Source organism: Pyrgilauda ruficollis, unplaced genomic scaffold (genome assembly GCF_017590135.1).
Source record: "Pyrgilauda ruficollis isolate IOZ18807 unplaced genomic scaffold, ASM1759013v1 scaffold55, whole genome shotgun sequence".
Classification (NCBI taxonomy): domain Eukaryota; kingdom Metazoa; phylum Chordata; class Aves; order Passeriformes; family Passeridae; genus Pyrgilauda; species Pyrgilauda ruficollis.
In genome coordinates, this window is record NW_024527155.1 from 9565726 (window position 1) to 9637814 (window position 72089).

At 39.2% G+C, this 72089-nt stretch overlaps 3 protein-coding genes across 7 annotated transcripts; 2 read left to right on the forward strand and 1 right to left on the reverse strand.

The window, feature by feature from the left end:
• The first annotated feature begins 4272 nt into the window (after window positions 1–4272).
• RAG1 (recombination activating 1) lies at window positions 4273–7377 on the forward strand. The gene has a single exon (XM_041481120.1). It carries the CDS (start codon window positions 4273–4275, stop codon window positions 7375–7377), a length of 3105 nt encoding a protein of 1034 aa, XP_041337054.1.
• An 8105-nt stretch (window positions 7378–15482) lies between these two features.
• RAG2 (recombination activating 2) lies at window positions 15483–17090 on the reverse strand. The gene has a single exon (XM_041481290.1). It carries the CDS (start codon window positions 17088–17090, stop codon window positions 15483–15485), a length of 1608 nt encoding a protein of 535 aa, XP_041337224.1.
• A 353-nt stretch (window positions 17091–17443) lies between these two features.
• Window positions 17444–56596, forward strand: LOC121360958 (intraflagellar transport associated protein). Of its 5 annotated transcripts, none has more exons than XM_041481184.1 (8): window positions 21629–21685; window positions 26106–26196; window positions 28511–28666; window positions 40337–40494; window positions 42018–42089; window positions 43024–43078; window positions 49334–49461; window positions 55963–56596. In XM_041481184.1, exons 3-8 carry the CDS (start codon window positions 28558–28560, stop codon window positions 56122–56124), a joined length of 684 nt encoding a protein of 227 aa, XP_041337118.1. In that variant the 5' UTR covers window positions 21629–21685; window positions 26106–26196; window positions 28511–28557; the 3' UTR covers window positions 56125–56596. The 5 variants fall into 5 exon arrangements, with proteins under 5 accessions (XP_041337114.1, XP_041337118.1, XP_041337117.1 ...); XM_041481181.1 differs by having other exon boundaries at window positions 21634–21685; window positions 49331–49461; XM_041481182.1 differs by having other exon boundaries at window positions 21648–21696; window positions 49331–49461.
• Window positions 56597–72089: the final 15493 nt, after the last annotated feature.

The following is a 72089-nucleotide window of genomic DNA, read 5'->3' on the forward strand; positions in this document are numbered from 1 at the left end:
CTGCACCAGGAGAGGTTTAGATTGGATATTAGGAAAAGTTCTTCACCAAAAGGGCTGAAGAGTATTGGAACAGTCTGGCAACAGAACCTGTTGAGTCACCATCCCAAGGGGATTTTTAAAACACATGCGGATGTGTTACTTAGGGAAAAGATTTAGTGGTGGACTCGGCTGTGTTAGGTTTGTGGTTAGACCTGATGATCTTAAGAGCCTTTTCCAACCTAGAGGCTTCTATGATTCTGAGAACTGAAAGCCTTGTAAGATCAGAGTAGATAAAAGAGTATGAGTCCTCTCACCTATTTTAGCTATAGCAAATGTCAAATATTTCAACTTTTGCTGATTTTTCTTCTGGCTGACATTAGATGCTGTCAGGTAAGAGACAGAGCATTAACTGGGAGATCCTGAGTTGCAATGTAAGCACTGTGGCCCCCCTCAGCCACTTTCTCAGGGAAAAGCTTGTAAGTCAGAACTGGATTTTGACCCCTGAAGGATCACAAAGTCTCTGGAAAAAGGGAGATGCCTGAGTGTTTATGCAGTTTTTCTGCTGTTGCAAATTCCTACACCTGGAGCATGAACTTACGTTTGTGTTTGAAAGGACCTGATGGATCACTAGAATTTTTGCACAATGTTGTGTGTGGAGACTGAAAACTTTCAGGGTGCTGTTATACGACAGCACCTTTCCACTTTGAGTCAGTTTTTGAGATAGTTGCTTTGTGGAAACTAAGCATAGGTTTTCTTCTTGGGCTTTCAGGAAAAGACTCTACTGGCTGCTGTTTGTGGTCACCTATGGCCCACACCTGGTGTAATACATACCAGTTACTCAATGAGTATGTAACTTTTATATTGATGATTTGTCCTGCCTGCTCAGGGCCTTCAAGACCCCAGATACACATTACTAAAGAGGTAATATCCATGAAAATTAAATACTGGTATCAGAAGCACGGACATTTTGTGATCCCTGTTGTCATTCACCCAAATGCAGAAGGTTGGCTGGGGAAGTGAGACATTGGTCTTCAATGAAATATCTTTGGTGTGGAACACCAAGGTGACCAAGACTACGTTCTCCTCTCAGAGAGTTAACAGTGAAGAAACCAGTTATGAAACTATAAAGAAGAAAGCTAAATGCTTTGTGTTAAAAAACAGTGCAGGTGCTCCTCAGAGAGTGTCTGCATACTTATCTCAGAGCCCAGGAGTCTCACACAAGACGACCTTGTTTATATGAATTTTGTGGTTAAGCCTCATAAATTGCCAGGTGCCACCTGGATTTGAGAGTTCTGTATTGTGTTCAGTTCAAATAAACTGTGGTTAGCACCAGTGTTGTATGGGGAACTCAGAGGGAGAAGGATAAGTGAGATAAACAGCACTGCAGTGTCTTTAAAAAGCAGAGGGAACACAGAAAGAGTGAGAGCACGCGTGAGAGACAGCAAACAAGCTTGACATTTGGAACAAACTGGGCAGGCACAGCAGCAGCTCTACAAACTGACAACGAGCTGAAGGTAGGCTAGAAGTATTAATGAGAGCATCCCAGATGCTTGTAGGACATCCCAGTGTTGGTTCCTTGTCCTGCTTTAATGGGCAGGTCAGTGATTTTATATGTGGTTCCTTACTTCAAAGATTGTTCTGTTCATTTTGGTGAGCCTTTTTATAAAGCAAAGTCTTACTTGATGTGAAGAAAAGTATTGCAATCTTGCTTGTCTTCAGAAATGTATGAAAGACTGTGATCTGGGGGAAAACAGGGATTTCTTTTCCCTTTACAAGAAAAAAGAGGTGATAGTAAACACAGCTGTTTGAGTTGATTAAATAACCATGGCTGGAGATTCATGCCTGAGGTTCTCTCTGTAAGAATCTGAGTGGGGTAGGCAAGGTGAAAAAAGATTGTTCAGCATGACCCCCAACTAGAATAACAGGACACAGGCACATTTTGCAAGAGTAGCAGGAAATATTCCTAGCACTGGGAAAATTTCTTGCTCTCCTAAGAGAGCTGCTGTAATCTCCACTGCCTGGGAGCTAGACAATTCAAAAGCATTTGATGAGTAGCCTGTTGGCAGCAATTAACCACAGCAGAAGGTGAAGGTCTCGTAACCTGAGAGGGCATCTTTGTCATTCATTTCTTCCAGGACATGTTCAATGAAAAAGGAAAAGAGAAAACTGCTTGAACTTTCCTTTAGCATGGGTAAAGCCTGTCGGATTCATTTGAGCTGGTGATTAGTAGCAAGAGTCAGGTCATGGCTTTGGAGATGAGCATGGCACTGCAGTGGCACTTACTCAAAGGGTCAGAAGAGCAGAGGAAGCATTAAATATTTTGCATAAAATGTACGCTGTGCTGGCTGTTTCTTGACAATGACTTTGATGTCATCCTGAAGAGGCATTACTCATGGTTTAAGAGATTCTGAAAGTGCTGCTGATGATGGTGAAATTACACAAAATTGCATAGGGTGTTATGTAGAAGAGAAGGATCTGTGGGCAGTATAGGGCAACTAGGTACTCAATTCTCTGCAGGTGGTAGGAACACAGAACTTTTCAGGGGAAATGGGTTACTGCTCAGAGCATAAATTTCACCAAGTCTGTCACAAGATGCAGACAAGAAAGTGAGACAGTAGCAATGCTCTGAATACATCTGTGCACAGCTGCACCTCACAGATCTGTGTACAGCAGAATACAAGCACGCTCGTTGCCAGGCTGGATCAGCAATGGGCAGCAGGGGACTGCAGTGCAGACAGAGATATTTAGGAGTGTAAGCAGCTGGACAGAGCAATGTGGGCAGATGGGGACAGTGGTGTGGGCAGCTTGTTCTCGGTGGGATGAAGCGAAGAGAAGCTGAGATGAAAACAAACCTAAATTTTAGTTGCCAAGCCTAATGAATGATTTTAAAGTAAAACTCAGCTCTTCAGGAAAGAACTAATCAGACTGGTATGTTATTCTGGATGTGGAACTTAATTAATGAACACAGTCCTTTCCCAACAGACTGTGAAGGGCTGTGCTGAAATGATACTTTATTGAAAGGTTATAGATGAAATAATCTCAGAAACACTGGGCATCATCACTTTGAACCATGACTCGGATTATTATCATTACCTAATGAAGGACACCTTCTGAAAAGACACCGAACTGAGATTTCTAGCAAGTTATGTGGATTACTAAGTGATAATAACATCAGTAAAAGAAATCACAGCTATGTAATTTCTAGTTCTAGTGCATTGTCTTAAGATACAGTCTTCCTCATTTTTATTACTCACACCAACCAGTAAAACCAAAATAAGTCAGAAAACATAACTGAATTTTCTCTATACTGTTTGTTTACCTTGTGCACTTCTCATAGCCAGGTAATGAAAAATAGGTTAGTCACTCTTATTGTTTCTATACCATTTTATTTTCTGGGTCTGATGCAGTAGCAAAAAGTTTATGTGTTTGAGGTGAAAGTCTTGTATTTATTTTTATACATACCATATTTCCATGGAAACCACATTGATATTACTTTTGGCTACACCTCTATGAAAGCTAAAATTAGGGTCAAATTTACACAGACATTTTCAGATTTCCAGTACCAGTAACCCTTACAGAGAGATATCAGCAAGGTACTTAAATTAATGACTAATATACAATGTATAAATATTCTCTCACTGTCAAATCTGAAGCCAGTATGCATTGCTGTATCCCCTTTGGAGTTCAGGGAAATGTAGTGCTTTGCATCAACAGAGGACGCAGTCCTCCTGCTTTAATGGAGGTATTGTACTCATTAAGCACATGCTAAAGTACCTTACAAAACTGGGGCCTGAATAAAGTCTATGCTGGGATTGAGTGGTATGTGCTGCTCTGCCCATGTGGAATGCCATGTATGAAACACTTCTGACCAGATTCTGAAATAAAAAGGAACATGAGAGCAATGGGTTTGCTGATTTAGATAATATAGCATGAACACACAAAATTTTGCCTTTCAGACACCAACTTAGTTCAGTTTTGCATTAAAAAATTCACCAACTTTCAGAATGTAATGCTGTTGTCTATAGTAGCTTTACTTATGGTAAGCTCCTTCAAGCAAAAGAAGGAAGGGGCAGATTTGGATGTTTACTACAGGATGAATAATGGCTTCATGTAAGGTGCATAAGTGAGCAAATAGACATGTGATGCCTCAGAATCAAAGTCAAAATAAATTTGGAAATTCATCTCATATATTTAGTGGACAGTCTTTTAATTTGGAAATTAAGCTAACTTACATCTTTCTATTTCTCAGGTGATCTGGTTTCTGTAAGACTGCAGATGTCAGTAGCATCACAAATGGATCTACCTGAAGAACTTCAGCATACATATACAAAATTTTCTGAATGGAAATTTAAGCTCTTTAAATTGCGATCATTTGAAAAAACACCCTCTGATGACAGCCAGCACATACAGAAAGATCAGGCAGAAGAGGCTGTTTCTTCAAACAAAGAAATCATCCTGCATGAAGATGAAGCAGTGCCAAGAGAGGAAGAGATGGAGTTAATGGACAATAGGCAGGGACTTGAGGAAGATGCCCATGCCACGAAAACACAAGAAAATAGAGCTCATCAGAACAATCTGAAGCAACTCTGCCGCATCTGTGGGGTTTCATTTAAAACAGATTGTTCCAAGAGAACCTACCCAGTGCATGGGCCAGTGGATGATGAAACTCTTTGGCTTCTGAGAAAGAAAGAAAAAACAGCAACCTCTTGGCCAGATCTTATTGCTAAGGTTTTCAAGATTGATGTGCGAGGGGATGTCGACACTATCCATCCCACTCGATTTTGTCACAACTGTTGGAGTATTATACATAGAAAATTCAGTAATACTCTATGTGAAGTGTATTTTCCTAGGAACAGCACAATGGAGTGGCAACCCCATTCCCCAAACTGTGATGTCTGCCATACTGCCAGACGAGGAGTCAAGAGAAAAAGCCAGCCCCCACATGTGCAACGTGGCAAACGTGTCAAAACCACTGGGAAACATGCTCAGCTAAACAGAGGTGTAAAGAACCAACAACTCAAACAAGCACAGATAAACAACAAAAATTTAATGAAAGAGATTGTCAATTGCAAGGATATACATCTCAGCACCAAGCTGCTTGCAGTTGATTACCCAGTAGACTTCATTAAATCCATTTCTTGCCAGATTTGTGATCATATTTTGGCAGATCCAGTGGAAACAACATGCAGACACTTGTTTTGCAGAACTTGCATTCTTAAATGTATCAGGGTTATGGGCAGCTATTGCCCCTCCTGTTGGTATCCTTGCTTTCCTACTGATCTGGTAACCCCAGTGAAATCCTTCCTGAACATCCTTGATAATCTGAGTATAAGATGCCCTGTAAAGGAATGTGATGAAGAAATCTCGCATGGAAAATATGGCCAACACCTCTCTGGCCACAAGGAGATGAAAGAAGGAGAGCTCTATAGCTACATCAATAAAGGTGGCCGACCGAGGCAGCACCTCCTGTCTTTGACAAGGAGAGCTCAGAAACATCGTCTGAGGGAACTGAAACGTCAAGTCAAGGCTTTTGCCGAGAAAGAAGAGGGTGGTGATATAAAGGCTGTATGTATGACTTTGTTCCTGCTAGCTTTGAGAGCAAAAAATGAACACAAACAAGCAGATGAACTGGAGGCTATAATGCAAGGGAGGGGATCTGGACTTCATCCTGCTGTCTGTCTGGCCATCCGAATCAACACATTTCTCAGCTGTAGTCAGTATCATAAAATGTACAGAACGGTAAAAGCCGTCACTGGAAGGCAGATCTTCCAGCCTTTGCATGCTCTTCGCACTGCTGAAAAAGCCCTCCTACCAGGTTATCACCCATTTGAGTGGAAACCTCCCCTAAAAAATGTATCCACTAACACAGAAGTGGGAATTATAGATGGACTATCAGGACTGCCACTCTCAATTGATGATTACCCCGTAGACACAATTGCAAAGAGATTCCGATACGATGCAGCCTTGGTCTGTGCCTTAAAGGACATGGAAGAGGAGATCTTGGAAGGCATGAAAGAAAAAAACCTGGACGACTATTTGAATGGCCCCTTCACTGTGGTAGTAAAAGAGTCCTGTGATGGAATGGGAGATGTCAGTGAGAAGCATGGAAGTGGGCCGGCTGTCCCAGAGAAGGCTGTTCGCTTTTCCTTCACAGTCATGAACATTTCTATAGCACATGGGAATGAAAGCAAGAGGATCTTTGAGGAAGTAAAGCCGAATTCAGAGTTGTGCTGTAAGCCCTTGTGCCTTATGCTGGCTGATGAATCAGATCATGAAACTCTGACAGCAATCCTGAGCCCCCTCATAGCAGAAAGAGAGGCTATGAAAAACAGTGAACTGCTGCTTGAAATGGGAGGCATCCTGAGAACATTTAGGTTTGTCTTTAGGGGTACAGGATATGATGAGAAACTCCTGCGGGAAGTGGAAGGGCTGGAGGCCTCAGGTTCCACTTATATTTGTACCCTGTGTGATGCAACTCGCTTGGAGGCATCCCAGAATCTGGTCTTCCACTCCATAACCAGGAGCCATGCTGAAAATCTGGAGCGATATGAAATATGGAGGTCCAACCCGTATCACGAGTCTGTTGATGAGCTCCGTGACAGAGTGAAGGGTGTTTCAGCCAAACCTTTTATTGAGACTGTTCCCTCCATAGATGCATTGCACTGTGACATTGGCAATGCAACAGAATTCTACAGGATTTTCCAGATGGAGATTGGTGAACTTTACAAGAATCCTGATGTGTCTAAAGAGGAGAGGAAGAGGTGGCAGTTGACTCTTGACAAACACCTCAGAAAAAAGATGAACTTGAAGCCTATGCTGAAGATGAGTGGAAATTTTGCTAGAAAGCTCATGTCCAAAGAGACTGTAGAGGCAGTATGTGAATTAATTAAGTGTGAGGAAAGGCATGAAGCTCTAAAAGAACTAATGGACCTTTATCTGAAGATGAAGCCAGTGTGGCGATCCTCATGCCCGGCCAAGGAGTGCCCAGAACTGCTGTGCCAGTATAGCTACAATTCACAGCGTTTTGCAGAGCTCTTATCTACAAAGTTCAAGTACAGATATGAGGGCAAGATTACAAATTATTTCCACAAAACACTTGCTCATGTTCCTGAAATCATTGAAAGAGATGGGTCCATTGGGGCCTGGGCAAGTGAAGGAAATGAGTCTGGAAACAAACTGTTTAGGAGGTTCCGAAAAATGAATGCCAGGCAGTCCAAGGTCTATGAGATGGAGGATGTCTTGAAGCACCACTGGCTATATACCTCCAAGTACCTCCAGAAGTTCATGAATGCTCATAAAACATTAAAAAGCCAGAACTTCACCATTGATTCAGGGGGTAGTTTAAGTGACTCCTTGACACAGGAGGTCTTGGAAAACAATGATTCAGCAGAACTCTAAGTACAGCACCTTTGGTGTTTGGTTTGTGATGGTGTCTCCCTTCAGGGAATCAGATTCTTCTTCAAACCTGTAGAGGTAGAAAGAAGTCTGAAATTTACAGTCCCTGTAAAGGTGCTGAGAGGAGTTCATTTAATAAACACGGTGTGTGTTGGGCATCTCCAAGAGGCAATGCACTGCTGCATTTCCCAGTTGTTATATGAAATGAAAGCAGAAAAATATCACAAAGAAGGGTCTTTGTTTTGTTCTGGTCATATTGTTTCTAAGGGATAAAATCGAAGTAAACAAGGTTTTATAGCAAGTTTCAGTTTGGAGGGAATATGATTGTGGAGAGTTGTGACAGTTGCTGCAAAGGAGCATTGCTGTTTGTTTTGTTTGCATTTTGTTGAATATTTTGCTATTTACATTTAAGAGGGCTTGATTATTTTCTTGATGGTTCTTTGGGTTTTATAAGTAAAGATTTGTCAGTGAGACAGTTGGATAATTGTTTTGGATAAAGTTCAGTTATTTTTGTAGAAAATACTTACTAAAGATGCAAACTTTGATGTCACATACTCTAGAAATATGATTATTTAACATATATATTGTAGTATTTCTTAGGAGTAGATGATGGTATCATCATGCTAATTTACTATATGAAGATATAGGAAAGGTAGCTGAAGTTTTTAGAAGATATTTTTATCATAGCCTGTTTACTCTGAAAGGCAAACTTGTTCTCCTAAATCAGGATTTACAGTACCTTGTGGTTATCTCATTATATAAAGTACATTCAAGCTCTGCTGTGTAGCTTGTTGCTTCATGAGCATTTTAGACTTCTATGGTAACTTCAGTATATAGTACAATTTGCATTTGTACAGCTTTATTGAATGAATTCCTGGCCTCACTGAAGTCCCCACTAAATCCTCATTAATACCACTAGGTGCAGAGTTTCACCAAGTTACTTCAGTCACAGCAGTCCCATTTCTCAGGAGATGGTTATTACCTTGATCAGATACATGCCAGCAGGGTATTTCCCTGACTGCTGCTGCCGTACTTCAGCTGTATCTGATACCAAACTTTTTCTCCCCTGGGATATACCACATGCACTGCCTCATTTTCCAAATCTGTAAAAGAGGGATAATATTTATTAACCTCAAAGATAGTCGCTTACATGACTAGTAAAAAAGCAATAAACTCTCTTGAAATTTCTGCATGCCATATTTTTCACAATTACAGCAGTGTTTAGTTGGTATTTGTCTTTCTGAAGTGATATTTAGTATATTCATAGTTCATAAAATTATGACTTTAATTCATGGACATATTCATGAAACATACTCAAGTACCTGAGATGCCTTCAAATCATCTAGATCTGTCAGATCTGCATCTGTGGCTAGGGTGTTACTGTGTTTGCAGTAATGTTTCTGAAACAAGATTAAATGCGGAAACAATCAAAGCACAGATCTAAAAGAATTCACTTTTTTTTTTTTTTCATTTTGATGTGGCAGAAGTTGGTTTCTGAGTGTAAGTGAACAATGAATTTAAAAAAATTAATGGCCTGAGGTTTGTTTTGTAGTATCTTGTTTATGTTTTTTACTATATCTTTAAGGGTCTGGCATTTACCATTCATGGACAATTAAAAAATAGAACTAAGAGCTAGTAATTAGTACCAATATTAACGTTATTCTAATTATGCCTTTCTTTTGATTTCAACTAATTAAATCACTATTTTAAAAATAGTCTAATTTAGGATTTTAGTTTGACATGATTTCTTTAAACATAGTTTAACACAATGTCAAAACCTGTAGTTGGAAATAATGTCTTTTTTCTAAGCAGTCCTGAGGGCTACAGAATTTTCTGTATGATGTATCATGTATATCTGCACATACTGAATGCTCATTTCTAGATTACTTTTTTTTAAAATGTCTTTGAAAACAAGTATTCCCTATATAGCATTAAAAATAGTTTTGCATAACTATCATTCTTTACCAATAAATGCAGACCACAAATAGACCTGTTTCCTAGGGAGTATAAATAGCAGGTATAAAGACCATTCTCTAGCAGTTATAGTTTTGCAGATATCGTTTTCATATTTGGTCAGCATATATTTCATTATACAGACAGTTGCACATTTTTCTTTTTCTCTGTATGTATATTTGGGACAGCTGTTTTACCTTGTGCTTTGTCCTAGAATTTGCTTGAATGAATTAGGGGTTTGTTTAACAATCTTGACTAATCTCATGGTGATTTTCACTCCATTTAAATGGTATATATAATCTTCATTGCCTTTTGCACAGGATTGGATTTCAAGTAATCCAAAGTCATCCATAGCAATGCATTGTTGTGGATATGCATTTCTGCCATGGAGTGAGGGACCAGACTTTGTTAATTTTGCACATGTAATTTCAGTGACTCTAACCAAAACATGGTCAAATTCCAAATTCAATTTAACAGACTGCTGACATAACAGCAAGTGATTGGTCTCATTGGCTATGAAAGGGCTGAGTAAGTTTGATCTTTGTACACATGGTTGCTTAAAACAAACCTTACATCCTGGGGCAACTCATCAAAATGAACAAAATGTGAGTAGGGACAGAGAAATGAAGTGCCATGTGGCAGTATTCTTTTGTGAGATATTTTAAGTTACAAAGTCACATTTCACACTCTACCAGCTCTAGGCAGGACAGCTGACACAGAGAGGTACTACTATTTTTCTCCACTTTTCTGTTTTTTCAGACTGGAATCTGGTTTAATCTTGTATTTCCCCATTGTTGACATCTTTCTGTACATCAGTTGAGCATTTTGAGCTCATTAGAACAAACACTGAAAGGGCAGGTACCTGCAAGTGCAGCTTTTGTAAATAGAGCTGAAATTACAATGCTGCATGCACACAGCCATGCACTGGAAGGCCAACAAATCCTGACTGCAGACAGGTGCAGCATTTGGTTATGCAGCCTGTTGTTAAGCTTTCTGACTTTGAAGAGGCTTTAGAAATATGGAGAGACTTCTATTCATGGTACTCTTTCAAACCTTCACATTCTCTTTTTTACTGGTATAAATCCTTCAGTAATTACAGTAAATAATTACCACTTTGTTCTGAAATTGTATTGACAGTAGTTTTCATACAATCACATCATGTATCTTGTTTTGTTTGGTTTTGTTTGGTTTTATTTTCTTCCAGTGTTTAGTATTGTGAATTACCATGTTATAAATGATGTGAACTATGTTAGAAGCCATGATTCTGTTATCACATGTTCTTCTTCCTCACAGGAATAATTACATTGTCTTTACACAAATTAGCTTTGATTTTTAATCTGGTGGCTCAGAAAGAAACTCTAGATATTTACAGGATCCTAATTTCTGACTACACTGAGTTATTTGCTTTGTTTCACTGCATGGCTTCATAATTTTACTTTTTCTTACTGTATTACAGTTTCTTATTTCATTAAACCAGTTTAAAATAAAAGTCATAAATATTTAAGTTTCTGACTTTTTATTTCTTACAGTTTTTCAATGATGCACATAATTTCCTAGTGGTAGTCTTAGTTTTCATTTAAATTGTGGATGCTTTTCACAGTTAGGCTGTTCTAACACCCAGAGGCAGCTGTAATTCCAGCCCTCTTCTGGAAGTCACTAATTTAACACAAATGAAGATTACTCTGTGAATCTCAGCAGTCTTTTCAGCACCCTTCCTCACAGGCAACTTTTTGACAGAACAGTAAACTGATATAAAACCAGTTTTATTTAGTCTGTAAATGTCTTTTGGTTCATTTACAGATACCATCCCAGACTTTTTTGTAAAATCAGCCTTGCACTGTTGTCACCATGCTAATACATTAAGTATCTTTTGCATCAAATTTTGGCTCCTCACTAGAGGTTAAGCTGTAAAGATTAGCTCCAATCTACCTTTCAGTCCATTATTTGTAGCTTAGCTTTATTCTGCTTCAGAAAAAAATCTTTCTTTTTTCCTTACAATGATATCTACAGGTTAAGAGATTTATGTGAACCAACTGGTTAGAATGGAAGCAATGATGAAAAAATTAAGCTACCTGATTTCCTGTGTAATCAGATAACCAGAGATCTAATATCTGCACTTTATATCACCAACTCAGCTTTTCCATCTGGCATCAAGTAAAAAAATTGTTGGATGGGAAAAACCAGAGCCCATATAAAGCAAAAGCCTAAGCCTCCAACAGTTTTCTGGTAAATTAGGATGATGTAACTCCTTAACTCCTAAATCTGTAATAACTGACTGAATTTTACTTTCCATGTACTCCTGTGGAGATAAGATGAAGAATAATGAGGCTTGTCAGAGCTCTTCAGAGTACTGCTTTAGGGGATTGATATGGTGTAATGGTCAAGCAGCTGACCAGCTGCAACTACTAAGTGTTTCCTTAAGTGTTTAAGGAGCTTTTGTACCTTTTTCATCAAGCTTAATATGGTCCATGATACAAAAAGACACATTAGAGACGATTTAATTAGCAGCTTTTCTAGCAGCATCAGGAGAGAGGTCGAGGTGCATTTTCAATACTGCTACTCTGGAGATGGGCATTCTGAGCAAGTGGACAAGTAACTACCACCTCTACAAAGGAGGTCCTGCACATCTGTGGAATGGCCAGAGCCCTGCTCTTCTCTACATGTTTATGTATTGAGAAACTGGAGAGTTTATAAGGTTATCCTCTTGCTTTTTCTCCAAAGTAAAAACGTGCTCCACAGTGCCAGAGTTTTCAAAGTAGAGACAACAAATTGGAGTTTGATTTTCAAAGGCTCAAGCCTTTCCCAGAAGCTAGTCATGTTTGAAATGGAATAGGGTAGGAAATCAAATATAGAGAGAGCTGAAGCCACCAATCATGAAAAAGAAGTAAGCCAATCCTTCTGTCTTTAATACATAGGGTCCAGCAGTAAATAACTTAAGAAATTTCTTTTCAATCTGAATTCAACATTTTCCTCTTGCTTTTGGCTCCCACTTGCATTATTTCCACTCCTTTCAAAGGTCCATTGGTGCAATGAGTCACTCTGAACTACAACACATGCTTTAGTGCTACCAGTAAAGTTTGTGCTGTGCTTTTCCTGTAAATTAATCAGGTACTTCAAGGTCCAAGCACCTTTCAATAGCAGTAAAATCCATATATTCTTCTCATAGCAGCTGATAATAGCAATGCAGTGTTACTAAAATGTGTCTGGGAACCATGATGCTGCTTACTGTGGTTACAAAACACACAGGTCAATTGGATGCAGATACAATAGAGATTTACTTCTGCACTTAAATCTACTTCATTTTATCTGTTAATTCTAACCTGCCTGAGCAAGAAACATCTTGTATTGATTAGCTGGTTTTGAAGACAATGAATGCTTTTGAAGTACCTGACTCAGGAAATTAGGTGCTTTCTGCAGTCTTGAATGCTATGTCAAGTGTCTTCTTTACAGGCTGAAGTTTGTATATCTCTTTATGTTCAGGTCCTTTCAAATATTTTCTGTTTTACTTACAACTTTTTCCTGCAGTAGCTACAGTCTCTGAGATGTGATTTAATGCTGCTTGTACAGCCTTTCACTGTGAAGCTGGGACATGCTTTAACCAAACAATTTCCCCCTCCTACTCAAATAAACCATACATTTAAAAAAACCATCTCAAATACACAGTACACTTATGTTATGGGCCCAGTGAGGTATAACATAATGTCTGACTGTGAATTGCTTTTTTCATAGCCACAGTGTTAAGTAAAGAACAACAGCTCAGGTAAGAACTGGAAGGGACCACAATGTGTGCCTGTGCTCCCAGGGATTCAGGGAGTCACTGCAGCTGCAGGAGTCAGTTCTGGAAATTCAGAATTGCTCCCGACATGCTGCAACCGCACCACCAGTGCCTGAACCACAAGGCTTTTTCTCAGGCTACATGTCACTTCTGCTGGGCCAGTGTCGAGCTTTCCCATAACAAAATATTTCCATTTTTTTATTTGTCTGCACTGGTAGACAAATTTGTCATACAGTGTGCTGTCCAAGGAACTTGAGCTAATGACAGTAACTGAGAGAGGTAACAGGCAAAAACTCAGTCTGGGTATTGCCAGGGAATTCAATAATTATGGGCAGCCCAGTAATTGTGGGGAGTCCTTTGTTCTTGTAAAATGGCAAAGTGGCAAGGGGGGAGTTTTCTTGTGTGAGTACATCATCCCTTTTTGTTGGTGTTGAGATGATGTGGCTTTAATGTAGGTGTGGATTTTTTCAGTTGATGTAAATAAGTGCATGATGAAGATATATTTTAATGACAATTCAGGTCTCTAAGACCTATGACTAACCTACAAAAGGGGACGTTGACTATTTAATTTCATCAGTTTGAAGGGACTTTACATGAACATGATATTAACTTACTCTTTGGAAAAACTTATAGCACTATATACTCTGAGCTTACATAAAGTAACATAACAAAGGAAATGCGTAGCTGGCATTGAAATCTGTGAATTTATACCCATATACAGGCAGTAGAGAGGGCAGTCAGGGTGATATACTTCCCCTTTAGAAGCCAAATTCAAACTTTAAGTTCCCTCAGCACATGAAAAGTTTGTAAATGGAAACTTTGTATGGTTGCCCTTTACTTTTCTTTGCTGTTCACTTGGGGTGGTAAGGTTTTAAGGGCAGTACTGTGCAGACAAGTCTGTGTTGACAGGAATACCGTGCTCCACACACTGCTTTGTAAAGGAGTGGCTGCTCAGGGTCTGCACATAGTGATCAAATAGATGACAGCTGCTCCTGTTTCTCTTTTTTATTCAGGGATCCAGCATGAGAGTTGGACTGTGAATACTGAGCTATTATTGTTGGCTCACAAATGTTGAGCTGCTAGTATTGATTTTCTGAAAAGCTGTTTAGAGCAGTAACAAAAATAAAAAATAACATCAAGAATGATGAGGCTTCACAAATAGCCAATAAAAGAATCCACAAAAATCTTAGTAAACTCTTGGGCTATTCAACCTTGACGTTGTCCTTTTCAATCTGAATCCAATCTTCTCCTCATGTTTTGAGAAGCCAACCGCATTTGTTTCTACCCTCACAATGCTCCACTGGCTCAATGAATCACTCTGAGCTACAGTTTGCACTTCTAAGCTTTTACACTCTATACAGTCACCCTGGGAAAGCAGAGGAAGAAATGGGTAGTGGAAGACCTGGAGTAAATTATAAAAGTCCTGTTCATCAGAAGAAATTTCTTCTGAAGTCAATGGGAGCTCACAGCATGGGGTGGCTGTCAAGCTAGACCCCTCATCAGGCCTCCTATGGACCTCCCAAGCATACATGCTGTCTTTTTGTAAAATTTAGAATTTACAGTATTTGATTTACTCATGAATACATGAAAAAAACCACAGATTTTCATTATAAACTTTATTATCTTACTAAATTTTAAAAAATAAAAACACAAAGAGCAGTTGACAATCACAGTAGTTTAAAAAAAGCTATTTAATTTTTACTGAGATGATATTCCTCAACTGTAGCCAAAACTGACATATAATCATTCCACAACTCTCAAAATAAAAAATTAATTATCCAGAATTAAATGTTCCATATGTAAGCTTTCCATAACGGAAGTCCCTGAAGAAAACTGACCCTCAGTATCTGAATATTTCATTATTTCTGACACAAGGGACTTAAAACCACTACTTTTGTTTAAAACCAGAATAATTAGTCTCATTTTATTTCATTACATCAACATAAAACTAGAGTAATGCAGCTATAAATTAGGTCAAATATTTCTAGAACTACTGACTAAGATAAAACAATTAAATGGGCAATATAATGTTCTTAATGGACAGATGGTAACAGCACTGACTACACAGGACAATGTCTTATCCTACCATCAGTTCCATTAAACACACTGGGGAGTAAGTTACAGCATACAATTCAGCACAGTTTACCAGTGTCTGGCTGTGTGTTTGCACAGTGCCCTCTAAGATGGGGTCCCTGTCTGGGTATTACAAAAATACATATAAGAAACAGAAAAAATTCATGTGCTTTGAAATTTAACAAAAACATTGAGATAACTGAAATAAGAATATATCTTCAAGCTTCAACACACTTTGCTTCAATCATTGTTGCCTTTGCCTGTGATTTCATTTCCTCCCAGGTGAATACAAATCAGCAGTGTAAATCTATTCAAAGAGTCTCCGAAGAAAGGACTTTTTCGCTGGTGTCGATAACTTCATGGTTTTCTTTTTGCGCAATGGTTTCATGGGTGGCTTTTTCAGGCACATCACCTTTTGAGGAGTTTGTAGCCCTTTATTGAGGTCAACATGCTCGTTGCAGAAATACTTGACATTTGCTTCTGAGAGATGTAGAAGCATGGTCTCTGAGAGATCCATACACTGTGCATGGACCCAGTGGCCAGCCCCACTGGAGCACAGGATCATTGCAGGCTTGTTGAGTTCTGTTGAATAGAAAGGGACCCAGGTGTTGATATCAATATTGCAACTGGCACAGCAGGTGATCCAATATCCTGTTTCTGATTCATCTTCTTCATCATCTTCATTGTAAGTATCAGCATCGCCAGCATCAAAGCTATTGGCTTCAGCACTAAAACAAAACTCCTCCGAATCTTCAAATGGAGTGGAGTCTCCAGGGTCTTCACTTGATGTCTGACTGCAAGTTTGTGTTATCAGTTCTTCTTCCTTGTCCTCTTCTGCTCCTTTGCATCTCAAAATGTAGAAGTAGTTTGCATCTGGGATTATTTGTTTGTTGGCCCCTGGAATGCCCAGCAAAACAGACCCTTTACCCATATCACAGCCAAACCACATTCTGCAGTGTTTAATGTCTGGTGTCCACTCTGGGCCCACACTTTCAACAATCTCTATCTTACTATCTTCCAGAACTATGGTGTTACACGCCAGCCGTTTCTGGCTGTCTGAGTGGTAGCCACCGACAAGGACAAATTCATTGTCCCTGATCTGGGTCACTATAGCACTTGACACTGATATCCCCCCTGGCAGGATGGTGCAGGTCACAGCCGGGCTGCCCAGGGGCAGATCAATTTTTAGCTTGTACAAGTTGGGGGACCTGGTGTTATTTTGAAGTGAGTGGCCTCCCAAGATGTAGATTGTATCATCTCTGGCAATTGAAACATGGAAAGAAAGTCCATCTTGAAGTTCTGGAAGCATGTATGATGTACAGCATCCAAACTCAAAATCAATCAGAAACACAGATGGCAAACAGTCGACTACACTGTTCCATGTTTCAGTGGTTCTCTGTGCAAGAGGAGTATACGACCTCCCTCCAAACAGAACACTCATGCTTTTCCCCCGACTATGAACCACATTAATTGTATGCCCATATCTAGCTTCAGGCACATCTCCACCCAGGTCTTTCTCAATGCACTGGAATGTCATTTTCTTGCTAGTTTTGCTTATCAAACTTAGAAAGTAAATCTTATCAGAAAGGTCATTGTTAGGTGTTTTACCACCATGGATGATATACTGGTACTCATCAGCCCTTGCATCGCTTCTGAGCGTGCAAAGAGCAGGGTAGCGGAGAGGGGGAAGGTAACACGAGTCTTTAGAGAAGAAGACAGGTTTCATTTTGAGCTCATTCTGCTTTATATCGAGAAGGAAAACACCAGTGGGGCAGGATCTCTTTGGCCATCCTTTTTGACCAAAAAAGAAAACATGCCCATCAAAATTCAGGAGAGAGAAGCCCGGCTGAAGCAAGGATGAGTTACTGATGGTGGTTATCATCTGCAGCGACATTCTGTCTGTTGACTGGGCCATACCGTGGCTGAGAAAATAAAAATAAAAAAAAACCAACAAAACAAACAGATCAATTAGATCCTATCACAATTATTGTGATTAGATCCTATCACAATTATTTAACAACACAACTTGAATAAATCCTATGGAAGTTGCGCTGCAGCTCACTCTCTGAAACTCACACAGACACGCTTTTCTGCGTCTCAAGACATGAATCAAGCACGAGCTGTGCACCATTTCGGCGGTACTTTGTGGATTTTGTGCACACCGCGGGCTGCTGGCACACGCAGCCCGCACACGGTGCGGCCGCGGGCTGCGCTGGGGCCGCTTCCCGGGGCGGGCGCGGCCGCTCCCATGGGAACGCGGGCCCGCGGGCTGCTGGGGCCGGTAGTCCTCGCTGTGTGCCCGGCCCGGCCCGGCCCGGCCTGGCCGCCGCTTCCTTGTCCCGGCCGTGGGGAATCGGGACCGGCGGGCTCAGAGAGCCGGGGCGGTGAGTGCGGCCGCGGGGCCGGGGCTGCTCTGCTGGCGGCGGGGCTCGGCCCCGGCGCGCCCGGGGCGGAGGCAGTGGCGCCGGAGATGCCGCAAGCCGGGGTTTCCTGCCCGTTTGTCGCCCCGAGGCGGCCGGGGATGCCGGGCTGGAGCCTCCCGGCTGCCGCAGGCCCGGGGCCCCGAGTGCGGGAGCCTCGCTCGGCGGGGCTCGGGCTCTCCCGGGGCGGCAGGAGACTCCCGGCCGGGAGCCTGCCCCAGGGCCCCGCAGCCAGCGGGCTGGAGGACCGGCGTGCACGGAGACTTGAGATTGCGCGTTTTGTTTACAAGGAAAACGTCAGGATTTGTTGATTGCATTTAGAAGGGGCAGGTGCCCGCTGTCTTTGCCGCCGTGCAGGGCTGGCTGGAGCGGCAGGGCCCGAGGTGAATCTCGGGTCGGGCAGAACAGCCCCGTCGGGGGCTCGGCCTTGCGAGTGCCGCTGCCGCGGGGCTTCGGCGGCGCGAATCCTCTTCTGCCGCCTGAGCGCTTCGCTCATGCTTCCATCAGTAGGTTTCAGGGGGTGTCTTTTACTCTCGTAAATCTGTTTGTTTGAAGACTGAAAGGAGTTTATGTAATCGGCCTGGATATTGACTGTGAAAGAGATTTGGAGAGCACAGACACCAGGGAGGGAAGTAACTGGCTGATTCATTGGCAGTGTCCTTTGGTGACAGCAGACTGATGCTCTTTAGTAAATGTCCAAGTTCTCTGTCCCAGCCTTTGCCAAATCCCCAGAATTTAAAGGTGTGAATGAAATATTAGGAAAAAACACTAAATCCTACATTTTAAAATGTAATTCCTCTCTTTTTTTTTTTTTTTTTGAAAGCTTTAGGATTTGTATTTTCCTCGCTGCTTTCATTTTGCTGCAACAACAAAAACAAGACACATAGGGTTTCTTTTTTAAGGAAGGATTGGTATCTTCTAGCTACGTGACATCAAAACCTGGGGGTATCTGAACAACGTTGTGTAGAGGAAGAGTTGCTGTAAAAACATGGGGGCTGATGGCACTGACTGCATCAGTTGCTGTGTTGTACCATATTGCTGCACTGCCTGCCTGCAAACTGGTATGGGAACTGCTGTGCTAAAATAGGGATCTGCCATGGAGTGCTTTTCAAAGGTGAGATGTTTTCAGGCCAGAGCACACAGACAGGGTGTGCCATTACTGAGTTTGTTTGAAAAACAATCCATGGAATGGCTGTCTTGTCTTGTGGAATCATCCAAAGATCATGGTTGAGTTCTGCTCACTATATAGCCTAATGCCTCTGCCCTGAAGGTGCTAGTTTTTTCTACATTTAGATTTCTTTTTAGAAGTACTGCACTGTGGGTGAAGTTCAGTTATAAGTTAATTAAATTAGTGAACCCTTTTCTGAGCATGTCGGTATACACAGCAGGTTGTGTCCTTATTATGCATGAAGAAAGACTTATGAATTTATTTACCTTCAGGTGATATGCTAAACAGGAATCTCCTGCTTGTTTCTTACAAGCATTCAAAAATGGCATCATCAGAGGAGCTTGCACTGAATTAGGTTTACTTGAATAGATGTCATTTGTCTCTTCTTTCATATTGTCTGGTTACTTAGCTTCTTTGGTTATACGGGATCTTTAGAAAAGTAAAATGTCTTCCATACTGAAGATGCCGTAAGAAAATTTCTGTTCTAAATGGGATTCTTTATCTTCTGCCTCTCCTGTTCTACATTTGGCTGCTGGTTTATATTTGAAGTCTAACGAGTGTATTAAAAGCAGCAAACAATTTAATTGACATTTTGGTACGCATCTTACATTTTTACGTATACTTAGAGAATCTCCAAATAGGGCAATTATTAGTGTCCACAATGTCACAAACTATTTCCCAGATATTGAGCAGTACTCACTTCTGAAGAGTTCACGGTCTGAAGAGTCTGCAGATACAGAGTGGAGAAAAGATCAGTGAAAATTATTTGATTGATAAACACACAGAACATACTGGTTAAGAACACTTAAACACACTTCCTTGTTGTCTCATAATATTTCTTGAACTTTACATAAGCAAACAGTTCAATATGTAATGAAGATAATGTTTATCTGAGATTTTTTGGAAACTTTTTAAGAAGTAGCTCCTTAGGCACTGACTGGAATTGCTTTGGCTTTCCATGTATTTTCCTGCTAATTACAGTGTGTCAATACAGCGTGGTTGCTCTTTGGCTATGCTGACCTCTAACTCTAACCTTCCAATACCACTGATTCCTTTGGGCCATGGCTCTTCTAACCCTGAACAGCTTCAGGGAACCCAAAAGATCTAACCTTATAAACAAAGAGTTTGAAGTGCTTTTTTGTGGCTTTATGCTCAAAACTGGAGTTGGATTAGCAGTACAGCTGCTGCAGAGGGAAACAGACAAATGCCTTTGTTGTGGTGCAACACAGGATACCAGGGAAGAGACACTACAAGGAGTAATGAAGAGAAGGGGGGAGTTACATAAACAATTGCCATCTATGATGACTTGAGTCATGCTTCATCATATTTGGTGTTTTTATAAAAGGTTAAGCTGTAAGAATTATACAAATAAATGAGAATCTCAGCATTACTTTTATAAGCCCCCTATTTGGGAAGCAGTAGAGACCTGAGCTAGAAACTAAGCTAACAGAAAGAAAAATACTAACATTCTCCCTGTTTATTTTAAAATCAAACAGTATTTTTAGCAGGTTTTTCAGGGTTGTTTATATGGCAAGAAGATATAAGGAATTCTGATTTTGATGACTGCATTGGGAGATACATTTATAGAAGGATCCAGTGAAGACAGAAGGTGTTTTTCAAAAACACTAGCTAATGTAATTTGAAATGTGCTTACTATGGAAATAGGTGGACATAGTTACAGTTTTGGGTGATGTACCATTTCAGAAACCCTGTTAGGTGCTCACAGAGAAGTACAGGATGAACATCTTTTAGAGGCAAGGGGTAGCACGAGTGACCTAAACAGCAACTGACATTTCATATACCTTTGGATAGTCTTCCTTGTTTTCTGACTTCTATGGAAGCAAGTCTGCCATTGTTCTGTGTCCTAGATCCTAGTAAATTTAGGGTTTATGAAATGTCACTAGATAACAGTGTGTAGGCACTGAGTCATTCACAGACTGTTTATTAGTTACTGTCCTCTTTGACCCTATGCAGAAATGGTGTGTTCACCTCTGTGCTTTGCCTGTTACCTGTTAGTTAGGCAACAAAAACATTCCAATCAGGAGAACAATGACTAATCAGTGCTGCTGTTTAGTGTGACATCTCATATTTTTCAGCATTGAAAGTATTATTTATAGTAATTTCACAGTAATTTGAATGCTGCAAAATAATGAATGATTAATGAGTTGTTCTTATGAACTGTAGCAAACACAAAGAACCTTTTTTCATTTATACAAAAATAAAATATTTGAGCTGTACTGATTGGACACTGAGAGAATGAAATGCAGGATATCATGGAGTCTTAGCTAGTAAACACCCATTGCTGACCATTAATTAGTTTGCAGTTATTTTGGTGAGAACACAGATACCTAGTATAGAATTAAATTGATTTTGCAGTATTATTTTTTTTATTTTTGACATGTAGGTTTTTTCATTTCCAAAATGGAAAAGCGTACCCCTGAGAAGCAAGTGCTGTTTCCAAATTGTCCACAATCAAAATCATATCCAGACACACAGAGAAGTTTGAAGTCCTCCATAAAGAAGCTTAAGGAAGGAAATTTTTTATATAGTATTTCTCAAAACATTTTCTAAGTGTATCAACCAAGTTTGCTTTGGGCAAAACAGTAATTTAGACGTACCTGGCTGATAGCAGTTTTTTGCGTCCTCCGTAATCTTTCTGTGTAATTGGAATTCAAATGTGAGCAATGTGAGGAATCTTCTGTGACAGCCCAGGGGGCTCGTGGCATCAAGAGACAGCCTGATGGAGGGGATTCTATCTGCTTAATTTGCAGATGTGCTCCTGAGAACTCGATCTGCTGTGGCTAACTGGCTGTGACTGGTTTGTTTCCTTTCCTCTCTTGTCTTCAGATGGCACAACAAGAAACCCACCAGCCCCCAGAAGCTTTAACTCTTTGCTGTGGAAGAAGCTCAGAGTGACAGCAGGTGCCTCTTAGGTTGTAAATATCTTCAGCCTACACTTTTTTATGGTTGATTTCTTACGCTTTTTACTTTTACACCTATCAACATTGTGATCATCTTCAGAATTTTTAAGTGCTTTTTTAAAATGTAATTTAAAATAAATTTTGAGTTAAAAAATAATTTCAGTAGGTAAAAGAAAACAACTCTTGCTGATTGGCATACTACTTTCCCCAGGAGTGCTCTGCTGCAAGCAGGCAATGTCATTGAAACAGAGCAAAGGAGATGACAAATGCATGCAGTTCACTGAGTGAGGGTTGACTAAAAAGTCCAACTCGAAGTCCACTGAAGTAATTAGAAATGTCTTTTTTTCTCCTTCGGTGGCCTTCTGATCAGACCTTGAAAGACTAATAAAACTTTGCACCCTTCTGTGGCATTTTTCATCAGTTTCACAGTGCTTTTCTCCAACAGCAAATAAATAATGAGACGCTGGGAAGTCCACTGGGAACATATCCTTTCAACAGCTAGCAGTGCTGGGGCACAGAGGATAAGCCACTTGCATAACACAGCACAACAAATAAACAGAAAAACCTGGAAAACAATTTACTCTTCATAGCTCCCTGCTTTTGTTTTCCTGGCCCTCCTTCACCCACTCCTGAGTTACAACATCTGCTGCACAGTATTTTAGAAATATCTCAACTCCCATTTGAAACCGCTGTGAGAATAGAAATAGAAGGAACTTGAAATGGAATTTGATTAGTACAGCAAAGCAAACACACCAAATGTTTGCGAAAATTGTCTTGAGACACTGAATAACTGTAATGCAGATAGGATGTGGTGATGTTTCTCATCTGAAATACAGCAGTGCTAAGGCACTGTGCCCTGTAGCATCCATATGGGCCTTTTCTTCTGAAACAAAGATAAAAGGAAACTGTAGTGCAGAGTTGAATGCTGAAGAACTTCCCCCAAAGTTAAGGGCTTTGAGATCACATTTATTTGTATTTTCAGTAGGGCCTAGATAATACTCAACAGCTTTTTATCTAAAGTGTTTGATGTATTCTGACCCTTGTTTGGGTCTGTGGTCAAAGATCTATCGGCCAAAAAAACCCCTAAATCCAACAAATATTTAAGTGAAAAATCTAGTTCCCAGCTGTGTAACTTTAATATTTTACATTCATTATAGACTTTTTCTACCAGTTGACATGCCTTATCATTAGAAATTCTTTTTCCAATTACTTTGGTTGAGAAGATGGAGAAATTAAATTTTTTTGGCAACAACAGCATGTCATTTTTGGATGAGGACATGGTCTGTCCAAGCTGGTCTCTGTCAATGACAAAGTGCTTTGGAGAAGCTGCAGCAAACAGCTTCAGATTAATGTATCTACATGGTAGGGAAATTATGTTCAAAACCGTCCTGGTCATAGCAAGAAGATTTCCATCCTGAATTTAACTGGCAGAGAACCCATGTGAAAAGGAATAAATAGACTTTTCCTTCACAGTGTCTATTTTAATAACATGAACAGAGCTAGTATGTTTTCAGCAGATTGCTCACTGTTATGGAAATGCTTTATTTCACTTGATTTTCTTCTTCTACAATTAATTTCTTAAAATAATGTGTTGTTTGCATCTTCTTCATCCCAAATCATTCCAAATTGCATTGAGATATTTCCAGGCTTTTCAGCATATTTTCTGCCAGTAAAACACAGTCATCTCAGAGCTGAAATGTAGCTGGCTTCCTGTGGGTTGCAGTAATGCACTCCAGCTCAGCAGGGAAAGGGAAGGCTGCCTTACTCATTTGTGTAGGGTTTGCCAGCCAGAATGCAAATATGCTGGATACTTAGCCAGGACCCACAGGCTGAAACCTGTAAAAAAGGGCACAGGGAGTCCAGCATCCTACAGTCTTCAATTTTCTGTTTCATCTAAAACTGACAGTAAACAGTATTTAACTTGTGAGGGAGAGGGCTTTATTTGGAGGGCTTATCAAAAATATCTGATTGAATCCAGCTGTGCTTTCACTGTCAGATCCTGGACAATCACATTCCAGGGGCCACTGGCTGCTGCAGTTTGGATGAAATGTTACCCTTGCCATGGGCCTCCAGGTTGTCTTTAAAGTGAGCAGTACTCTTGAAGCCATTGGAAATTCATAAAAAAAATTCTGCTCAGGTACGGGACTGGCATAATAGCACTGAAATCCTAAAGAATCAATATGCTTGCTTGCAATTAAAGCCCATGGATATATCCTTTAAAAGCTCATGTGAGCTGGGCATGAGAGGCACATGTTTTTGTCCATCTAGAGGTCAGCTCTCAGGCTCAGTAATGCACTCAGGCAAGCAGATGCAGTTCCCATCCCCACAAATTGCTGATGCATTAAGTGTGTGCCCTTAAGGCCTCCTGCTGAAGGCAATGGCAAACATCCAGTTGATTTTAACAGGATTAGCTGTCCTAGATCACATTGAATTGAGAGTTGTGGAAGGAGCCTCATCTCAAAGTTTTTGTCCTTTGTAACTTACAGTTTTTTCCTGCAGCTGGGTTGACCTGCACCTGCTTGTGGCCAGAACTTGGTGCCTCTGTGTTTGCTCTGGAGCTCTGCCTCCCCACAGGTGGTGGTAGCAGGGAGGAGGAGGGAGAAAAGTAGGGTAGGGCAGTAGAGCAGGGAGGGCTTTCTTCTGCAAGTGTGGATTTGCAGATGTCTAGACAAGAAGGAGGCAGTTTTCTGCCTGCAGGAAAATGGATAACTGCTTGACTCAAAATGTTCCGTTTCTTTCTTGAGCAGGAATTCCCAGAATCGCACCTTTCACCTGGCCTACTTTTAAAGCACCATCCTGGGATGTTTGTTAAGGCAGCAACCACGGTGCATAGCTAACAACCAGCATTTGTTAAGGACGGGCTTGAGTTCCAGCTTTGCCGGCCTCTGCACCGTGGGGGCTGATGATCGGCGCTGCAGGCTCCAGCTGGGCACCGTGGGTGTAGGGGTGCCCTGCTGACATCTGCTTTTGCAGCGTGCAGGAGGCACAGCTTTCTGGGCCATTTGTGAGGGTGTTTCTGATGAGGCTGTGCTTTCAGGGTTGCATAAGCAACTATGACAGGTTGCCAAAGGGGCAATCCTGCATCCTTGCCTTGCTCACACTGTCCCCTTGTATAGGCAATCGTGAAAGGCAGATTGGAAAATATATCTTTAAAACAGAATATTATATGCATTTGCTCTGTTAACTCTCAGGTTTTGTATTGGTGGTTTATTTTGTCTGCCCAAGAGATGGGCTGGAGTGGTAGACCAGGAGGTGAAGAGAAAGTGAAGGTGGTGGTGCCTTTTTTGGGAGCAGCCAGAACCTGGATAGACTTAAATTGATTCTGAGTGCACTTGTCTGCTAAAATCTCAATCTTTTTGCAATGCTGCTACCTCATTCTTCATTGCTGCAACAATTTTGTTAAAGGTGTAGTTACTGTGATAGCTCTGTAGGGAAAAAAGGCGTGGTGTTGTCCAGTGGTAACGCCGGAGTATAAGATTTAAAAATAGTGTATTTATGTTCAGTCTGATTTTTGCAGACATAATTATAAAATCTTGATAACATATGTACCTAGTGGATATTTTTCTTGCACCTATAGGTGAACTATTAAAAAAACCCCATTTATTAATCAGCTTTTTTTTTAAATTGAGAATGACTTCTAGGAGAGCAAATCCATGGTGTGAAAACCTGGCTTGAACCTATGCCAGAAGTGCTAGTGAAGTTGGTTTATTTTCCCTGAAAAATTAAATTACATAAGATTTTATTGAGGTTGTAGAGACAATTAGCTTTACTGCTCTTTCCTTAAAAAAAATCATAATCTTGATTTTTCTTTCATTGCCTCTGTTGTATTTTAAAGAAACATAAAGCACTTAAAAATGCAACATAAACTAGGAAGCTCATATTCCACCACACTTTGTGTTGTTTAATAGAATTAATCACTGTATAATTGAAATGATGCTAATACTCACTTGACCTGCCTATTTGATTCAATGTAGAGATTTCTGATTTGTTTTAAACTGCTCAGAAGAAGACTGTGTTTTGAGAAATAAAATTGATTTTGCACAATCTGCTGATGATCAGCAAGGCTTAATGAGTGATCACCTCAAGAAACCTCATTAAAGTCATTTGAATGGATGAGCAGGAATGAAATGCAAAAAGAAGAAAGCATAGTTGCTGCTTGAATGCATCACTTGCTGATATTTGACTCTAAAAGTATCCAAAGCCAGCATAAGGAAAGGATCAGATACCCTTGCTTTACTTTCCTTGACACTTCCAAGTTAGTTTGATTCCTTTGGGGAAAAAAGAAGATAAGTTTTTTATTTTAATAGTATTTATTCTTCACCAGAACAATGCAGTAATTTCATTCCTTGAAGTGTCATTGTATCAACTTTTTAAATTGTGGAGGATTCAATCCACTGCTGTGTGTTTTTTCATTTTTTCAGGATGGTTTAAAGAAGTCATTGCCTTGAGGCTGTGAATTGGATGTTTGTTGAAGCTTTTATGTAGAATGTACTGGTTAGCTCCTTAGCAAAGGTGAGAGAGTCTTCTGGTCAGCCTGGTTTCAGCTGTTCACCTCTCAAAACTTTTCTGTGGTTGACATGGTGTGGTGATCATTTAAAAGAGACTCTGGAATAAAGTAGGTGAGAAGCAGCAGAAAACCAAGTGGAATGAAAATGAAAAAAATATCAAAGCCTTGATGGGTTGAGATAAATTTTTGAACATCCTTCTTGTACCATGTGTCCTAAGCACATGTTCAGTTTCAGGGATAGTAGATATTCCCCACATACCATCATCTGCACTTGCTGTTATTTAGGGCCATACTGCAGCACTGGGCAGTTCTGGAAAATGCTTGCAAACAGGGAACAGGTACTTCTGGCTGCCAGTCTCTCCTCTGTTGTCTGAGAGAGTGGCTGTTTTTCTGACAGAACCTAGGCTTTCATTAGGACCTAGCTGGTTTTTCCTCTCCGTGAGGAGGTGGTTCTGTAAACCTCAATAACAGCTGTGCAAGGGAATATCTGAAGTGAATTTTCCCACATGCTGTAGCAAGTAGAAGCTGCACAGCAGAGTAAGAATTGAAATACATGATTTTGGAACCATGGGTCTGGTCTGGGTACTGAATCTCAGGCTGGTGATCTGATGGCTGTAGAGCATGGCTTTCACAGAGAAAGTTATCATGCAGGTGGTTAAGGATATTATTATGGCACCAAAATGCATATTAATTTTCTAGTTTTCTAGAGCATTTTAGAGTGAATTAATGTAAGATTGGCCGTCAGCCCTCCACTAACTTGTTTTTAAATAATTTCAATTCCTGGGGACTCATTTTTTTAATCTGTTATTAGGAATAGTATTTGTTTTCCTTATGGGAATGTTTTAAACTTTATTTTGTTAGTGTTTGTAAGGGAGCTGGAGATCCTAGACACCAGACTTCAGAGAAAAAGTTATTAAATTTTTCTTGATTAGACATATATATATTTTCTTTTACAATAGCCTTACAAACCACAGTGCTATTTCAAGTAATGATTTTAATAACCTTAATGAGGAATTAAGGTTAATTCCTCAAAGCCTCTCAAAACCCTGTAATAGACATAAACAACTCTGAGAGTCTGGCGACTTATATTCTGCTTTGTCAGTCCACAGAGAGATTAATAATGGCTGGATTTTTTGTAAAACATTAGAAAACTTAAACTTTAGGTCATATGGGTGTGCATGTATTTTGATATCTTCAGAACATTAGTCTTCCTTGGAACCAGGCAATGCAACAAAATTAGAGCTTTATGTTAGAAATCATGCTTTATTTTCTTTCTGGTCTCCAAACAATTCTTTTTCAATGTTATTTAATTTCAGTATCAGGTTGGCAGCCTTTCCTTAGTATCGTTGCAATTTTGGTGAAGAATTAAGCTTTCATACCCCAAATCCACTTCTTAGTGTCATGGTAAATCAGGAGAGGCGACAGAGGAACAAATGCAAATCAAGCACTTCATGTATAATGCATTCCTGCATCTTGATCAGCTTTATGTGTGCAAACTGATTCTATTAGTGTGGACCTATGTGTATGAAAAATAAGTAATATGGGTAATTGTTTAGCATCATGCAGATGTTAACATGCATTTATATAGATTGTATGAGTTAGGAGCAAGGGTAGCTTCAGCAGGCTTCACCGAGGGCTGTTCAGGACCGTAGAGTCTGGTTAAGTGATGAAGGTGGGCTGCAAAGCTGTTGCTGTGTGACTGGAGAGTGGAGCTCCCTTCCTTCAGCTGTCAGCATTTGTTCCCTTCTCAGGAGTGGTCCTCTCATTCCTGCACGGCTGTCCAGCTCCAGCATGCCCTCCCTGCCCCGTGTGCTGCCTCAGCACACACACACACACACGTCATTGTGATTTGACATGTGCTCCGAAATCTGAGTTTGTGGCTTTGATGGTACAGTGAGCAGTGCACCTGAAGATGATGGATTCAGTCCAAAATTCGAATGTACAGCTGTGTCCTGGTTGTTAAATACAACATGCTGATGAGGGGTGTCATGGTTTCTGCAAAGAAGGCAGGGTTTGAAAGACTGAGCAACTTAAGGGAGTGAACAATACCAAGAGAAGCTGGCTCTTCTGTGGCCCATATTACCCAAAGTCATACATTTCAAGCATAAATGATCACAATTTCTCTGTCTATACTTAAAATTTCTATGTCCATGTGAGTTTTGGGAGAAGTGTTGAGTAAAGTTCCACTGACGAGATCAGAACTTCACAAGGAGAGGAGAAAAATTATACTTTCTAGTGCCCATCTATGTGAATTAGAGACTTTTCTGTTGATTTGTTTTCTGCCTGCAGGTATTTATAGCTTTTTTCTTTCTATTGCAGAAGCAGCCTACAAAACCAGATATACCTCTTCGACTCTCAAGGTGTGGATGATCATGGGAGAACAACTGTTAAAGAACAGCATCCTTGATCAATTTATTAATAGCCATGAGCAGTCATATGAGGAATTTCTAAATACATTCACATATCTTTTGAAAGGTATGTAATTTCCCAAATATCCTGTTAGATACCACAGACAGAAGGAAAGATAAAAAGACAAGTGGTGGTATTTAATGTCGTCGTGCTACTCACCTGCTTTGTAACTTTAGGCAAATCCTTGTGATGCTTTTGTTTTTCCACTCAGCAGTGGGAACCCTAAGGACAACTTTCTACAGATTGTTTCCCAGGCTGCTGTGTCTCTACAGGTGGTTAGCCATTTATGCTTGCTTTAGGGAGGAGGGGGGAACATGCACTGTTTGGAAGGATTGATGTTTCCTAAGTACATCTTGCATTGTTTTGCTTGAGAAGTCTCCATAAAAGAAGAGCCTAAGGAAAGTACCTAATAGTGTGAGATGGCCTGAGATTAGGAGTGTGCAGTTTGGGTACTTTTACAGCTTTACTAACAGTAGCCCACTGTGCTGTGCCTGTGTGTGTGCCTTCTACAAAGTGATTGCATTCTATGATGAAACAGCTACCTAGAGGGATGTGGATATTGTCTAAATTGATTTCAGCGAGGCTTTCAACACTGTCCTTCACAAAATCCTTGTAGACAAACTCAGGAATTATGAGCTGGATTAATGGACAGTGAGGTGGGTTGAGAGCTGGCTGAGTGGCAGATCCCAGAGGGTCATGATCAGCAGCACAGGCTCTGCTTGGAGCCCTGTCACTGATGGTGTCCCCCAGGGTTCAATACTGGGCCCTGGTTTACTTGATTCATTGATGACTTGGAGGCAGAGGCCTCCTCAGCAGCTTCCCTGCAGACACAGAGCCAGGAGGAGTGGCCCATTCCCCAGGGAGCTGTGCAACCCTTCAGAAGGGCCTCGACAGGCTGCAGAGATGGGCAGAGAGGGACCTTCTGAAATTCAGCAAAGGCAGGTGCAGGTCCTGCTCCTGGGGAGGAACAACCCCCTGCACCAGCATGGGCTGGGCGCAGAGATCATAAAAAATAGCTCTGTGGAGAAGGACCTGAGGGTCCTGGTGGAAAACAAGCTGTCCATTGTCAGCACCACCAGCAGTGGCCAAGAAGGCCAATGGGATCCTGGGGTGCATCAGAGTATCATTGCCAGCAGGTCGAGGGAAAGGATCCTGCCCCCCTCCTCAGCCCTGGTGAGGCACATCTGGAATTCTGTGTCCAGTTCTGGGCTCCTCAGGGCAAGAGAGACTTGGAGCTCCTGGAGCAGGTCCGGCAGAGAGCTACAGGGATTATTAAGGAACCGGAGCACCTCACTTAGGAGGAAAGGCAGAGGCAGCCTGGCCTGTTCAGCCTCGAGAAGAGATGAATGAGAGGGGACCTTATCAATATCTGTAGGTTTGTGACAGGAGGGTGTCAGAGGATGGAGCCAGGCCTTTCTCAGTGGTGCCAAGCAATAGGACAAGAGGCAGTGGGCAGAAACCTATGCACAGAAGTTCCACTTGAACACGAGGAAGAATTTCTTTACTGCGTGGGTGACTGAGCACTGGAACAGGCTGCCCAGAGAGGGTGTGGAGTCTCCCTCACTGGAGATACTTAAGATCTCTCTGGATACAATCCTCTGCAAGGTGCTCTAGGATGACCCGGCTTAAGCAGGAAAGTTGGACCAGGTTACCCACTGTGGTCACTTCCAACCTGACCCATCCTGTGCCAAGCTAACAGGTAACTTGGATGAAGCTGCAGCAGGACATCAGATAGATTAGGCTGAAAATATCTCATGCTCTGCAGAGGAAATAAAAAGTGGAGCTTAACCTTGGATCTGAGCATTGCTGAATTACAGAATTCCAATTCTGTAGCTCAGGTTCACATTTTTTAACCATGTTCAGACAGGTACCATAAAAATAAGTGCAAGCTGCATATTACTCACAATTCTCTTTACCACTGCTTTGCACTAGAAGTGATGTCCTCGTACTATTGCAGAAGCACTGTATTTTTCAATTATAGTGTGTGGCATTCCCCATTGATTGGTACTCAGAAGTCTGTCCTGTCCTTATCCTTGAGGCAGAACTAAGTGTCAGTCACAAGCATTGAGCAGAAAACCAGTGGGGGAGCTGAAGCTGCCACAGGAATAATCTTGTGGCAACTTTCTATCTCTCCTGCCTATAAAATATAGAAGAGAAAGTAGACACTGGGTGATGAGATAAGAGGTTTGAAAATCCGGTTCTGGTCTTCTTATGTATGATTGATACACTGGGGATAGCTCCTATCATAGAAGCATGCTGCATATCATGATGCTACTTGCAAAAAGCCTCAGCGTGTATTTCAGTCACTTTCACTGTCACTGTAGGCATTTGCTGCTAAAATCATATAAAAGGTAGAGCTTTACCTGAATCAAATGCTTGGAAATGCAGGTTCTTATGATGGTATGAACTGAAGAGCTCAACTTGTTTTCCTCCCACTTTCATTTTCCTTTAAAAGTACCCAACGTGCTGGTTTGCATTATAAACTAGTGACTTGAAAAAATTCTATTTAAAGCATAAAGCATACATTGTCATCTGATAGATTTTGTCTGTCGTAACACTGGAAACAGAAAACACACAAAACTAATTGGATTCCATTGATTTCACAGAGTAACATATTTACAGAAGGTGATTTTCACTTGTGCATGAATTTATACTGGGTCTGCAGTTGGCATTGCAAGGATATTTTCAGCTGAATTTTCTATTTTATTCTTGAAAACATCTCATAAGAATCTGATACCCTAGTGATTTAAAAATTTTTATTCATATGTTAAATTTACACACAGTGAAGCTGTAAAGAATATACCTTGAGTAGAAGGACCCAAGCATCCTTGGCTGTTCTGGCCTAGCTAAAAAGGACTTTTTGAGGCTATAAATAGCCTGAAGTGATTCCCTGTGAATACATTAGGACCTTCTGCTGAGAGTAGAGTTTCGTTCCTAAAAATGTGGGAAGCAGGATTAATGAATTTTTACATTCCTGACTTCAGTTTGGCTTTTTAAGAATTGCTAATATCCCAATCAAGAAAATCACGTTTTTAGGATGTTATCTTTTTATTGTATCTGAATTTGTGATATTACCATTGACTACTTCTATTCTTCCTTGTGCTGTTTGGAAAGATACTCTCTTGGTTCACATAGAACAAGATGTGGAGTCAAAATAAGTCCTTCTAAATTCTGTGTAATTGGTTTCATGATGTGTGTTTGGTTCTACTAGCACAGAGATATGTTATAACTTAGCTGGACCGTAAAATTACATCTTTGATATGGAATTTTAATCTTCCAGATTTTAGTATTCCTAAAAATCCCAGTGGTTCTGTTTTTTAAAATGTGTTCGGTGCAGTGAGAAAATGAGAGTTCATAGACTAATTGACAAGTAAATCCTCCAGTAAGACTATTTCCTCACATTTACAAATCTGATGGAAAATAGATAATCATATGTAAATATATTTTTAAAACTCTGATCTCAGCATATAAAACATGCTGCTCCAACAGAACATGACCTGTATAGCTTAATGAAATAATATTTTAAAATTATAGGAGTACTTCCTCCATAAGTGGATTTTTTTTTAAAACCTTTTTTATTGATTCTGTAATGGATGTGCATTTGAGGGCTAGGTTAAGATTTTAGTTAAGTCTCTTTATTTTTTCTTATTTAGAGCATCCAAAGTGTGTTTTTTGTCATAGCGATAATATTAACAAGATGAATATATGGGCAAAAGGGCTGGTGAACCCATGGGAATGTAATTTAGTAAATTAGAGCATGAATCCAGGAAGATGAAATCTTTCATAGTCGCTGTAAAGCTTTACAGTTGAAGGAGCCTCAGAAAGCTGAATTTACAAAGGAGTGGATGATACAGATTTCTGCAGATGTGGTCAATGAGTGGTGTGTTCAAAACTACACACTTTCTAGAAAAACTTTGGACAAAATCTCATGGAAATCCATCCAGCCCCACTTTTGAAAAAGTTGCCACAGAGGACAAAAGCCTATTTCAAATCTTAGGGAGAGCGTTTGAAATTTGGTGCAAAGGTATGATGATCAAAATCAGAAGGCACCTGCTTATATTTTAAAACTCAGAGGAAGAATGGGAAATTCACTGGAGCATAAAATATCTAATTTGACCTTGTAGAAAAAATACAGGAAAAAAACCCCAAATGGTCCAAGCTTCAAAATTTTCATCTGGATTTTAAATTACTCCTTTCATACTTCTAAAAAATTGGATTAGGAATCATTCAGCTGGATAGGAAAATGCTGCCATGAACAAAATTCTTACCCAAATCCCAGTTAAGATTTGCATTTTTTCCATGGTTCTGGGCATTTTACTGCTAGGATTAAATGAATTCCATTTCTGCTGTTAATTATGCTGTATTTCATACACCTCCCACTGCCTGGCAGTGTGATGAAGTCCAGGGAGCTTGATTAGACCCATCTAAGCAAGCTACAGCTTGGATTGAAACTTAGCCTTGGTGCTGTTGTTTTGATGCTTCTGTGCTGAACGAACTGTCAAGTGGAGGAAGTTTGGAAGTGACTGATCACTTCTGTGCTTACAGGTGCCATGCCAGGGCCATATTCTGTGTTGTGCTCAGATTAACTTAATTCCCCAGTGAAAGCTGGGCAAGGTGTTCAGTTCACAGTCCATTTGGCTGTTGCGGTCTGCTTCCTTTTTACATTAACCACATTTAGGAAAAACAACAACTTTAAACTTCCCATATAAGTGTCAGTGGGGGCACTTTGCAAACGTCAGTCTTCACAGCAGAAAGCATAACAGAGAACTATACGAGAAGTGACAGTGAATGCACTTTTATTTTAAAATGGACCAGTAGGACAATGCTAACCCCAAGAGAAATTTCAACCTAAGAGTATATTTGCCAATAAAAGCAACTAGACAGTTCAGTAAAATGAATTAAATTAATCTGTCATCCCCAGGGAACTTAAACAGGGCATGAAACAGGGAAGCAACGTCAATTCAGAGCTTTTTATTGATGTGTTGTGCTGGATCATTTGATAGAATTGGTTGGGAGACAAAATTTGCAGTTTTCTATTGATTATAAATTCAGTAGCTATCTCTGTGTAGCCTTTATTCAATGTAGTATAAAATCAAATACCATACAGAGCCCCTAAATGTAGGAAAAAATCCCAGACATAGAAATGCAAACTTAATAGTTTATTTTTGAAATAATAATAACTGATCTGTTTTACGGATATTTGTTGTCCTGGTATTTGCTTTGCAAGATACGTCATGTCAATTCTATAGACAGAAAAAAATAGGATGAAAGAAGGGAAATGACTTGTGCATTTGCACAGTAGCTCAGTGGCAGCATCAGATAAGCACAGAGGCACTCAGACTCCTGGAAACTTGAACAGTAGTGCTTCCCTAATAGCAATTCTTTGTTTTCTGTGATGCCTTTGTTACTAAACAATTTCTGAAGAGCATTTCAGATTCAAAAAAAAAAAAAAAGTATTTTCATTCTCTTGCATAACTGAGTTTTTTTAGAACATAGGGAAATATTTAGTAATTTTGCTGTTGATACTTTGGCAGAGTTTCTATCCTATAGTGGCGTATTGGCAGTGATTGAATTCTGGTAACATGAAAAGCAGTAACACAGAGTGAATTCTGCTGTACCTCATCACCTTATCTAGAAAGGCGTCAAATTGCACTAAATGCGGCTGTTGGCTAGTTTCATGTGTTGCAGTGAGCTGAGGAAGCCCATGTGGAAACATGTGGAAATGACACAAAGCAAATAATGTCAGAGATCAGAGCTGTGTATGGGTGACTCAACAGGACAATCAGAAGTCGAGTGACCTCACTTCCAATTTAGTGCTGAACTCTTTGAAGAATTGGGTACTTTTCAGTATAAAATTAAATAGAAATGCCTAATTGCAAAAAAGTGGGCATTTGCCTTAAAAAATAAGTCAGGCCTTTTAGGGATGACTTAGTGTTGTGATTATAATGTTCAATTCCAGCATTTTCCAAACACTTGGGCCTTCTGATATTTTATTTTGTTCCCACCTGCTGTTTTTATATTACTTGTTAAGAAAGGAATACTTTGTATGAAAATGTCAGATGCTTTAATTATATACAATTTGCTTGTTTCTCACAGCACTTACCTGCTCACCTATTAGTGCTGAATTCTTCTAGGATGCAAGCACACAGAAAGTCCTCAAGATTGATCCTGCCCTCATTTATCACATGTTCTTTTAGTCTTCCCAACATATGTATTTAATGTAGTTTGCTTGTGCTGAGGAGAACTTTAGGCAAATTTGCGGTTTCTTTGACTGTAGGAAAAAAAAACAAACCCAAAAATCCCAAGTATTTAAGAAATAAAATCAAAAGGTTCAAAGTATGGCTTAGTATAGCCCAAACTCAGAAAGAAGTCTGGAGTTCTTGTGCATCTGTAGAAAGAAGCAGGATTTTGCTTGTTCAAGCTACTGAAATGATGAAGTGCACATTTGCCTTGCTGTTTAACTGACAGCATTAGTATTCAAATGGAGAAGGTATCCAGCAACACCACTGCTGAGCTGTGAAAGAATCATATGAATTTTTAAATGATCAGATGGGGTGAATGAGGAATAAACAGGAAATACTGCCCTTTCTCTAACACTGAGACTATCAAAAGCACAACAGAGACATAGATATTGATACAGACAGACACTACATAAAACCAGAACACATATGTTCCATTAAGTACAAAGGAAGAGATACTGACATGATAAAAAAAACAGCTAAATTTTTGAAAATTAGGAGCTCATTTGGTTTCAGAGAAGTATTACCGTACATTAAGCTAGAGTAGGTCTGTGAGAGTGGCTGAAAAATACTCGATAGTAGCAGTCATTCATCTTTCCCCTGAAGGAGCACATAAAAAAATCCTTTCCTGACTTACTTTTAAACATACTACAATAAGTATCCAAAAATGGCAGTCAAAAGTAACTATCAGGACTTTAGAGTTTACCTTGTTAGATTAGAGTTAGTCCCACTGAAATTACTTGTCCCAGTCCGCGGAATAGTTATTTATCCTGGCTGAGGAAATAATGCAATGGAATTTCCTTAAGAAATGGGTACATCTAAATTGAAAAATCAAGCCCATATTACTGATTATAGTAAAACTTGACCTTTTCTAAATGGGGGAAAAAAAAAGGCTAACAATACTTTGTGCCGATTGTTTGTCATTTAATCAGGATAAGATCAAAGACTTTAGGGGAAAAGGCTGCACCAGCTGAATTTTTGTGTTACAAATATTAATTTGCGCACTGAGGTAAGTGCTTTAGGCACTTTTAAAACATTTTTAAAGTATTTGCTGTAAAGGAATTCTGCTTGCTGAGTACTACTGTGAGATCACTGCCAATGAAATGAGTGCAGATTTTGATGGAGTGAGATTGGAATGTGCCTCACATGAATTCAGATAGTAATGGGATAGACAATGCAGATGCTGAGTGTGGGCAGATATGGTACAATATCTGTAAAACATCCACTGCCTTTTTGGATGGCATCAGGAGGCTAAGCCCTTAGACTCTTAAAGCAGGACTACATGATGAAGTTTAGGTGCCTGAATTACACCTGAATTGCTCTTAATTTTGGACAGGCTTTTAGGACTCAAATACTGAAATCCTCCAGGTACATACTAAATGGGATATTTCTTGTGTTGAAAAGTCAAACTGCATTGATATACAGCAATTTATATATAAAAATATATGGAAATAGAAAGGTATCTGGTTAATATAAATCAGAATGGCTTTTTTAGGCTAAGTAACTTTAAAACACTGTGTTCTATTCCCACCAGAACAATATACAAACATAGGGAGGCTGCAAATTTTGCTAGGGTTACAGTGTCATAGGGTTACTGCAGAAAATGTGGGAGCTGCTTTGAGTTAACAAAAATTAATAACAGGTTCTAAAAATTATCTTCTCAGCAAACTGGATTTTTAGCCTTGAAATTTCTTGTTTTCCTCTTACAGCTTGTAATTTAGGGTAAATGAATGCAGTGCTGTAGAATGGTTTACATAGTTACAAATAGTTAAATACAGGTAGTTCTAGAGTGTGTTGTCACCTTGTGAACATGTCAAAGTGATATGTTATGGAATCATTTCAGTGACTGCCTTTTTTCTTGTTTTAAAATGTTTGCTGATGGTGTGTTTGAAGAATGGAGAAAGTGAATGAACACGACATTTGTATTTGTTATCTCTGCTCAAGACACTTATTATAGTACTGTGAGTAAAATTGATTTTTGTTTTTTTGTTCAGGAGTCCTGCAGAAAGTCATTGTAATATCTGAATTCCAGGTTTTCCATCAAAGCATAACTTGGAAGAGATTTAAGGGATTCATAAGCCTTCTGCTGGTCCTCAGTCCAGGATTTGAGAACAAAAAAGTAAACTGGAACTAAAATAGTAGCTTTGCTGTATGGTTTTTTTTGTTGTTGTTTTATAACTAAAGGGGCCTGTTTCTAAATCTCAACAAGTTTTTGGTTTTGAAATGAATTAATCCAATTGATTCTCACTAACAGGTGGGAAGTACCTGTTAGTTTGAATTGTTTTGTCCAGTGTATTATCCCAAGCCCGGTATTCTATGGTATGTTATTGATTGCTGTGTCTGGTCTGGCTTTGAAATGCTTCAGAACATGAGAATTTTATCATTCTGCTGGGGTTACTATGTCATCTGAGAGATTTCACTGACAGTAAGTTTTTCCTGATAATACAGGTAGCTCTCTTCTCTGGTTTTTGGTAAGTGACTCCATTATTCTTTGAAATATGTGGGTAATCACTAGACATTCTCAAAAAATTCCCGTCCAAATTGGAAGACAAAGAGAATTTTAGGCAATATAGAGGATAGATAGCAAGAGAGAAAAGAATTTATCAAGCTGGATATCCTTTTTGATTGAAACATGTTTCTGAAGTCTGCACCATACTCGTAGTGACACACAATTATGATGGATACTGCTCTTGAGAGACTCAGATGTACTTTTCTAGAGATCTAAGTTGGCTTGTTATTTCATTTTTAAGACACTGACAGTGAAATGACTAAAAAGTGAGACAGAATCTATCTGCAGAATAAATGTGAGAATCTTTATATCATTTCAACTATCTTCCTCTGCTACATTTTGTTGTGTTTGTATCCCTTATTTTTGATTTTTGTCACATATTGTGAAGGTCTGTGTTCTACAACAGGATCTTGGCAGGTTGAGAGCTGTGACTGTGAATAATGAGTCAATTATCATTTAGTCAGGGGAAGGGCAGAGTGATCCTCTCGCTGGCTGGAATGCCATCCTTCCTTCTTCCCCTTCTCTTCAAAAAGTAAGGACAGAAATGGTTGAAATTCAGAACACTATCAAAGAAATGCACCTGTGATACTTGTCTTCAGACTGTAGTTTCTTTAACTTCAAAACAACTTTTGTGTGGTTTTTTAGATAATATTTTTAAAGTTCATTACAGGTACTGCTTCAAAGGGGCCAATTATGTGGTGCATACATGAGACTGTAGGTGTCAGGAGTTGCTTTGGGCAGCTGAAGTTTGCTCTTACTGGTCCCGAGGGACTGTGCTCAAGGCTGGCAACATAATGTTTGAATCACCTGCCCCCCTTTAATGTATATGGCATTGCCTCATTATGCACATGGTTGCACAGTTGATATTGTGTCCACAGAATTGCGTTTAACAAGTGCTTTGGATTGCTTTGACATTTTTCTTCTGAATTTTTCTTCACAAGCAGTCATGAATCTAGTATCACATTGCAGTGCTGAATGTTTCATCAAATGTATTGTTTAATATTCTCTAACCCAATAACTTTGCAATGGTCTTAACCAGAAAAAGGTTTCTGTCAAAAGTTTATGACTGATCTCTTAGGAAAAGGGATAGTGCTTCTAAGCTGTAGTTTGTCTGGGTTGGTAAATGGCACATAAATACTCTGAATGCACTTGATTTCTTACTAGCTCATTTAATCCATCTAGCTTTTTAGCTGTGACAATAGCTCAGGTGTCCAAAAAATATATAATCTAATAAAGCAAGTTTGTCAGCTCATATGTGTGCCTAATTATAACTGCCCAACTATGTGTCATAGGTCTTTTGGTGCTAAAAGTGGTATTATTTTCTCTGGAGAACTCAGAAGCTATATTTTTGAGAAGGATGATCTGATTTATAGCCCAGAAGAATGACCACAGTGGTATACAAGAAAAGCAGGGGCTACTGCAGGAACGTCATGTTTACTCAGAGTCTTTTGGCACTATGAGTTGTGCTTCTGATCATTCCAGTGATTTCTTTTGTGTCTCTGTTGGTCTGTTGAGAAAAGTGTATGGCTTCCAGAATCTTTTTATCACTTCTCATACAAAAATCTCCTGATGTGCCCAGGGAGGACCCTGGGTTGGTCCTCAGGCCCTGTTGGTACTCTGCTGGTCTGCAGATATTCGGCTGCGTTATTTGCTATTACACATTTGCCCCAAAATACATTAATATTCTTTTGTGGCTTGTCAGTCTAAGATAAAACTTGCAGGTTCTTAGGATAAAACAGGAAGTCTGTCCTGTTTTACTGCTAAAGTAAAAAAAGATTGAAGTTTTTTGAGCTAGCCGTCTTATTTCTTCCTCTAAAGTAGGGTGACAGTAAAATTATCTTCAAATAGTAGGTGACCATTTTACCAGTCAAGAATTTAAAAGAGAGTTTCATGTATAATACTGCTTCATTTCCATGGCTTAAAAAGAGAATGCTGGGAAAAAGTGATGGCTCATTTGTACTGCTGTATCAAAATACTGTTTTAGGAAAATACTTGCAAAAGAAGCAGGGAGAAGCAAGATGTTACAGAGACCTGGGATTTAGGAATTGTGCAGAGGATCCATCTGTTATCTGAGCATTGAAACCTGTTTGCTAGATTGCTCTGGTGTGGTGCAGTTTGCTTTTTATGAACCCTGACTCTTGCAAGTGTGGACTTCAGGTTATGCCCAGCCTGCCAGCCCTTTCTGCGTGTCACAGTAACTGCAGCACAGAGCTGTCCCAGGGGATTAATAATTCTTTGCTGTATGGCTCAATGTAGCAACCCCAAAGGCATCTTTAAAACTCTTCACAAGAGTTACTTCGATGCTTACAATACATAATTATGCTTTAGAAATGCAGTGCAGTGTTTCTTATTGTTGCAAAGTAAATTTTTCAAACTAAACCCAAAAAGCTTAATTAAATGAGCATTTATTTTTCATTAAGAACATGTGGTGTGAATTTCATTGTAATTGATTGACCTATAGCTGCTGCTTATTCAATAATGGGACTTCTGAAATAAAAAGTACTGTGTTTTTATTTTGGCTGTGATTACTTTATTTTTTTGCCAGGTTGAAGGAAAAAAAACCCCAACTATTCAGTGTGGGTTTGGAAATCCACACTTCCATGCACATGCTGTTAGCTTCTAGATGCAGCAAGGTGTAACCTTACTGTCTTGCTTTTTGGGGTATTTCAATTCTTGGTTGATTTTATGAAGTTTTCTGTATCTTGCATAAGCTTTTGTGATAATGAATTCTTCAGTATTGAGGAATAGGTGGGACTCAGTGCAATTGAAGTTCAAACTGCATATTCAGTTTTATGGTAAAGTCTGGTAAGGTTTTATGCTAAAGTTTTATTTTATACATAAAATACATGCATATGTTGTACATGGAAGCTTTCATGAGAGGAAAAGTGAATGCGTAAAAAAGTCAATAGTAAATGTAATTATAGACATGCTTTTCTTTTTCTTGGATAGTGCATTATGTTATCTGATCTGGTGTGATTCTGCTTGCAGAGAAAGAAGGAAAGACAATTCAGGGAAGTAAAGTGGACTCCTTAAGGAAAAAAAGTTTTGCTTCTGAATTACCAAACAGAAATAAACAGGATGCCTCACCTGAAAGAAGCAAAGAAATGTGGGTGTCATTTCCACCACGGATGCCAAATGAGAATGAGGTAATGAGTTAACATTTGTCCATGTGGACAAGCACCACATTTAAACAGATGAAAATATGGAGAGATACACTGTCCAAATGTTAGAGGCTAGTGGTATTTATCCTATGTGAGGCAAATATTTAAAATACTACCTAAGTGTTAAATGCTTAGAGAGGCACCTGCAGAGATCGTGTTTCGCAGTGGCATTTGCCCTGCTGAAGAGCTGCCATAATCTGACTAACAAATAAGGCACCTTGCAATGAGCTAAGTAATGCTTTCACTGGAGACTGCACTTTGTGGTAGAGGTTGGCAAAAAGGAAAAATAAATCCTGAGATTACGGATGCCAGCATGGACAGGTTTATTTGTTTCTTGTAGATTTTAGGAAATACAAGAGTTCTGTGTTCCTGAAGCTATGTTACTGCCTGAAGTAAACAGTAGGCAGGCCAGGGGCATTTTTGATCTTCTGGAACATAAGGGATTAGGGATTTAATGTGTAGGGACAGGAAAACAACAGACGTCATCTGGAAGGGAGATGGAAATCGGAGTCAACTTGTTAAGAACTTCTGCCTTCCTGCCTGAATAACAAATAATTAGGCTGTGATCTAGTCTGTACTCAAAATTGCTCTTCATTAAACTTTTATTAAAAAATAAGTAGCAGGTCCTTTTGTGTTTGTTGAGCAACACACTGAAGTGCTTTCAAATGATGGGCCTGCCAGGCCACAGGGCACAAGCTGCCACTTTCCTCCTTGCTCGGACATGTCTTTGAGGTAGAATCAAGCAAGGCTTTTACAACAATTATGTTCTGTCAGTTGACTGTGTAATAATAATGCCAATATTTTTGCCATTTTTTTCATAAGAAGTATTGTTTTCTCATTGCTATAATTTGACTTTGTGTCTCTTACTTTAGTCACGTTGAATTGTCTTTCTGCCAAGCAAAGCAATGTACAACTTCCATTATCCTTTATGTGATGGAACTTCCATAAACCTTTACGTAGAAGAAAAAGCTTCAGACATGCCTGCACATTTTTGTCACATTAGCAGTTTAAGAAACAAATACAATAATAGTAAAATGCAGCAGAAAATGTGCAGTGTAGTAGCAGCAGGAGGCTGTAATGCATTAAGTTGACCACTGTAACCTTTAAGCCTGCCCTAAGAAAGGAAAATGAGGAAAATACTGCTTTGAAAACAGTGCTACTGTTCTAAATGTTGCTTTTTAGGCATGCTATGATTACTTACACTGTTGTTCCAATTTATTCAGTCTGGTCCCGTGTAGGTTTTCATAGAATTACCTTCTATACTTGTTCTTTTTCAGGAGCATTCCATTAACTTCTTAAAAATTTTTATATACAGCATCTATAAAACTGAGTAATGTTTTCTAGGGGACCCTTCTTGAGCAGGGACAAGTGACCTGCAGTGGTGCCTTCCAACCTTACTCATTCTGTGATTCTGTGATTCTGTGAACTATGTATAAATTAGTAGGAGCTTTGGTTGTGATTTTGATTCTGTTTCATGCATGTAAGTATTTCTGCCCATCTATTTACAGGCAGTGATGAGTGAGAGCTCAACAGCTGGTGTCTCTGATGGAAATAATCTCAGTCTGTCTGAAAGAGTGAAGGTGAGGTTTTCTTCAAAGTGGGGATTATGAGCAGAACATGACTGATTTTGCCTGTATTAGTTTACAAGTTACTTGCAATTTGCTGATGTATTTCCCATCTGTGAGAAAGAAGAATGACAGCAGTCCAAAATTTTTTTCTGATGTTAGTGAATATGTACTTTTAAAGTGTAAAGGTTATGTAAGTCTTGAGACTGTTTTCAAACCACCTTGGAAAAAATTATCTGAAAACATCTTTAATTACTTCATGGAAACACAGAAGAAAATCCAGGGCATGTAGTCAATCCTCCATGGTAACACTATTTGCAGATAGGCTGGGAAAAACCTTTCATTCTCACCCTGTGCATCTATTCAGAGTGATACCTGAAATGAGAAATGTCTTGTCTTTGGGTATGTTTTAAATAGTTTAGATTGTTCAAGGGACATTAGCCTGAGAAAACAGTAGAGTAAAGCCCCAGGTGAAATACTAGAAATGTAATAATTCTTAGGGTTTTTTTTCCTAATCAATTCACCATTAGTGTCAAAACAGAAGGATCAAGCTCTAGTTTGCCTACAGCATGCATTCTCTTTGTGCCATGTGAAATGAGCTTGCAAAATTGCCTAGTAACTCATCATGCATCATTTTCCTATGAAAATATTTTACTTCTCCATCTTCCCACTAAGTTCCTGAGAAAGTTACTGTACAGCTTGAGCTTCCTTTCCATCACTTAAGTTGATACGTGGCAATTTTGGCAGTAAATCTTTGACTATACCTGAAAGTACTTCCTTTGGGTTACACATTTCAAAGAAAACTCATATGCTTTCTTGGAAAAATTCAGGGGAAAATGGAAAAGATGAAGTAGACAATTTAATGCATTTTTGCTTTGCTCTAGATTGTACTCTAAGGAATGGAATTGATATATTTTTCTCTGTTTTCCCATTTGGGTTTTCATGGCAGGTGGACAAGTACTTACACTTGGAAGATGTAGACACAGATGAAGAGACATGCAGTGGTAGGTTCCCCCCTTCGTATTCACCATCGTTTTCTGTCTCTGAATGCAAGTGTGTGAATATTGGTTAAAGAACTGCTTCTCCCCTAAAAGAGATGATCTTGCTCAGTTCTTCTATTGCTAGAAAATTCCCCACATTGCCCCAATTCCCCAAATTGAAGTACTAATTTCCCCACTCTAAGAGGTAATGAAATAATAAATTAAGGGGAATGTTTATTGTACTTTGTCCTGGTGAAGGTTTTTTTTTCCCCAAGCTTTTCTAGAAGTGCAGAGCTCTTCTTGTTAGCAACATCTCCCCATATTCATGCATTTTTATTTTGTATTGAAATTACTGTCATTCCAAAAGTTTTTTTTTGTGAAGTAATGTGGGTGCTAAGAGACAGTGCTGTAAAGTGGAAATATTTAATGAAAATGCTGTCCCTACCTATTAAAACAATTTCATCCTGGGCTTAAAATAGATTAGACTAATTCTGAATTCACAGTGAACTTCTTTAAAAATTCCAATTAGGAGCATTTTGAGTTGTGTTGAACTGTTCTGTACATCTATAATAATTTTAACTCTCCCACCTCCAAAAAGTAAATGGAATGCTAATGTCTATAGTTAGTTGTCTGTTATAGGTCCTTCTGTGGTCTTTATTACAACCAGAAGTGACAACCTCTTAGTGTTTAAATTCATTTTCGTCATGTATACCTGTGGCTGTACAAGGAAACCAGGCCACACAGATTAAGGGATTTGCCTGAGGTCACAGACAGAAACTGCAGGGCTTTGTTGCTTGCTTTCTTAGTTATTGCCACTTGATTGGTCTCTCCACTCTAACAGTGAAGTTTTGATTAGTCTTTCCTTTCTCTGTGTCCTGAATTCCTGTGAAGTCCGAGGGCTTAGAGATTTCCAGTATCTCACAAGAAAATAATAAACCAACATAAGTCAGGTTTATGGCAAGTATTCTTTCTCCAACCTTTCAGAAAGGAGGGAGTAAAACAGCAGTCCCAGATCAGGTACAGATGTCAAAGATTTTTTTTTTTGAGTGCAGTGTTCATATGTGCCCATTTTTCCCTTTGTAGGGCATTGTTCTATGTTTATGTCTTAAATTCTGGCATTATCTGTTAAAAAGCCCCTGGAGTTTACTGTTGGAAGCACAAACCCACACTTCACTTGTGTCATAATGCAAGGAGAAATGCCTATATCCAGTTCATTAAAGTATTGTTAGATATCCATAGTTCCAAACAGGCCACAAACTGGTTGATGAGAATTAAGCCCAATGCTAAAATATTAAGCAGAACAGTGAGAAAAAGAGCTCTGCTTAAGCTTGGGGATAACTCAGTGCATTCAGTACTGTGACAGACCTTGCCTCTCTCCAGCTTTTGGGTCATTTCTGTGTATTTGTGTGTATCCAAGAGTAAATGTTAATCACATACATATGGAAAACCCTGGTAAAACACACTTTATTTGAGGCAGACTGCCTCAGTGAAGACTGAGACTGTATCAACAATGCTCACTAACAACATTAGGCTTTTAGATTGTATTTTATAACATTGAAACACTGCCTAGCCAGAAATTAATTGTTCCTTCTAAATGCTGCAAGGAAAGTGAACAACATGCAAATTTATATCTGGGAAACCCTGGTCTTTGAAAATGGTTGTCAAGTCAGGCCAAAAAATTTCTCCTTGACTCCTAAGTGCAGAAAATAGCACTTATGGTTTGATAGTTGTCTTACACATCAAAATCCACTCAATAGAGCTTCACAGTAAGAGAGGTGAAATCTTAGTCCTGTAGAAATCATAGCAACAAAATGCAATTTAAAATATAAAATTATGTCACTTCTATTGCTTGTAATGTTAAAGTAATCTAGAATAATATCAGTAGTGAATACCTTAATGAAAGATTAATTCTGTAGAATTCCAGTTAGTTTATAAATGAGGTAAATTGTGACACAAATTATACATTCTGTTGTTGACCTTTTTAAATGCTGCCACCTTATGTCAGAAAAAATGATTGATTTAAGACTTCATATTGTCAAAACAAGCTTAAAAATATCATAGCTTATTTTACTCAGTAAAAAATATCATACCTTGCTAGTAATTGCAACAAACCTTCATCTCTTGTTGTTGGCAGCAGTTCAATACCTCTGTGCTTCGCTTAGCTTTAAAGGGCAGATCAGTTAGCTGAGTTAGCAACTGTACGTTAATACAATAAATATTCACACTTAAGGGCAACTGGCTCAAATCTGAAGGTATGAGAAGCATGGTAGAAAATAGGTGTAAAAAACATCCCATCTAACCAGTGCTTTTTGGCAGGTGTCCTGGAAGGGTCATTCTAGTGAAGTTTTCTTTTGGTTTTTTGGGGTTTTTTTTTGTTTTGGGTTTTTTTTTTCCAATTTATCTGGCAAAGTTCAGTGTCTTTTAAGGTGTGAATGAATATGACTGCTTCTTAGGAGTAGGAAGAGCAGCCCAGAGATTTGGCCAATATGCAAATTTGTTGTAGCTGGTTTTGTTTGACAGCACTGGACTGAAAGCCTGAAACAGGGGCAATGCTTTGCATTGTGGGACTTTAGCACCGTAAACCATGATTGGCAAAGTGAAATTGCTGCCCTAAACCACAGCTTTAATGCATCATGTAGAGACAGCATGGGCATGGTCTACTGTAATCACTCTTTCTCCCTGAATTTAATCTCTAACTGTAAGGAGCTTGAGGCAACAATGGAGATGATCAGGCTTTCTCCAGGGATGGACGGATGGATGCTGCCTAGTGCCTATGTTTTGGCAACAGGACTTTCCAGGACTGCTTACAAATTTCTTGCCTGCAGGGCTTTAGGGATAACTTGATAATAATAGGTGATATTTGAATAAAGTACCAAATATGTTAAAGAATGTCTGGAGATCTTGAGTGTGCAAGAGAAATGCGAGAGAAATACAAGAGAAAATTAAAACAGGACTAATTAAATGTGTGGGTGAGGCATCATAGGCAAGGATATAATTGTCTCATCCTAATCCAGCTTGGAACACTGAAGTGCTGCAAACTTGTCTTTTCAAGGTCCCAGTTGTCTGTAACCCTGCAGAGGCTGAGGAGAACCTGATTGACTCCGTTACTTTGAAGCTGAGGCCAAGCATAATTATTGATTATTTAAATAATTTTTTGGCGAATTATATCAACATCTGTTACTTTTCATAATCTGTGCCTCTCCATTTATATTTTAGCCTATCGTTATATCCAGAAAAATCATGTTGAGAAAGAGGATTCAGAGTTAAATGAGGTGGATTTTTTAAAGTATGGGTCTCCCCCCCAGCTGGTGAATTCCTTTCTTGTTTTTCTTCTCCAGTCGCTGCAATCCATTTAACACTGCCTTGAGATGATTTCACACTAGGCAGCTCTTTGGGACTAACAGCCTGAAGCATGAGAATTAGAGCAGACTGCAAAATTTAGCTTTTAAGCTTTTTTTGTTATCGCTCTCTTCTCAATTCCCCATCAACAGCATTTTTGTGAAATGTAGTGTCTGAAAGTGGTAAAACCTGTGTCAGTGTATATATAGCTGTCAGTGTATATATAGCTGGGCATCGTTTGGCTACAGTAAAGTTATAGACAAAACTTTGAACTTCTTTCACTCTTGAAAGTTAAAAGCAGACTTGTGCCAGTAGATAATTTTTTTTCTATACTCACAATTGATGTCTGTGGTGCACAATATGCAAAAAACTCCCAACTCAGCAGTGTTGACAGATTTAGTGATCGCTTTCTGCGATGTGGTAGGGAGGGACTAAAGAGTATTGTTCACTTTCCAAATATGCTGTTATTAAAGTATGCTGGACTTCAGTAAAATTGTCAGCCATATCATCCAGGGAGTTGATTCTTCATAATATGAGAGGTGCATTTCAAAATGTCTTCTCAGTTTTTTTGGTACCACTGCCTGTTCAGTTATCTCTATATATGGTGCCGTTGGCAGTATCCAAGGCTTTCCTGTTGCTAATTAATCACCTCCACAGAGAACATAATTAGCAGCTTAATTAGGATCATCATCCAGTAGTGCTGTAGCAGCAGCTTAAACAAGCTGTGAGGTACTGGCTAGAACTTACAATGGCCTGGAGTTCCTTTGGGTGCTCCCACTGAGAAGGACGACTGTCAAAACTCTCTAATTTTTTTTTCTCTCTGAAGGGGTTTCTTTATTAAACATTATCAGGGAAAGCAGCATTTACCAATTAGACTTTCATATGTTGTCACACAGCCAGGATAGAGAGAGACAAAGCTCATTTCTGGCATGTCTGCTGGCAAACAAAGGTTGATTACATTCTTACAGGGTGATTGAAGGGAATTTGAAACATTGTTTGCATTACTAACAAGCCTTAAAACGTGGAATTGACATTCTGAGTATGACAAGCACTTCTTTCTAAAAGCAAAAATAAATTTCCTTCTGTTGTCCTAATTCTTAAGAGTTATCTTTCTGAGCCATTGCCAGGCTGTTGCATAACAGTGCTTCCTCCTCATCTTCTCTCTGCAGATTGGTCTGTTGAGGAGGAGAAGCTCTTAGAGCAGAAATAATCAGTGTTTATATCAGTAGGTGATAAAAACCTCTTGATGTCCAGGCTTCCCTTACTTTAGTAAGGGTGTAGATCAAGGTTGCAGGTTTGAAACAATAGTGGAAGATGCCATTGTCTTTAAATGAGCATTCACATCTTCCTTCTGTCCTATAAATACTTTTGACCCAAATGATGAAAAAAACAGCTGCAGAGCATGTGTGGACATAGCCTAGATACCTGTGGACTGTGCTGTCCTTTTCTGAAAGTTTTCCTCATGTAACTGGTGCATAATCAGAACAGATGCTATGCCGAGAACAAGGACTGAAAGCACTTACGTGGCTGGAGATAGACATAAGCAACCAAGAGAATAGGGATGAAAACAAACCCACTTATCACGAAACAAGAGACAAAAATCCAGAAATTAAATACCCAAGGGAATTAATTCAACTCTTTTTAAAAGAACGTTCTACTTTGCAATTCGAAGCCCTGCTGGCTTTTCATAGTACACTATTCCCAGAAGAAAACTAAATGAAGAATTTGATCATGGATTTTTTATGGAGACCTGCCTAGGAAATCTTATTTTCAAATGCAGGTTCACAGGGGAATGAGAGGTTTGTAACTCCACTACTATGGTAATATTGTGCAGATACAGAGATAAGTAGACATTTCATCCATTTCACCCTGGATCTATGTACTCTCTTGTTGCTTCCATTAAGCAACATTTAAGCAGTGCTTTGAAAATTTATTCTGAGATTACAAGATAAATGTAAATGTAGTATAAAACTGTAAAGAAACTTGTGTATCAGCTGAAAAAAATAGTAGGTAGATTTACATAATCCTTTGACTAAATTGCAAGACATATGGTCCCCTTAAGTTCTTTCATAAAAACATTACTGAGACATGATGGACACATCTGTGCTGTGGCAGAGCTGAGATTGATTCATGATAGAAGATATTTCTAAACCTAAGGCATATCCTTCTGATCTGTCACAGAATGCAAACCCACTGGTCCCAGTATGAATGTTTTGCTGAAGTTTGTAAAAGAAAAGTGATTCAGAAAAGCTGTTCATTTGTGAACTGTGGAACAAATCCTGCCTGTATGGAAAGGTTACATGTCACTCCATCCCAGATAGGGGGAAGTCCTCTCAAGTGCCTCTTTTTGGACAGCTCAGGGAGAAACAGATATCTGTGAAATACCCTTAGACAAGAGAGTCATCTGGCACTGCAGTGGGGAATATTAGTAGTTCTACCAGGTGTCTTAATGTTCTGTGAGAGTCATACTAAGATGCTTTGCAATGATTCTTTATGCCCAGTGTACAGGTGGTGAAGCTCTAGCTAAAGAGAAGTGAATGACCCTGCTCAGCTCATCAGTGGCAGGCAAGGTGTTTTATAACTTCTACTGCAGACGTCTCTGCTGAGGACCTTCCATCTTTCTTCTGAAAGAAAGGAATGTAATTCCAGGTGCTCTCTGAGTTTAAGAGCATCTGCATCCAGATTTTAATTCAGCATCCTTAAGAAGAGCTACCTGTCTGTTTTCAGACAAGTTTGATTTTTCCTTAGTTCAGTATTACTACCTAGATTTTAGCTCAGGACTGCATGATTCTGTTTTAATGACAGCTTATGCAACAATAACTACATCACACTCTGACTAACAAGCTACTGCCCATGTCTGAGCACTACAGGATTTTAGCAGGATTTTGCTAATTTATGCATCGAGTGGAAGGTTAATGTTGACTCTTTTTTATTCAGCAGGGTCATTAGTTCTTCCAGGAGAGGTGGAGGAGACAGTGACTTGCTGTACACCCTTCTTTGATAAGCCTATTCAGCCGAAGTTCAGAGCCTGGTCAGTTCCCCAGCCATCAGACAGCAAAGCCCAAGAGGTATGAGGTCAGATGTATTCATTCAAACTTTGGGGGTTTGGGGTATTTTTATTTTTCCTGTTGGCTTCTACTGTTATTACCACAAGAACAGAGGAATATAGATGTAGTATGTGAAACTGCTGTGAGTTAACAAGTCATATTATTAATTTTTAAGTGAATAATGAATTCTTAAATATGTTAAGAATTGAAATAAACACTCTATTTTTTCTTGCACACTGCTTCTGTATAATCTTACATTTTCAAAATGTGCACTTCAATACTTCAAGTGGTATGTGGGCTTTTTAATATTTAATTTGTGTAACTCACAGAATATTCAAGTAAGCCTTTGCCCTTTAAGCCTTTTAGCTACCCTTGCTTATGTAGAATGATGGACCATTTAATTTTCCAGTGATCTCATGATCTTATAGCATACTCATTGGCTTAATATAGGAGCCAATTTTTGCAGCAGGGAGGTAGTGAATGATCCCTTTAACGTGACGCTTAACAAAAAAAAAAGATTTTAGAATATATTGCAGTCAGAATTAAAATCTGGTCCCTTGGAAATGAGTAGTAGCAAGATGCTGCTGAGAAGCTGCATTGTCAGGGTCTGGTGTGGAGAGGTTTGCTTTATGGCCTCTGAGCCTTTTAAAAAGGCACAGTCAGTGCAGACTTTAATTTAGAATTGCTGTCTTCCTTCAGAAATTCAGTTCTTCTCAAACTGCAACAGAAGGTGTGGATTGCTCACAGGCTTATTTTAAGTCATTAAGCTTCCTATCCAAATAGTCAGCATGAGCATTAACTTTGGGGGTGTTTCTATTGCAGAGAATTCCTCACTGCTCTTTTCCCCTGCCTGATCATTGCAATAGAAGCTGAAGTTAGCTTCCAGCTAAAGTGGGCCAGTTTTGATAGTTTCATATGCTTATTGATGTTCCCGTGAGGCTTAAATCAAGTTTATAAATGACGCGTGACCAATGAAGGTTTGGTGTTATAGCACTGCATATGGTGCCTCCTTTCCTGGGCTCAGTTGTGTTTAGTTCCTTGCAATAAACTCTTTACTATCAGGAACAAGTCTGCTTTGGGAAAAAGTAGATGTTCAAAAATGACCTTTCAAGCTTTAATACCTGCCATTCTGTGAATAAAAATACTCACTCTTTTCCCTAAGGATTGACATAATTCAAGGTTTTGCTTTAGATATATCCGTTGGACAGAAAATAACACCTAAAAAACTAGAATGAGGCTTTATAGCTTTCTCATTTCATAACTTCTGTAGAGAAGAAGGAAGGTTGTAGCAGCCTGCAGTGTTCATAAAGGACTGCATATGATTCTTTAAACTATAGTTCATGAAAAATAGATAAAGATCCGACTGCATGCAAAATTCATTTCCATTTGAGGGAAATTTGGGTTATGAAAGAAACTGAGTATTATTACATTGGCTATGGGTTGCTGCATTTTTCAAGAAGAAAGACAATTTCCACAACCATTTTGTTGGTGCCAGGCTACTTAAAATGAAGGCAGCCTTTCCCCTAAATTATAAACATATTTTTGCCTTCATTTAGATAATATAACTGGGGCCTGATTTTTAGAACTGTCAAGACTGAACAGGTCCATTTTAAAGTCCCTCAGTGCTTCAAATTGTCATTGCCTTGAAAATTAAGTCTTGCATTGCTTATGGCAGGACTAGTTTAGAAAGAGAAAAAGATTTCCCCTGGAGACATCTCTGCTTTAAAATGAGACTGTTCTCTGTCCATCAAAACAAATCTGTTAGGGAAGGGCAACATAATGTGGCTGCCTAATTGGTTTTCTTAGAGAATGGAAGACCATTCTGTATGAAAAATAGAAGGATGAGAAATATCTATGCTATGGAAACACTTGTGAGGCACTTTAGGGTAAACTGTGTATCTCTCAACATATTGCTAGGGAAAGTTTAATAAAAGAAGCTCTGCTAAGACCCAGTTTATAACTTGGATAATTGTTAAAGAATAACTTGACTCCCTGAAAATGTTTTTCTGTCAAAAGGTGTTAGGAAGCGGCTTAGTGAATGACATTGCAAATTATTTGTATTATCCACCAGTGTTGCTTCATCTTTCTTTCCTCCCTTTAGAAATAAATGTGTTTCAGGATTTCAATATCCATAGTGGAGCATACATGACCTCCCACAGGCCACTTCAAATTGAACCAGCATTCATTCTATCTTTGAATTACATTATCACAGAATGTTCCTCTCCCCTACCCAGAAGTTTATTTTCTCCTTTATTTCTACTTAATATATTTTTTCATGTAGGATATCATAGTGTTTTTATGTCTTAATTCCTGCTTCCTTGTGTCTTTATTCGTTATTTCCTTCTCTGCATACACATGAGTGCAGTTGCATTGTTTTCATCCACTTGCTACAATCATGCATTCAAAGTGGGATTCATTTCAGCTAACTTCAGCTTTAAATGTAGTTTTAGTCCTTCAGTCACCAAGAGGCAGAATTAAGCAACTCCAGAAAGTGATTAATCCCGCTTGCTGTAGGAATTTGTTGTAAAATGTAATAAATACACAAGCTTGGGCTGAGCTGACTACCTTAGTCTAGAAACCTAATTTTTGTATGGCTGGGATTAGGAAAGAAGAAATCTGCCCTTCTATTCTCCTTTATTTGTCTGTAGTTTGAGCATTCAAAAAAGTACTTAGCATGTCTGTCATTTTATCTTAATAATCTGTGGCATGGCAGCATTTATCCCCTAGAATACAACTTCCACTGAGTACCTTTGGTTAAAGTTTTACTGCTCAGCCTCAGCTGAGGTTTGTTTCTGCTATGTGCTATGCATAAATGCAACAGGAACACAGAAGAATTTAAAGACAGGATTGACTAAGTCAAAGAAGATGGAAGAGTTATATCTTCTCAGAGGCCAGTAAAGACACAGAGATTGAATGACTTGTCCAGAATGATGAAGCAGAAGTGGAAAATTGGCTAAGATTTATTGACTTCTAATCCAGTGCCCCAAGCTCAAACAAGCTTTTTTTCTCCCAGGTACTCCAGGATATACTATGCTTATATCATAGCATATATGCCTTCCCTCCACTTTTTTTTTTTTTTTTTGATTTATTGTTAGTGAACTACTAAGTTTTCCCTTGAGCATGCAATGAAATCACTGGTGAGTGTATGTGCAAGCTTTACATAATTTGAACAAGTGAATCATAGAGTGCCATAATTACACAGAAATACAAGTTTTAGAAGGACAGAGACAAGTTGTTCAGCTAAGTTTAACTCCTCACAGATTAGTAAAATAACTGAGTTGCCAATTATTAATAGACTTCTGAAAATGTCAACTTCAAGTATTTTATTTACAATATTACTTGGTATAACAACGTCTAGCAAAATATTTCAGTTGTTAATATGAATATTACATTCTTTCCCTCCTTTAATTTGGACATGCAGGAACTGTAAATGAAAGTGATTTTTTTCTTCAGAGAGTAAATCACAGAAGCAATCTTAAGCAAACTGGCAGTTTTCTAATAGAGCAGGATCTATTCCCAGAGAGCTCTGAAAAAGATTTCAATTAGATGTTAAATTAGACACCTGAAATTCACGTATTTCTCTCAGCTCCTTAGGCAAAAATAACAAGATAATAACTTGATCAGCTCAGAGAATTTTGTGTTCTATCGTAAAATGTCTTCCTTTTGACATAGAACAAAATTGCAGTTTGCAGTATATAAGTTTTAGATTGCTTGTCTTCATGGAAGTTTGAAGTCAATGGCTTCTTGGAAGAAGAAGAAAAAAAGGAATCCCTAATGCTTTGAGTATTAATTTGAGAGATGAAGCACACTGATAAATATTCGGTGTGAATAAACTTTTCAAATGTGCAATGAGTGGGTAACAGAGAAATCATTAACAGAGTGAAGTCGGGTATGTTTTATTTTGGCATCTTATTTCAGTTAGCATTGTGGGGTCGAGTTTTGTAAACAAAAGTTTTTCCAGTATTTTGCTGTGTCTGCATAAAATGTTCCTGGAATGATATGAAGGCCAAGACAAGGTCAGAGTGGATGTGTGTATACTTTCTGTAACTCTGTTGGCAGAGGAAAATAGATTTGCTCTTGTAAAATCCCAATAAAGGCTTACTGTAGTTTGAATTCTTAGCTCAGTTACCTTAGATGTGTGTGGCGGATTAACCTTGGGCACACACTAAGCCCCACAGCCACTCACTTGCTCTCCACCAGCAGAACTGGGAGAGAGCTGGGTAAACTGGAAAATTCAGGGGTTGAGATAAAGAGAGTTTAATAGGGAAAGTAAAAGCCTCACACACAAGCTAAGCAAACCAAGGAGTTAAATCACTACCTCCCACGGGCGGGCAGGTGCTCAGCCACCTCCAGGAGAGCAGGGCCCCACCACAGCTGACAGTCACTTGGGAAGACAAAGGACATCACTCCAAACTCCCCTTTTCTTCTTCTTCCTCCCACTTTATGCACTGATGATTCCACACACGTGTGGTGTGGAATGTCCCTTTGGTCAGTTGGGGTCACCTGTCCCAGCTGTGTCTCCTCCCCTGCACCCCCAGCTCCCTCACCACTGTGGCGGTACAAGAAGCCAAAAAGGCCTCAGCTCTGTGTGAGCCCTGCTCAGCAATAACAAAACATCTCTGTATTATCAACCCTGTGTTCAGCACAAATCCAAAACACAGCCCCATACCAGCCACTGTGAAGGAAATGAACTCTACTTCAGACAAAACCAGCACAATATTGTAAAAAATGTTGTTACAACCAAAATAACTGAAAAATATTCATGCCTTGCATTGTATTTTAGAAGAGTGCGTTGGATTTCTGCAAATGAAAGACAGGTAGTAGAACCCTGGTTGCTGCTACCATTTGTCACACAGTTGCTGGTAATCCTACTGACAAGGAATTCTACAAGGCTCTGCCTGTGGAAAAGATGGAAATGAACATGAATATGCTGAGGAGGTCAAGGAGTTGGCTTTATCTCTAATGGGAATGAGAGTTTATGTGCAGGCTTTATCTCCTGTTAACATCTTTCAAGTGGGCTATTTATAAAAGTTAATGATGGCTTACATGAAGTAGTCTGTGGACATAAGCAAGATAATCTTTGTGTGCAGAATGAATAGTTTTTTCTAGACCGAGTGTATCTACGAAGTTTTTCCCATTTATAAATGCCCATGGTCTACTCATCTGCATCCAGAATTATTTGGTAACTCCAGCATGTAAGCCAGATCCATAGAAAACTGAGCAATATAGATGATTAATAGAATTATACAACCCCAGAAAAACTATTTCCTGATTATTCATGCAAATTACAGTTTATTAATAAAGGATGTAGATACTACCCAGATGCTCTCTGCAATGTCTATCAAGGCCACCAGAGAGGAGTCCAGTTACCAATTCTCTTACCGGTTGGCATTAACTGTGTCAATGCTTCTTCTTATCGAAACATCACATCAAATTGTGCAGGATTGTGCCTTCTAAACTGAGCAGTGATCATAGGATGCTGAGTGTTCTTCCTGCTTTTCAGCAAGTACATATATTCTTAATTTCATATACATCAGTAGTCATGGGATTCATTGAGGACTTGTCAAAAGCTTGAAAAAATAAGCATGTGTTTAAACATTTTGCTGATTTGGTGCTGAAGTACTTAAATCTTTGAAACACATTTATAGGCAATTTATATTAACTTCTCAAGGGATAGGGAGCATTCCTACACAGTTTTAATATTGAAGATGTGTCTCCTGTGTTACTCTGGAATTCATTTTATGTAACTGCTTACCATAAACCTTTCTTGTCATGGCCCCCTGCAGTTTCTTATCAGCATGGAGCCTCTCATAGTTATTTGTTTTCATTGTTTTATTTTATAGGCAGAGTGTTTATTCGAAGATATTTCAACCAGAAGCAATGCAGAAATGCAATACAGTATGTCAACAAAGCACATACTGGCAAATGCCATAAGATTCTTATGTTTATCGTGCAAGAAATGCAAACTAGCCAATTCCATGTCTCTGAGATGGTGAAAAAAATTATTGGAGTCTGAAAATTGATTATGTGTGATTTTGCTCATTGCAGGCTTTTCCTTCACTGAAACTGTCTTCTGGTAAACATGTTGCATTAGTGTCAGATGCATGTATGCTGCAGCTTTATGTAATAATAATCCAAATTTTGACGACATGGAATTTGTATTTGAAATTTAACGTAGCTGCATATAACATGTCCATATCTCCACAGCCTTGCTGCTACAAGTGACAGGAATATAATAGATGTGTGCAAGGGAGGTTTTTAGATTCCTTGCCTTGAGCAAAATTAGTTAATGATACTCATTCAGATACAGTACAGTACAAATGGGGGCACATTAAACGGCTTAAATTAGGTCAAATTGAATAATTGAATTTATTCTTTTACTTAAAAAGAGGTTAATCAGCTGAGAGTGTTAGAGTCAGAAAAAATAGTTTAATTAAATATTAATTAGAAGTTTGTGTTTTTGAGCTTCCTCATTATCACTTGCAGCAATATTATTTATATATCTGTTTTTCCTCATTACAGCTACTGGGCGATGATGTTCAACCATTCTCACTTGATGAAGAATTTGATTATGACAATGTGGCACTGACCCCGAAGTTCTCTGAAGCTGAGCTGAAGGCCATTATAGAGTTGTCTGAAGAGAAAATGGGTGCAAATGTCAAATCAGCACGAGCTGAAGACTGAGTCAAAGGTGTTCTGTGCAGGGCTGTTGGAATGACCTTTTTATGGGATGAATGTAGCTCCTCGTTGTACCCTTATTTAGTGTTCTTATCTGCGTGGCCAGTAAATGGCATCCCTGAGATTTGTCATTTATTCTGTCAAGGTGCCTTGGATCCTGTACTGGCTCAGGGTAGGTGTGCTGGAGTGACTTCTCCATAGGAGCAAAACAAGCTGGTGAATTTCAGAATAGCATCGTGGCTACTCTTGCTTATATCTCATACTGACTCGGTTCCTGAGTAGTACAAAGCTGGTCCTGAAACTGCCTTTTACCTCATTCTTTCAGTAATGTAATTAAGAGCTTTTTAACAGCTGACAAATCAGTCTATGAACTCTTTAAATGTATAGAGATATAGGAGTGAATAAATCTGGGAATATGTTTTTTTCTCCGTGTTTTGAGTTACTTGAGTTCTGCAAAAAATAAGTATTCCTGTTTCCAACAAACTTTTTGATCAAAATTGACGTGGTACAACTCCTAAAATTAAAACAGTAACTGCCAAACCACCCCCCCCCCCCCCCCCCCCCCCCCCCACCTTCCACACAGAGGAAAAAACAGCAATCTCATCCATTAAAGGAATTGGCATTGAAAGGCTGTCGGATTTTAGATTTTTTTCACAGGAGATGATTCCAAATAACAGCTTACAGCTTACACTCTGTATCACTGAAATACCGCAAGCTGGAGTTGAGTGAAGGTCAGCTGTACGGGTGGGAGAGAAGAGTGTGCACCTCTGACACAAGGTAGCATGCACTCCTTCTCTGAAGAGATCAGAATCCTTTGTTTTCAGTAACTGTAGAAGCTTTGCCCTTGAGGCTTGGTTTAACGTCACAATGCTGCGTTGTATTTTTTGGTCATTTTCTGGTATAACTGCATTCACTAAAGTTTGCTGACCAATATTTTGTCCTTGACCTCTCTCTATTATTTCTGAAGTGGGTGATTAGCATGATAAATATGGGAAGAGTGCCTGAGCAGACTGACAGGGCACCAAACCATAGGTTTGGTGGATGAATTGTGGATGAATTTTCTGTGGCCAGTTGGCTGCTTCATTGCCAGTAATTTATAAAAGCAAAGAAAGGTCTTCTGATGTTCCAAAGGAGATTTTCTGGATTAGTGATTTTGTAAACCATAATCATGCTCCACTGAAATCTGAGTAGCATTGGTTTTGAGGAATGGCATTTACCTTGATTAGGGGATATAATTTAAGAGTGAGATTCCAAAAAAAACCAACCAACCAACCAAACAAAAAAAAAAAACCCCAACCAAAACAAACAAACAAACAAAAAACCACCAGAAAAGAAAGAGCTCTCACAGAAGATATTTAAGGAGTCTGGTACAAAATTGCAAGTATGTTGTATAGAAAAACTGGTTTGTACAGGACCTTGCTGGTAGAAGGCAATGAGAATTTGTTTTTACACTTACACTCAAAAAATGCCTGTGCTGTAGTTAAAATGATTTTTAAAATGTAATTGGCTGTGTAGCAGATTCTGCTGGGTTTTCTGAAATTTTTTTTTTAATGTGAATTTATTTTAATTCAATACAGTGTTTTGTTGGACCCAAGGTATTTTAAATTAAATGGTTTAGATCCAACTGGAGTTTTCCACTCCAACCTTAAACATTTCTGAACAGATCTAATTATTAATTCATCTCCTTCTGAAGGATACAGATAATGTGTATAAATCAGAAGGATAAGAAGTAAATTCTGGAAGAGCTCCATAGAAAATCTGGGAGAAAGAAACGGAGAAGTGCTGTATAATGATAGCAAGGTCAGCCTTTGAAACCCTCAACAGAAAAATAAGGGAGACAACCTCATTAACATATGCATGTATAGCAAAGATAAAGTAAGGAACCTTCTGTCTGAGAGACCTCTCTGTACAGGGTTTGCTGTCCTGCAAAGAATCAGCCATAAAGGTGAACATTTGTGGCTTTGTGGAATGGTGAATTAGGTGCTTCTTGTGTGTGGTTTTTTAGAAAGGCATGAGTGACAGAAACTAGAGATCAGTCCTGTGGGAATCCTATTGCCTGTAGAGTCAATGAGAAAACTTGTAAAGGGGTTTATAATATTCTTCAGGCCACATCAGCTCTGGAATCTCTTAAGTGCCTTTTCTATTCATTTCATTATCAATTTTTCACTGTACATTAGGGATACATCCAGCCATTCAGTTCCTTCTCTCATAAGCAGATGATTCTTACCAAATGTTCAGGGTACCTACTATGCTCCATAAGTGTCATTCAGTATAGTCATTATATGGTTTCCTTTGATATAAAGAAACACTTTGCTGCAGAATACCCAACAAAATTGGAACTCTTTAGTGACATTCATCTTACACAGAGAAATGGGAGTAATTCACTTATATTTACACCGCTCATGAGTTAGATTTTTGCTCTTTGTTAACAGGCATGAATATCGCAGTGAAGATTAGGCAATATAGGCTACATTTTCTGTACATGATATTTTATTGGCCTGCCCCTGTGGTTGTTTTTGGCTTGTACCTTTCATTTGATTACCTTTCACAGAGGAGGCATATTTTCCTCTTAGCCATTACCAGGTTGTCATTTTTAAGAACATACTTTATGTGCATGTTAAATTTTATACTTGCTCATGGAGTTAGTTACCTGGAATTGTTTTAGTGTTTGTGAGGTGGTTTGAAGTCTGAATAATATATATCCTTTCCTCTTGTAGCTTGTATTCTGTTTAATATTTAATATTTTCAGCAGGGGTTGGCAAGGGACATTAATCTTTTCTATTTATGGCCTTTCCTAAACATTTTTCCTGTTTTCTGAAATAATTAAAGGCAAAACTCTCACGTGGAGCAGGAAATTTAGAGTGTTACTTGGGATTGACTTAGGGGCTGCTGCAGTAGGGAGCAGCTTTCTCCCTACCACACTGACAAGGATTTTGAACTACACAATCTCTGACATTGAGTGAACCCATGGGAAGTGAAAGCTGTGTGATGCATCTCCCCAGTCCCTTTGTATTAATGATTTCATTGATGTCTAAAGTGCAGCAGAGATGTGCATCCTTATCAGTCAGTCAGCTTATCTGTGTTGGACTTGTGACTGCCTTTGGTGTTGCCAGAAGGATACTGAGTGTTTCTCTCCACAGTCTTGATGTTACAGTCTCCTCAGTTATGGGGAGGGACTATTTGTTTTAGGAACTCTTTGAGTTTTATGAGGAGTAAAATAGTTATTCCACTGGGGATGGAAATGGAAGAGTTGTTTCCTTGGCTGGCTGAGGTGAAAACTTTTTGCTAATGTTCAGGGTTAATGTTCACTTCTCATGACTCTAAAGGGAACAGTAATTATTTGTTGAGATAATGATTGTGGAAGAATGAGATAAAGACTGAAGAAATGAAAAGATATGCAGGCAAATCTGACTCAGACAGTTATGGGTATATTTCTGTTAATGCCCAGAGGTATTCTGGTATATACTTGTATGCACACAATGCCACTGAAGGAAAATAATTTTAGTATGGAGAGTACCAACCAGATAATTCAGAACCTTATGAAGAAGATGGCTTGGAAACAAATCCCTGCTCTTATGGAAAAGACTGATCCTCTGGCCTTCATTTTCTGCTGCTATAAACTGGCAGAACTCCACTGAGGCCATTTGTATTCATACAGAGCAGACAGGAGTCTGGTATTTACAGTCTTAGCTGAAAGAATATGGAGCCAAATCAATTCCTGATTTAACTTCACTGAATATATAGTTATGTATATGACCCATTATCATTATGGGAAAAGATTTAAATGCAGAGCCAATGCAAATGAAATGTAGAAAACATATCTTGTAACAGTTCTGTAGTTGTGTGTGCTTAGAACATTGCTTTTTGCTTTAACAAAAATATCACATGTATTTTCAAGTCCTGTGCAAATCATGAAACTTGTTTACATATCTAACTACTAAAGATTCTGATCTCTGTTAACATGTTTTTCCCCCTCTGCATATTGACAAAGATTGGAAGTGGACTTTGCTTTATCTTGGAATTGTTTTTGAAATATCTGATGTCCTTTGTAAAAACATACACTTTCTATAAAGGTAGACTCTCAGTTAGTGATGCTAAATGCAGAAGTAAAAATAGGACCAAATTCCTGGTTGCTCAGCAACTTCGTTTACATCATAGTGTGGGTAAACACACATTTGGTGTAAAAGTGCTTTGATAGCAGGCTGATTTATATCCTGTTGTCCTCTACCTTGAATTTTCCTTGGGAGTCTCAGCAGTAGCTCGGTCCCACCAGGGTCTGAGTGGTCACAGCCCTGCAAGGAGACTGCGAGACAATCCAGTGACACTGACCAAAGCAGCTGGAGCAGCAGTCCTGTGCTGGGGCTCCATGCATGCTCTGGCACCCTTTGGCCAAGCGTGGCTATTCTCCTCTGTTCACGGAGATCTGTGTTACTGCAGCAGTGAGTGTGCTGCTCCTGGGGACAAGGCTTGGCGCAGAGATTCCTTGGGCTCCGTTCCCTTTCTGGGCCATGCTGAGCAGGCAGCTCGCTGCTCCCCTTCCCAGGCTGCAGCTCTTCCCCTGCGTTTCCAGACGCCCGAGCGGGGCTGAAGGCCTGCTCGGGGTTGTGCTGGCCTCAGGAAGCGGCTCCTTGCCCGCAGAGCCAGGCGCTGCTGCAGCGCAGGGCATTCCCACCGCGCGGCGCTTTCTTGTGGCAGCCGTCAGTTGGCGCAGCTGGGCACAGCCACATCTGTCCGGGCTCCTCTCGCTGGGAGCCGCCCGCCTCTGCTCGTCCCGGGCGCACGCAGCGCTCCCAGGTGCTCGGTGTCTGCACATCCCTTGGGAAAACAAGGCAGACAGTTTCCTCTGCCGTGGTGTTAAGCTGTAGAACAAAAGACGAGGAGTTTGGTGAGTTTGTGCTTGCTGGCTGTTGGAGGTGGCACCTTGTGTTTCTTGCAGTACCTTGCTGGCAAGATACTGTAAGCCAGCGTTGCAACGTTACAACGTTGTATGGGCTGTGGAATACTGCAAATTAGACTGAAAATGGTTTTAGTGCTTGTCTGTGACAAGTTTCTAAGAAAAACAGCAAGTGCTAAAAGGTACTGTCATTTTTATAGACAAGCTGCTTTATTTGCAATTGCAGTGCCCCACAGTTAAAATGGAAATCAATTTTAATGCCTTATGAAAATGCAGAAATATTTGTCTCATTTACAGCACTTCCAAAAAGGACAAATAATAAAATTCCCCTGATTTATGATCTATAATTTTATGTACTCTGTGGTATCTTGTTCAGTACATCTCTCCACATAAACATTCCAAAAGAATGAGGAAAGACAGATCTGAACAGCATTCCTGAATCTAACTTCACACTGAATTTCAGATTGTAGAAACTCTCTCTATATATATTCAGAGCTCTCTTTGATCTGAATATTCCCAAACTTTGGGGAAGTAGATGCTTAACTTTAAAAATCACTAATCAAACATTTCTCTAGCAACCCCATAGTACTGATCTGGACTAAAAAACCCGAAGCAGTACGGGACTTGCCTATATAAAAAGAACCAATGAAATGTGAAAATTGGCATAATGCACTCTGTATGAAGACAGTGGATAAAAGGAATCTAAAGATAGTAGAATTAAATGAAAAATGTTATTTTTCTGGAGAGTGAACCATACTAAAATATTCTGTTGACTTCACGCAATTCTTGAAAGCCTTGGAATGCCCAGCTGAAAATTAGTGTAATCATTTTGTAATTCATGTGGATATACAGCAGTTATCTCTTGAGCCATTAAAATGAGATTAAAATTTGTGTGAGATTCTTCAGTATATTTTGTGGCAGTGCTGACACCATAAATTAAGGCTTTAGCCGCATTCTATCATATGTTACAACAAAGTTTGTTCTTCAGTGGCTGTTGTGGTTGAGGATTCTTGTGGCAGTTTCTGGAGAGCAGGTGTGAACCTGTAGCAAGTAAGCTCTGTTTTCTCAAATCCATCTGCTTTTATGTCCAGGTGTATAAAAACTTGAAAGGTGCAATATGATGTGCCTATTTCTTAGAAAGAAGCAAGTGTCATTTGCGATGTTGCTTATGCTCTTCAGAATAACTTGGCAAGAGGAAAAATTCTACTGATTACCTAATGTCTTGATTTAGATTTGCTGCAGATTGTACATTTAGTGTTTCAGAGAGAAATGCTGGAGTGCATTTTTCATCCTCTTTTCCTTATATTTGATTTTGTCTTTCCTATGTCAGTTTTGCTACCAGCTTTCCAGAAGTTGACACTACATTAATCCAATGAGCTACTTTCCTGCTGGATAAAATTTTAAAGTAAAAAAGATGGAAGGCTGGTGTGTGGGCCAGAAAGCATTGAAGCACAGTTAGCATTTCATGCTCAAGCTTAGCATTTGCAAAGCTGTCAAAACAATCAGGAAAATACAAATAATGGTCAGCCTACTTATTGGATGAAAATTTAATTCAAAATTGCCTTTGTTTAAATCAGCTTCTTACACTTCATCTCTTCTGCTCACCAAGGATTCTGTTAACTAACATATTTCAAAATCCAGACTGCCAAAAATACTGACAGCTTTCATTAGCTGAACGACATTTCCCACAACAAAATTGTGATCCGTTTAAGGCTCTTTGCTTCGGGTTGTGACACATTGCCTGAATTCCACGGATTTATTCCCCATTCATGAACATTAGTGATGTAAACTGTACAAACCCCCAATGGCCCAGTGGATATCCTTCTGCTGACAGCAGGAAGAAGAGATGTAGTGGGAAGAGGGGTGGCTGAGCAGCCAAACTTTCCTTATGCTACCAATGTGATGCTTGATATTTTGTTTTTGATTCTTTTGCAGTGTGTGTGAGAAGCTTGGTTGTCAAAAGCCAGCTGAATAACACCCCTCCCCACTGCACCCCCAAGCCCCCCTGTATGAAGGTACTGGCAAGCAAGCTAACCACATTTAGCAGGCTACTGTTTCAAGGGTAATAGGGTTGCACACATTACAGGGTGTGTTTACAAGGTGCAGGCAACTGATACCATTTCCCAACTGACAGGATTGGGCTCTGCTCACAAGCAGAGTGCAAATGAGTGTTTATCTGGCATTGCTTGTAATTCCATACATCCCAAAATTTAATTTTTGAAATCTATATTCTTTTGATACTTTTGACTCACTGCTCCAGAATCAGCAGATCAAGGACATCCTTCAAAGATGATACTAAAAAGCATGACTTTGAGTGCTCTGAAGTGATGAAATTAAGAATGAAATAAAATGAAGTAATGGTAAATTTAGGAAAAACATCATGCTGAAATTCAGATTCACTAGACTCTGCAAGTACCATAAAGAGAAGTTGATGGAGCTGTTTTGCTAAGGTAAATTAAAATGAATCTGGAAATAAATATTGGAGAATATGCCATAGGGACACAGTAGTGCATCAGACAGGATTCCATTAATATTTTTCCTCTAAGATTAAGGTACATGAGAATAAATGGTTGAGATTTGAAGAATTTTGCTTGTTAAGATTGTATTGTCTTGAGCTCCAAGTCCTGTAATGGAAAAAGGATGGTTCAGTTGAGTGAGGCAGGTTCAGTCTGATAGTTCTGGAGCATCTCTACCAACTCTTGATTTGTACACAGGCTGGCAGCCCGTTTGTGAAGCATCACTGCCAGCATTTGCAAAAATGAGCAAATATATATTATTTAAATATTCTGTTTTTTTTGGAACAGTCTCATTGCATTACAGTTGCACAGTAAAACAGGAGAAATGGCTTTTTTTTTTTTTTTTTTTTTTTTTTTTTTGTGTGTGTGTGTGTGTGTTCTTAAAAGGCAACTTAGATTAGAATTTAGAAGTGGAGTGTTGGATCAGAACCCTATCAGCCTATCAGGGCTTTGGGAAAACCTGTGGATCTTTGGTTCATGACTGCATGGTTCAGCTTGGAGCTCTTTGCCGAAGTAAATTACGTCACATTTTATCTTACTTTGGAATAAGGGAAGTTTTGGTTTTTTTTCCCCCCCCCCAGAATCCAAAATGTCTGTCAGATCTATATTTGGAGGGCACTCTTCTTTTACTGTTTTCTCTCCTTGCCTTAATTGGCCTCAGCTGCTACTATACAGCAATCAGTATAATATAGGGTACAGAGAACAAGCCATGGCATTACTACATTTTTCAATAGGAAAAGGGAATCTTCTCCATATTGAGAACTGAAGAAGCTGTTGAAACCCTTTGGCCGACCATCTGTAAATTTGAATATATGCATACTGGGGTAAGCTGTATTTTTGTGAAGAATTTGCTCTGCCCAAATCAGGAAGGTGCTGCTGGTTGAAGTAATTCAAAGCAAAACTCAGGTCAGTCAACTCCAAAATTGTCTTTTGGTCATTACCAATTCCTCTTGATACTCCCATTCCCCTCTAGCTCTATCAGAATCAACGCAGCAAACACATGGACACTCCCTGTCTTTTCCAGTTGTATAATGCTGCCAATTCTCTGGGACACTTCCAGGGAGCTGCAGCTTACCAAGAGACTTCCCAGAGGAGCATGGAGTTTTTGTTTATTGTCTGTTTCAAAAAAGCCTCCATGTAATCCTGCCTCACCCTGCCCTCCCTGAAGGAACGACTAGGGGAGAATACCAACATCTAGATTTGTTACTACTTGTTGATGTAACAGTGTTCAATTTTGCTTTTCAGTTCACCTTCCCCAACCTTTCCTTTCCAGATGGAATTTTTCCTCTGCTGCCAAGTACTGAGGAAACAAAAATGTGTGTTTCTTCAAACCACCCCTATATTATTAAGATTCAGAAAGATGTTTCCTGATGTATTCAACAGGAGAGGAAACTGATTGCTACCTCACAGTAAAGTTTCTCTGTTATAAATGTTAATTATTTTAAGCACTCTGGAGTTTTCTGTGACCTCTAGGCATTTTTTTTTCAATGATTGTTGATACAATCTCTCAGAAGAAGGGGAGAAAAGAAGTACTTTGCTGGCCTAGTTTCAGGTAAGCTCTAAAAGTTCAAGTGGACCAATTACACGTAAAAGAGCAACAACTTTTGTAAAGCTTCATTTAAATCCCAAAGGGGAAAAATTATAGAAAATCAATTAAATTTCCACATGAAAAAATAGCTCTTATTGCAAAGCTTTCCTTGCATAGTTTTCTGATTATGTTTGGAAGAAAATTGCCTTGATTATACCTTTGACGGGAAAGAAAGTCTTTTAATTAATTTAATACATGCTCTAGCAGTACTAAATTGTATCATGGAACAATTAAGTGGGTCTACACTGATATTTTTTGCCCTGTTGAAAATGGATATTGCTCACTTAGTGAGTCATGCTCTTGCTGGGTTGACGCAATTATGCATTCATCGCAGAGCATGTCACAAAAAGTTATTAGAACCTTTTATGTAGGAGAGAGGCTGAATGGAGTAAACAAAAATCCATTTCACTGAAGGGTCAGTGAAAGTTCAGAGCTTGTACCCCCAGTGGAGGCTGAACCCAAACTCTCAAGCCCTAAGACAGCCCCTACTTTGGGAATATTCAAGCTTCAGATGTGTTTTCTGTCTTGGACTGAAATGAGGAGTGGAAGTGATTGTTAGTCAGGTACTGACATGATCCTCAAAATCATGTGCAGCTAAGAACAATTGATAGCAAATTTGTAGTAGCATCTAGAGTAGTTGCTGCACTAGCTGCTTCTGAAACCAATTTTTGCCTCAAGCAGAAAAAAATTACATTTGTTCTGTTTGCTGAGAATAGAATTTTTAAGAGGCAATTTTAATTTAAATGTTATAAATATGACATGAAACAACATAGTTGATTTTTTTTTTTTTTGCAAATCATGCATGTTTTTGTAATGATGTTACATTATATTATTGAAAGAAAATAACATTAGGAACCTTCTTGATATGTCTGTTTGATATTGGACACGTTCTTGTCTTACTGAACTGGTACAACTGGGTCACTTCAGTTTCCCTGATGGTTCTTGTCTGCTGGAAATGTATTTGCCTGCATCCTGCTTTTCATGCTGAGGTGGGCTAGGTCTTTTCTGGTGAGCTGTAGAATCAAATACCCAAGAGCTGAGTAATAAAGGAAAGGTTCCATCACCAGAGAATGTCTCATGAATTAACTCATAATTGCCTAAACTCAGATAAAATATTATCACAGATTTTTCTAATGTCTCAAGGCCATAAACAATGAAAAATAAAAAACTGCACAAAAGGGGAACAGTACTGTCATTGCATATTTTCTGATCTTTCTGTGTTCTTAGAGAAGGGCCAGCTGATGAGGGATTTGTTTATAAAAGGAAGCTAGTAACTATGGTTATGGAAAGACTTGAGATGGGATACAAAGATTTCTAGCAGCAGTGAGGAGGAGAATCTGTACTAGAAATTAATTTCAGAGGTGCAAAATTGTGGCTGTGAGCACTGTACCACGGGACTAGTAAATTCTGATTTAGTATGTTCTTCATTATTTAGAGATTTAATTTAATTAGAAGTCTTAGATTTCATAATTAACATTTTGAATTGTGACAGAATTGGGCTGGAAAACAACAGTAAGCAAGCAGTGCTGTCAGATTGCACTAGTGCACTTTCTAGTCTTGTGAACCAATAAAAATATTTAGTGTTGATCAGAATGGCAAAGCCAGGAGCCTCTATGGATGCATGAGATGCCTGGCATTAGGTAGAGAGGTGCAATTTGTGCCAGTTAATTCAGTAAAAATTCACTTCCTCAAGGATACATTTCAAATTTGTTGGTGGCTCACTGAGGGTGATCTCGGGGTGAAAGGGCCAGCTCAGTACGTGCCCCTTCCTGGTTCCAGCAGGTTTGCTGCCCATCCTCTGGACCAGCTGAGGGCTGTGGCTTCAGTGACCTTGAAAGTGGTGGTCAGGCTTAATTGACTGTGTGTAGTCAGTAAATGTATCCACACTGCTGGTGCAATCACATATTGTTTTTTTCCAACTGTGGCATGAATGGTTCAATGTAGTCCTCCACCTCCCCATCAACTGACATTATGAAACAAAAAATCTTATTTCTTCTTTGCTGTTTAAATTTGCCTTTCCTACCATCACAGACACTATACATTTATGTGCTTCTTCAGTTCTCCCAAGTGAAAAATGCCAAAAACATAACATGCCTTCACTCTACTGTAGCTTGATTGCACTAAGGTTCTATGTTTAATGTTAAGCCTTTTTCATCAAGAGGAAAAAAAATCCTTTCTAGCCTTGTTGAAAGTCAAAGATTGTTTGTGAATTCTATTAGTGCTGAGATCAGCATCCCACTCACTCAAGACCTAGTCCCTCTGAAAAAGAACAAGGTTGTGTCAAAGGTGATTGAAAATGTCAGTGATCCTGAGAGGCAATCATGTATGGCTAATCATTACCAGTGAAACTAGAATGTGATTTTCATTGGATTACTCTAGGAAAGATGCTGCTTGGCAGTTTCAGCAAAAATGTTAAAGAACTATGGTATTTTTAGAAAAAAACACTCCCTCCTGATCTATTTCAGTTCTTGAATTTTCCACTTAAGCCTGGGATCATTAATTCCTAATGCAATTCCTGTGCCCCACGAGAACAACAGACCAATAGGAGACTCCCAAGTGTGCTGCCTGCTGGCTGACTCTGTAAAGAGACTGGTGGCTGATGGGCAGTGCTCCAGACATAGTTTCCCAGTGCCTAAATCCACAGTAAAACAAAAAAAAATTGATGGGGAGAAATTATTTACTTACCCTTAATTTTTTTTCCCTTTTCTCTAAAATAGCTCAGAAAGGAGGGTAACTGTACTGAGGCCATAAAACCAGTTCTTAGTGCAGAGCACATGGTGGCAATGTTGCACTGCTCCTGAGCAGCTGTCATGTGGCACTTACCCAACCCATATTCATTTACTGTGCAATAAATAGATAGATGCAGTAGAGTGCTGCTTTACCCAGGGAATATCATACTCATACATGGTAGCACTGATTGTGTTTTCTGGTAAAATAAAGAGTAAGGTATAGGAAAAATAATTTTTCTTCCTTTCTTTTTACCACTTCTGTATTATTCGCATGCATCCTAGGCACAGAGATACAGTTTAAGTTTTGCAGAAATAATGTAGCTGGTATTGGAAAAAGATATGGCAATTTAGTTTCGTTCCATAAACCAAGTACACCTGCCTTAGAGGAGCACTTATGATAATAAAACCCTCTACCCATCACGCACACAGAGAAATCAGAAACTGAAGGTTTCTTGCTTTCAAAAGAAGGCTTTACTATTTAAACAAGCCAGCCATGAACTCTCTCTTTGAAAAACATCTCTAGCCTACATATAAGATTTCTTAAATGTCTTCAGAGAAGTGGAAGGAAACTTTTCCTTAGCTGGAGAAATTCCAGGCACATGTGAGTTCCTGGATTCAGTGGCCGTGGATGGCTCTTAGCACAAACCCCTGCGAGCCTGTGTGGTTTGGCTGAACTCTTCAGTGATCACTGCAGCAGAGCAGCCAAGGATTCATGTACCTCTGGCTTTCTTCCCTGTTCAGCCTGACAGGAGGGCCCTTCAGAGGCAGGCAAAGTAGGAGAGTACTTGCATTACAAAGGCAACACTGCTGAGTATTTCAGGTCCCCGGGGCTGTTGTCTTTCACATTTGTCCTGCTTTTGGTGTGCTATTGCAGCTCTAGAAACTCAGTTCCCAAGCCAGTCTTCCCTGGTGTTCCTCTGCTTTTAATGATCTCTGTGCCCTGGCAGACAAATCCTTCACTGTGTCTGTCATGGCTAATCTGATTTCCATCCCACCAACACAAAATGAATGAGGTTTTTTTCCTCCTTCTGTTTTTTTGGCTTTTTAGATCTAGATGTGGTATCAGCCACTGCCTGGTTGTTCTAATTCTCATTAAAGGGTCTGGATTCAACTCTAGATCTTGATGGTAGGAGCAATGAAGTCAGCAGGTATCCCCAGACTATTTCCACACTGCTTTCTTGCTCTCAGAGTTGGAGAGGCCAAGAGGAAAAACAAAGCTGCAGGATGCCAAGATGCCTTCTTATAGAGCAAGAAAGAAAATACAGGTTATTTCATCTAACAAGCAACATTGTGCTTTGTTTGCTTCTTTTAATTCTATCAGACATATCTGTAAACTAAAATTAAAAAAAGCAAATGTGAACGTGTGGGAGCAAGCACTCCAAGTAAGCCACGTTCAACCAACTGCTTAGATTCAGCTCTTGGGAAACAAGTGCATTCAAACTGATTGGTATAGGTTGATTTTTGTGAGCAACACATTTTCACAAACACCAGCAAAACCAAAATATTAGGAACAAAACAAGTATTTGTGTCATGTTGCTGTTAAAGTTACAGTAAATAAAAACCATCTAAAACCACTGAAAATATGTTGAAGTAATTGATGCAGCAATAGCAGAGGAATGAATGGTGCATTTTTTCAGTGTCTAAGACCTTTTTTAGATGTATGAAGGTATGATGTATTTTCCAGGATGAAGATCAAGAGTTGTACAATTCAGTGCCTTTATTTATTCACAAGAGGGATTGCTTAAGTGATAGTGGAAAAATTAGAGTGGAAATTGGCCAACAACTGCTAATCAGGATTTTGGTATGTCTTGCTTCTCCCTGCATCCAAAAATCAAGCTGGAGCCCTTCAGAAATGTATTGGGGGAGGAAACTTAAGTGCCATACAATTATTTTTCAAATGTGTAACATAGCCCATATGTTATGATCATTATTTCTATTGTCAATATTAGAAGGAGAAATAAATAAGAAGTAGCTATGGTAATGAATTTTCTCAAAATGTGTTGTCCTTGAATGATTCAGCTGGAAGTGTAAAGGTTCAACCTGTGCACATGAACCAGACCTGCTGCCTGTGCCACTGACTCCCTGGGCCAGACTGACACAGTTCCTAATCTTTCAATCCTATTACCCACCCTCTTTGTGTTGCTGGTGAAGATTCTTGTGATTTGTCACATTCCCTGCCTCAGAAATGCTATGGTAGCTCCCATACCCAGTGCTTATTTTATTTCATTTCACTTCATTTCTCCCTATTCAGCCTCTGCCAAGTCCCCACTTGCCCAGCACTGTCAATAGTGTGTTGGGGTTGTGCTACTTTGTGTGATTTTCTGTGCTCTTTGCTTTATAGTCCACACTGCTGGAGATTAACAATGCAGTGAAATTTCATTAGGAGCCCTTGGCCCAGCTGTCTGCAGTCACAAGGCAAAGAAATGTACCATCCTGTTTCCCTCAGAGATTTAGTTTACCTTCATCTTTCTCTTTTGGTTTTAAATCGAGTTTGAAAATGACAGAAGCAAACTCAAACACTACTAGTAAGAAAATGATAAATCCCTCTGTAAAAATTGTCATCCGTGAAGTGCAGAGAAATAGCTAAGCTAAACATTTTAATTTAGGAAGAAGGATATTAAGATCCTTTAAAAAAATCTTGCTGGCTTTTGCTTGTTTTCTTGCATGTAAGTAAAATATCTGTTTGCTAATCTCAAACAAGTGCTAAAAGCCCAAGAATTTGCCAGTTGCTCTAAAAAATTTGTGCTTTTGCCACTTTGCATTAATGGCATGGTGATCTTCTACATCATCTCCTGCCAATCTTTTTTAAAAGGTAGAACAGGTGTTATTTTTGCAGTCGAGGCCTTAAGTCCCTGGTGGTCTCGGCAAGACTTCATTGGTGTGCAGATTTATTTCCACTGAGCAGCCAGAAGTATTTCAGCAAGAGAAAGATGCTGAAGAGATGTGCAGTAGCTATAGATAGTAAAGGCAGACACTTTGGGGTACTGACTGAGGTCTAGAAAGTTACAGAAACTGTGGTATTTAATGCTTATCACTAGCTCAGAGACGGTATAGCTTTACTCTCCTACCCTGATAATATTTTACTTTGTCAAGGTTTGATGGTAACAAGCAACAAACTTCTTAGTACATCATATATTTTCTCTTCTGCAGGAGCAGCACATGGAAAAAGTGTGAACATCACATTTACATGTTGAAATAAGTCCTGCTTCCACGAAGTACACCATAGAAGGGATTAATTGTGTGGGTTTCAGATATGATATAAACTCCTTTAGTAGCAAAAACAGAGTAGTTTAGACAGGACCATGGAAATACAATTGTCCAGCGTGCCCAGAAACTAAACCCAGTTTGTCCTCATAGGGAGTGACACAGGCTAGAAAATGGTTAGTGGAGACAATGGCTCTGATATCCTGATTATCTCACTTTATTCTTATCTACTACCCTGCAATCACTGGGCAATCTGTTTTGTAGCAAACGCCATTTGAGATCTCATTGTCTTTGGGAAACTCCCTTTTCATGTTTTATTACTTCTCAGTGGAAGTTACTTGTTTGGGATGGGCTGGGCATCTCCAGCAGTATGGGAGAGCTGCAAGATGCTTAAAGTATTTTCCATGCTGTTCTATGACAGATGTTTTGTCCAGTCATATTAACCTATTATCTTGAAAATAAGTTCCTATTAAAGAAAATGCAGACCTCATTTCCCCCCTTTACTTCAAAAATCTGTTCTTGTGTGCTATTGAGGTCAGAGTAGTGAAGCAGCCGTAGCATGCAGTAATTTTTACCCCTTCCATAAAGGTATTCTCTTTCTGTTGCAGTCATATAATATTTTCTAAATTGAAAATTTATTAAAAATCCTTACTGCTCAGCTTGTGACTCAATCTGTTTTGTTTCTTGCCGTTCTGGGATTAAGTGTATCTGGTTCACTTTACTGTGATCACTGGGGGTTTGTTTCTTCCCCAGAAGCCGTTATTTTGAGATTCTCAGTTCCAGGAGAAATTGTGATTTTGCCCTCATGTTCAACATTGTTGTTGCTAATGAAAAAAATATCAGGTTTTACTTCGTGGGCTATAAAACCAGTGTTTTTGATCTCCATGCCAGATTCCTTGCCTACTGCATGATGATCCCCTTTTTTCTTTAATTAATATCTAATACAAAAGAAGGTATGTGATAGTGACATTTATGGGTGGCAATGCCGGGAATTGCTTTAAATGTAGAAAAGGGCCAGAATACCACACAGAGGCAATGTT

What these genes read in the sequence shown, in the direction of transcription:
- RAG2 (XM_041481290.1), bottom strand. Translation starts at nt 17,090, where the DNA reads ATGGCCCAGTCAACAGACAGAATGTCGCTGCAGATGATAACCACCATC.
- LOC121360958 (XM_041481180.1), top strand. Translation starts at nt 28,558, where the DNA reads ATGATCATGGGAGAACAACTGTTAAAGAACAGCATCCTTGATCAATTT. An exon ending in ATTCACATATCTTTTGAAAG is followed by an intron (nt 28,667 to 40,336) that starts GTATGTAATTTC and finishes TTCTGCTTGCAG; the next exon opens with AGAAAGAAGGAAAGACAATT. An exon ending in CAGACAGCAAAGCCCAAGAG is followed by an intron (nt 49,462 to 55,962) that starts GTATGAGGTCAG and finishes TCCTCATTACAG; the next exon opens with CTACTGGGCGATGATGTTCA.
- RAG1 (XM_041481120.1), top strand. Translation starts at nt 4,273, where the DNA reads ATGGATCTACCTGAAGAACTTCAGCATACATATACAAAATTTTCTGAA.